Raw genomic sequence first — 72,089 nt, forward strand, 5'->3', positions numbered from 1 at the left:
CGCGTGAATGAGATAACGCTAGGTAACCGTAAGTATGTTGCTCCTAATGATTATTGTGATAACGAATCTGAATACGATGATCTTCCTATGCCCTTTACATATATTAGCGATCATGATGTGAATGAGCACACTACTTTTGATATTGCAAATCTCTGGGAAACTAATTCTGAAAATGATGATAATAATTGCCATAGTGTCAGTGCTATCCATGCTTCCTCCCATAATGATATAGAAAGCTCTAAGCTTGGGGAAGAGGTGTTTGAAAATCCTTTAGCTACTGGTCATTATGTTCTTGATACATCTCCTTCTAATAACAATAAGGGTGTGGACACAGATAAACCGACTGTGAAAGATAACTATTATATTTCCTATGATGACACTGTTCCTCCGATCTCTGATGATTATTATAAAGAATGCTAAGATATAGGTTCTAACTATCCTTAAGAGGCTTGTCATAGTCATGATTGCATTACCAAAAACAATTCCCTTAATATGCAACTTGTTTACCATGTTCAAATTCTTGATAATAATCTTGCTCCAATTACTATTAATGAGAATAATTCTTCTTATGCCAAATTTAATGATACTCCTATGCATATGAACCATGATAAGAATGTTTTAAGTGATGGGTATATTGTGGATTTCATCAATGATGCTACTGAAAGTTATTATGAGAGAGGGAAATATGGTTATATGCATCTTAATAATATTAAGTTTCCCCTCTTTATGTTGAGAATCTTGAAGTTACTCGTGTTTTATCCTCTTATACTTGTCACTTTGTTCTTCATGAATTCATTTGTGTACAAGATTCCTCTTCATAGGAAGCATGTTAGACTTAAACTTGTTTTGAATTTGTCTCTTGAAGCTCTCCTTTTGCTTCAAATACTATTTCCTACGAGTGGATCATTAAAACTGCTGAGCCCATCTTAATGGCTATAAAGAAAGAACTTCTTGGGAGATAACCCATGTGTTATTTTGCTACAGTACTTTGTTTTATATTTTTGTCTTGGAAGTTGTTTACTACTGTAGCAACCTATCCTTATCTTAGTTTTGTGTTTTGTTGTGCCAAGTAAAGTCTTTGATAGTAAAGTCAATACTAGATTTGGATTACTGCGCAGAAATAGATTTCTTGCTGTCACGAATCTGGGCCTAATTCTCTGTAGGTAACTCAGAAAATTATGCCAATTTACGTGAGTGATCCTCAGATATGTACGCAACTTTCATTAAATTTGGGCATTTTCATCTGAGCAAGTCTGGTGCCATTTTAAAATTCGTCTTTACGGACTGTTCTGTTTTGACAGATTCTGCCTTTTATTTCGCATTGCCTCTTTTGCTATGTTGGATGGATTTCTTTGTTCCATTACCTTCCAGTAGCTTTGAGCAATGTCCAGAAGTGTTAAGAATGATTGTGTCACCTCTGAACATGTGAGTTTTTGATTATGCACTAACCCTCTAATGAGTTTGTTTCGAGTTTGGTGTGGAGGAAGTTTTCAAGGGTCAAGAGAGGAGGATGATATACTATGATCAAGGAGGGTGAAAAGTCTAAGCTTGGGGATGCCCCGGTGGTTCACCCCTGCATATATCAAGAAGACTCAAGCGTCTAAGCTTGGGGATGCCCAAGGCATCCCCTTCTTCATCGACAACATTATCAGGTTCCTCCCCTGAAACTATATTTTTATTCGGTCACATCTTATGTACTTTACTTGGAGCGTCTGTGTGCTTTTGTTTTTGTTTTTGTTTGAATAAATGCTTGTATGGGAGAGAGACATGCTCCGCTGGTTCGTATGAACACATACGTTCTTAGCTTTTAATGTTCATGGCGAAGGTTGAAACTGCTTCGTTAATTGTTATATGGTTGGAAACGGAAAATGCTACATGTAGTAATTGGTATGATGTCTTGAATAACTTGATACTTGGCAATTGTTGTGCTCTTGTTTAAGCTCTTGCATCATATACTTTGCACCTATTAGTGAAGAAATAGATAGAGCTTGTTAAAATTTGGTTTGCATGAGTGGTTTCTCTAGAGTCTAGATATTTTCTAGTGAGGTGTTTGAACAACAAGAAAGACGATGTATAGTCTTATAATGCTTGTAATATGTCTTTTATGTAAGTTTTGATGTACTAGTTCGTGCTTGTGTTTGCTTCAAACAACCTTGCTAGCCTAAAACCTTGTATCGAGAGGGAATACTTCTCATGCATCCAAATCCTTGAGCCAAACAACACTATGCCATTTGTGTCCACCATACCTACCTACTACATGGTATTTCCCGCCATTCCAAAGTAAATTGCTTGAGTGCTACCTTTAAACAATTCAAAATTTATCACCTCTGATTTGTGTCAATGTTTTATAGCTCATGAGGAAGTATGTGGTGTTTATCTTTCAATCTTGTTGGGCAACTTTCACCAATGGACTAGTGGCTTCATCCGCTTATCCAATAATTTTGCAAAAAGAGCTGGCAATGGGATTCCCAGTCCCAAATTAATTAACAAAAATAGACACTCCTCCATGGTATGTGATTGTTGGATGGCACCCGAAGGATTCGGTTAGCCATGGCTTGTGTAAGCAAAGGTTGGGAGGAGTGTCATCATAATAAAACTAAAATAAAAAGGCACTCCTTCATGGTATGAGATTGTTGGCAGGCACCCGAGGATTCGGTCAGCCATGGTTTGTGAAAGAAAGGTTGGAAGGAGTGCCATCCAAAAATAAAATAAAATGGGAGCCGCTCTTTGAAGGTTTGTCTGGCAAGGGTGTTAGAGTACCCGCTACCATTCGTTGACAACAACATACACCTCTCAAAACTTTATTTTTATGCTCTCTTTATGTTTTCAAAACCAAAGCTCTAGCACAAATATAGCAATCGATGCTTTCCTCTTTGAAGGGCCATTCTTTTACTTTTATGTTGAGTCAGTTTACCCATTTCTCTCTATCCTAGAAGCAAACACTTGTGTGAACTGTGCATTGATCCCTACATACTTGCTTATTGCACTTGTTATATTGCTTTGCATTGACAACTATCCATGAGATATGCATGTTATAAGTTGAAAGCAACCGCTGAAACTTAATCTTCCATTGTGTTGCTTCAATACCTTTACTAAGAATTTATTGCTTTATGAGTAACTCTTATGCAAGACTTATTGATGATTGTCTTGAAGGTACTATTCATGAAAAGTCTTTGTTATATGATTCAATTGTTTACTCATTGCATTTACATTGTTTTGAATCGCTGCATTCATCTCATATGCTTTATAATAGTATGATTAAGATTATGTTGGTAGCATGTCACTTCAGAAATTATCTTTTATCGTTTACCTACTCGAGGACGAGTAGGAACTAAGCTTGGGGATGCTGATACGTCTCCAACGTATCTATAATTTCTGGTGTTCCATGCTTGTTTTATGACAATACCAACATGTTTTGTTCACACTTTATATCATTTTTATGCGTTTTCCGGAACTAACCTATTGACGAGATGCCGAAAGGCCAGTTGCTGTTTTCTGCTGTTTTTGGTTCCAGAGAGGCTGTTCGGGCAATATTCTCGGAATTGGACGAAATCAACGCCAAACCTCCTATTTTTCCCGAAAGGCTCCAGAACACCGAAGAAGAGTCGGAGAGGAGCCAGGGGGGCCCCACACCATAGGGCCGCGCGGGCCAGACCCTGGCCGCGCCGGCCTAGGGTGAGGCCACCCTGTCAGCCCTCCTGCGCCGCCTCTTCGCCTATATAACCCCTTTCGACCTAAAAACGCAGTACCAATTGACGAAACTCCAGAAAGACTCCAGGGGCGCCGCCACCATCGCGAAACTCCAATTCGGGGGACAGAACTCTCTGTTCCGGCACCCTGCCGGGACGGGGAATTGCCCCCGGAGTCATCTCCACTGCCGTCTCCACCGCCATCTTCACCGCCATCGCTGTCTCCATGATGAGGAGGGAGTAATTCACCCCCGAGGCTGAGGGCTCCGCTGTAGCTATGTGGTTAATCTCTCTCCCATGTACCTCAGTACAATAATCTCATGAGCTGCTTTACATGATTGAGATTCATATGAGTTTTGTATCACAATTCATCTATGTGCTACTCTAGTGATGTTATTAAAGTAGTCTATTCCTCCTCCATGATGTAATGTTGGCAGTGTGTGCATCATGAAGTACTTGGTTTATGCTATGATTGTGATCTCTTGTAGATTATGAAGTTGTTGCCCGTCGCTGCCCGCCGGTGGGTTTTGACCGTGTTATCACCAGAATTTGACCGGATCAGAGGTGGGCCGCGATTGGAGATGGGCTTGAAGAATATACATGGAAGGAATACGTGAATCGGCCTTTATATGCAAAGTTTGGGCTAGTTGGCCCGTGTATCTGTAACATAGTAGGATACGTGTCGGTTAGTTAGAGTTTGCCTCGTGCACGGTTGGGATTATTCCCACGTTAGAAAGTCTATGGACTATAAATATGTATCTAGGGTTTATGGAATAAACAACAACCAACGTTCAACCAATCAATCAATCTCGGCGCATCGCCAACTCCTTCGTCTCGAGGGTTTCTACCGGTAAGCATCATGCTGCCTAGATCGCATCTTGCGATCTAGGCAGCACAAGCTTATGCTCGTTGTTCATGCGTTGCTCGTACTGAAGCCTTTTTGATGGCGAGCAACGTAGTTATCATAGATGTGTTAGGGTTAGCATAGTTCTTCATATAACATGCTATCGTAGTGCAACCCTTGCATATCTAGCCGCCTCTACACCTATCCTAGGTGTAGGGGCGGCACCCCGCTTGATCATTGTTTAGTAGATCTGATCCGTTATGATTGCTCCTTGTTCTACAAGGATTAGTTTAATATCTGCAACAGTTAGGCCTTACAAAGGGGGGGGGGAGGATCCAGCGGCACGTAGGGTGTCGTTCGCTAGTCCTAAACAGGATGTTCCGGGGATCAACTTCGTGTTGGTTTTTAGGCCTTGTTTAGGATCGGCTTACGATCACCGTGCGTGGCCGCGAGGCCCAACCTGGAGTAGGATGATCCGATTATGCGGTGAAAACCCTAAATCGTCTTAGATCTCATTAGCTTTATCTTGATCAAGCAGGACCACCATATATTCGTGCACCTCGTACGAATCATGGGTGGATCGGCTCCTTGAGCCGATTCACAGGATAACCTGAGAGCCGATCGAGGCTCGTATTTAATGTTTATGTGTATGCCATGCAGGAAACTAAGCGAGGCATCTCCATCACCTTCCTGACCAGGTATAGGTCAGGTGGCACGCCCTTGCACCAGCATCGGACGTGTGACCAGAAGGCTTTGCGGGCCGTCGCTCGGAGGGACCAGGGCCAGCCGCAGCCCTAAGTTGTTCCCGGCTCTACTGTGTTGCCCGTCGCTGCCCGCCGGTGGGTTTTGACCGTCAACACATTCTGGCACGCCCGGTGGGACTACATCGGCTTGAGAGCTCGAGGAAATCGGCATTGGTCATGTCTGCAGAGCCGATGTTCAGGTATAGTTCTGTGGATAACTGCAGAGCCGATATCTGCAGTAACCTGACAGAATCGGCTCGGGGGGCACATAATCAGATAGACAGATGCTATGAACATGTGCGATACATGTGCAGTGAAATATTGGGGGCCGATAGAAAAATCGGGCAGTAAAAAAAAAATTCTCATAGATCTACCAGCTGCGTGTTCAATATACGGATTTCGACCAAGTCGGTGTTCAGTTCAGCCTCAAGGCCAACTTCCAACCTTTTACTCATTAGGCCGTTGGTGTTTCGTCTGCAATATCGGCTTTCAAAGGAAGAAAAGGTGATCGGCTCCGGTGTATCTACCGTCGGCCTGGCTAAGTTGGCCACCTTCTCAGCTACGCTCGTAGGAATGGCTAGGACCTCTGCATGGTGGCTGTCTCAATTGCCTGAGTTCAAGGCCCTTGGACTGAACTGTGTATCCTCGCCACTTTTCTCACCTTAACTGAGGCTCGGGGGGCAGCTGATTTGGTAGACACTGCTTTTTGGAAGCCGATTGGAGTGTCATCGGCTGACCCTGCATCATAACCTTCTTCGAAAGCGGCGAGTTGTTACAGAAGAAGAAGACTACTAGAGCTGCGGAAAGGAGCCTGAAAGGGAAGCCGTCGTCATCTATAGGGTCTGGACCGTCCTGTTGCTGCAAGAAGATGAAGGAGACTGGATTCTCAAAACAGCCGATGAACAGCCATCGGCTATAGGATTGCAAAGTATTATGGTCAGATGTCAAAATGGCAGGGTCTGTTTACCGCCATGGCAAAGACAAAGAAGAGAGCAGTCACTCTGGTGGCAAGGACAAAGAGGAGGCCGGTTCAAGCGATCGGCTTCGATATGATGATAAAAGGTACAATAATGAAGACGGTATAGAGTCTTATAATGCTTTCAATATGTCTTTTATGTGAGTTTTGCTGTACCGGTTCATACTTGTGTTTGCTTTAAACAATCTTGCTAGCCTAAACCTTGTATCGAGAGGGAATACTTCTCATGCATCCGAAATCCTTGAGCCAAACACTATGCCACTTGTGTCCACCATACCTACCTACTACATGGTATTTCTCCGCCATTCCAAAGTAAATTGCTTGAGTGCTACCTTTAAAATTTCTATTCTTTATCTTTGCAATATATAGCTCATGGGACAAATAGCCTAAAAACTATTGTGGTATTGAATATGTACTTATGCATCTTATCTCTTATAAGTTGCTTGTTGTGCGATAACCATGTTTCTGGGGACGCCAGCAACTATTCTTTGTTGAATATCATGTGAGTTGCTATGCATGTCCGTCTTGTTTGAAGTAAGAGCGATCTACCACCTTATGGTTAAGCATGCATATTGTTAGAGAAGAACATTGGGCCGCTAACTAAAGCCATGATCCATGGTGGAAGTTTCAGTTTTGGACAAATATCCTCAATTTCATATGAGAAAATTACTAATTGTTGTTACATGCTTATGCATAAAAGAGGAGTCCATTATCTGTTGTCTATGTTGTTCCGGTATGGATGTCTAAGTTGAGAATAATCAAAAGCGAGAAATCCAAAATGCGAGCTTTCTCCTTAGACCTTTGTACAGGCGGCATAGAGGTACCCCTTTGTGACACTTGGTTAAAACATGTGCATTGCGATGATCCGGTAGTCCAAGCTAATTAGGACAAGGTGCGGGCACTATTAGTATACTATGCATGAGGCTTGCAACTTGTAAGATATAATTTACATGATACATATGCTTTATTACTACCGTTGACAAAATTGTTTCATGTTTTCAAAATCAAAACTCTAGCACGAATATAGCAATCCATGCTTCCCTCTGCGAAGGGCCTTTCTTCTACTTTTATTGTTGAGTCAGTTTACCCATTTCCTTCTATCTAAAAAAGCAAACATTTGTGTTAACTGTGCATTGATTCCTACATACTTGCATATTGCACTTGTTATATTACTTTATGTTGATAATATCCAGAAGATGCCACCTTTTGCCCTTTCAGTCCAAATGTCATTTGGTTTTGCAATGTTCTTCCATAGATGATTTTTCATGACATACAGCCGATGCACAACCATCGACTCTAGTACAATTACGCAAGATCTACCGGTTGGGGTGCAAGACACGGATTTCTTGAGGCCCTCTGCTTCCTCGAGGGGGCAAACGATGAGAGCTTCCTCACCGCAATGAGCCGATTACAACAAAGGTCTTTAAGTCGGTTTTGGCGTACAACATCGGCTTTCAACGGGGGAAGAGGCAATCGATGGGGTAAAGAGCGGCTGAATCGGCAGGGTGGCTGTCTCGTAATTATCTCGAGTTCCAAGCCTTTGGTCCGATCTCGTGCATCTTCACCGATATTCTCGCCTTGGCCGAGGCTCGGGGGCAGCTGGCCCGGTAGATGCTCGTTTTTAAAAGCCGATTGGGGTGTCATCGGCTGGTCCTTCGTCGAAACCTTCTTCAAAAATGGGAGTTCACGCAGAAGTGGAAGAGGCAAGGCATCATGATGGAGGATATCGCGATTCTGCTCTGCCACGACATGACCCGACGAAGGAAAAGCAAAATGATTTTGGAATTGTCATTTCCAAAACCAGGGGGGCATGTGTTATCACCAGAATTTGACCGGATCAGAGGTGGGCCGCGATTGGAGATGGGCTTGAAGAATATACATGGAAGGAATACGTGAATCGGCCTTTATATGCAAAGTTTGGGCTAGTTGGCCCGTGTATCTGTAACATAGTAGGATACGTGTCGGTTAGTTAGAGTTTGCCTCGTGCACGGTTGGGATTATTCCCACGTTAGAAAGTCTACGGACTATAAATATGTATCTAGGGTTTATGGAATAAACAACAACCAACGTTCAACCAATCCATCAATCTCGGCGCATCGCCAACTCCTTCATCTTGAGGGTTTCTACCGGTAAGCATCATGCTGCCTAGATCGCATCTTGCGATCTAGGCAGCACAAGCTTATGCTCGTTGTTCATGCGTTGCTCGTACTGAAGCCTTTTTGATGGCGAGCAACGTAGTTATCATAGATGTGTTAGGGTTAGCATAGTTCTTCGTATAACATGCTATCGTAGTGCAACCCTTGCATATCTAGCCGCCTCTACACCTATCCTAGGTGTAGGGGCACCCGCTTGATCATTGTTTAGTAGATCTGATCCGTTACGATTGCTCCTTGTTCTACAAGGATTAGTTTAATATCCGCATAGCTTAGGCCTTACAAAGGGGGAGGATCCGGCGGCACGTAGGGTGTCGTTCGCTAGTCCTAAACAGATGTTCCGGGGATCAACTCGTGTTGGTTTTAGGCCTTGTTTAGGATCGGCTTACGATCACCGTGCGTGGCCGCGAGGCCCAACTGGAGTAGGATGATCCGACATGCGGTGAAAACCCTAAATCGTCGTAGATCTCATTAGCTTTATCTTGATCAGCAGGACCACCATATATTCGTGCACCTCGTACGAATCATGGGTGGATCGGCTCTGAGCCGATTCACAGATACTTTGAGAGCCGATCGAGGCTCGTATTTAATGTTTACGTGTATGCCATGCGAAACTAAGCGAGGCATCTCCATCACCTTCTCGACCAGGTATAGGTCAGGTGGCACGCCTGCACCAGCATCGGACGTGTGACCAGAAGGCTTTGCGGGCCGTCGCTCGGAGGGACCAGGGCCAGCCGCAGCCCTAAGTTGTTCCCGGCTCTACTGTGTTGCCCGTCGCTGACCGCCGGTGGGTTTTGACCGTCCCACCGAGCGTGCCAGAATGTGTTGACGGTCAAAACCCACCGGCGGGCAGCGACGGGCAACACAGTAGAGCCGGGAACAACTTAGGGCTGCGGCTGGCCCTGGTCCCTCCGAGCGACGGCCCGCAAAGCCTCTGGTACACACGTCCGATGCTGATGCAAGGGCGTGCCACCCGACCTATACCCGGTCGTGAAGGTGATGGAGATGCCTCGCTTAGTTTCCTGCATGGCATACATGTAAACATTAAATACGAGCCTCGATCGGCTCTCAGGTTATCCTGTGAATCGGCTCAAGGAGCCGATCCACCCATGATTCGTACGAGGTGCACGAATATATGGTGGTCCTGCTTGATCAAGATAAAGTTAAAACGACCTACGACGATTTAGGGTTTTCACCGCATAATCGGATCATCCTACTCACGATTGGGCCTCGCGGCCACGCACGGTGATCGTAAGCCGATCCTAGATAGGGCCTAAAAACCAACACGAGGTTGATCCCCGGAACATCCTGTCTAGGACTAGCGAACGACACCCTACGTGCCGCTGGATCCTCCAACCCTTTGTAAGGCCTAACTATTGCAGATATTAAACTAATCCTTGAGGAACAAGGAGCAACCGTAACGGATCGGATCTACTAAATAAAGATCAAGCGGGGTGCCGCCCCCACACCTAAGATAGATGTGAGGGCGGCTAGATATGCAAGGGTTGCACTACGATAGCATATGATACGAAGAACAATGCTAACCCTAACATATCTAAGATAACTACGTTGCTCGCCATCAAAAAGGCTTCAGTACGAGCAACGCATGAACAACATAAGCTTGTGCTCCCTAGATCGCTAGATGCGATCTAGGCAGCATGATGCTTACCGGTAGAAACCCTCAAGACGAAGGAGTTGGCGATGCGCCAGGATTGATTTGTGGTCGAGCGTGCCAGAATGTGTTGACGGTCAAAACCCACCGGCGGGTAGCGACGGGCAACACAGTAGAGCCGGGAACAACTTAGGGCTGCGGCTGGCCCTGGTCCCTCCGAGCGACGGCCCGCAAAGCCTCTGGTACACACGTCCGATGCTGATACAAGGGCGTGCCACCTGACCTATACCTGGTCAGGAAGGTGATGGAGATGCCTCGCTTAGTTTCCTGCATGGCATACACGTAAACATTAAATACGAGCCTCGATCGGCTCTCAGGTTATCCTGTGAATCGGCTCAAGGAGCCGATCCACCCATGATTCGTACGAGGTGCACGAATATATGGTGGTCCTGCTTGATCAAGATAAAGTTAAAACGACCTACGACGATTTAGGGTTTTCACCGCATAATCGGATCATCCTACTCCAGGTTGGGCCTCGCGGCCACGCACGGTGATCGTAAGCCGATCCTAGATAGGGCCTAAAAACCAACACGAGGTTGATCCCCGGAACATCCTGTCTAGGACTAGCGAACGACACCCTACGTGCCGCTGGATCCTCCAACCCTTTGTAAGGCCTAACTATTGCAGATATTAAACTAATCCTTGAGGAACAAGGAGCAACCGTAACGGATCGGATCTACTAAATAAAGATCAAGCGGGGTGCCGCCCCCACACCTAAGATAGGTGTGAGGGCGTCTAGATATGCAAGGGTTGCACTACGATAGCATATGATACGAAGAACAATGCTAACCCTAACATATCTAAGATAACTACATTGCTCGCCATCAAAAAGGCTTCAGTACGAGCAACGCATGAACAACATAAGCTTGTGCTGCCTAGATCGCAAGATGCGATCTAGGCAACATGATGCTTACCGGTAGAAACCCTCAAGACGAAGGAGTTGGCGATGCGCCAGGATTGATTTGTGGTTGAACGTTGGTTGTTGTTTATTCCATAAACCCTAGATACATATTTATAGTCCGTAGACTTTCTAACGTGGGAATAATCCCAACCGTGCACGAGGCAAACTCTAACTAACCGACACGTATCCTACTATGTTACAGATACACGGGCCAACTAGCCCAAACTTTGCATATAAAGGCCGATTCACGTATTCCTTCCATGTATATTCTTCAAGCCCATCTCCAATCGCGGCCCACCTCTGATCCGGTCAAATTCTGGTGATAACACATGCCCCCCTGGTTTTGGAAATGACAATTCCAAAATCATTTTGCTTTTCCTTCGTCGGGTCATGTCGTGGCAGAGCAGAACCGTCGCAGTATCCTCCATCATGATGCCTTGCCTCTTCCACTTCTGCGTGAACTCCCATTTTTGAAGAAGGTTTTGACGAAGGACCAGCCGATGACACCCCAATCGGCTTTTAAAACAGAGCATCTACCAGGCCAGCTGCCCCCCGAGCCTCAGCCAAGGCGAGAATACTGGTGAAGATGCACAGATCAGACCAAAGGCTTGGAACTCAGATAATTCTGAGACAGCCACCCTGCCGATTCAGCCGCTCTTTACCCCATCGATTGCCTCTTCCCCCGTTGAAAGCCGATGTTGTATGCCAAAACTGACTTCTGACAGCACTGTTGTAATCGGCTCATTGCAGCTGAGGAAGCTCTCATCGTTTGCCCCCTCGAGGAAGCAGAGGGCCTCAAGAAATCCGTGTCTTGCACCCCAACCGGTAGATCTTGCGTAATTGTACTAGAGTCGATGGTTGTGCATCTACCGTATGTCATGAAAAATCATCTATGGAAGAACATTGCAAAACCAAATGACATTTGGACTGAAAGGGCAAAAGGTGGCATCTTCTGGATATTATCAACATAAAGTAATATAATAAGTGCAATATGCAAGTATGTAGGAATCAATGCACAGTTAACACAAATGTTTGCTTTTTTAGATAGAAGGAAATGGGTAAACTGACTCAACAATAAAAGTAGAAGAAAGGCCCTTCGCAGAGGGAAGCATGGATTGCTATATTCGTGCTAGAGTTTTGATTTTGAAAACATGAAACAATTTTGTCAACGGTAGTAATAAAGCATATGTATCATGTAAATTATATCTTACAAGTTGCAAGCCTCATGCATAGTATACTAATAGTGCCCGCACCTTGTCCTAATTAGCTTGGACTACCGGATCATCGCAATGCACATGTTTTAACCAAGTGTCACAAAGGGGTACCTCTATGCCACCTGTACAAAGGTCTAAGGAGAAAGCTCGCATTTTGGATTTCTCGCTTTTGATTATTCTCAACTTAGACATCCATACCGGGACAACATAGACAACAGATAATGGACTCCTCTTTTATGCATAAGCATGTAACAACAATTAGTAATTTTCTCATATGAGATTGAGGATATTTGTCCAAAACTGAAACTTCCACCATGGATCATGGCTTTAGTTAGCGGCCCAATGTTCTTCTCTAACAATATGCATGCTTAACCATAAGGTGGTAGATCGCTCTTACTTCAAACAAGACGGACATGCATAGCAACTCACATGATATTCAACAAAGAATAGTTGTCAAGGCGTCCCTGTAAACATGGTTATCGCACAACAAGCAACTTATAAGAGATAAGATGCATAAGTACATATTCAATACCACAATAGTTTTTAGGCTATTTGTCCCATGAGCTATATATTGCAAAGATAAAGAATAGAAATTTTAAAGGTAGCACTCAAGCAATTTACTTTGGAATGGCGGAGAAATACCATGTAGTAGGTAGGTATGGTGGACACAAGTGGCATAGTGTTTGGCTCAAGGATTTCGGATGCATGAGAAGTATTCCCTCTCGATACAAGGTTTAGGCTAGCAAGGTTGTTTAAAGCAAACACAAGTATGAACCGGTACAGCAAAACTCACATAAAAGACATATTGAAAGCATTATAAGACTCTATACCGTCTTCATTATTGTACCTTTTATCATCATATCGAAGCCGATCGCTTGAACCGGCCTCCTCTTTGTCCTTGCCACTCGTAGTGATCGCTCTCTTCTTTGTCTTTGCCATGGCGGTAAACAGACCTCGCCATTTTGACATCTCGACCATAATACTTTGCAATCCTATAGCCGATGGCTGTTCATTGGCTGTTTTGAGAATCAGTCTCCTTCATCTTCTTGCAAAGAACAGGACGGTCCAGACCCTATAGATGACGACGGCTTCCCTTTCAGGCTCCTTTCCGCAGCTCTAGTAGTCTTCTTCTTCTGTAACAACTCGCCGCTTTCGAAGAAGGTTATGATGCAGGGTCAGCCGATGACACTCCAATCGGCTTCCAAAAACAGAGTGTCTACCAAATCAGCTGCCCCCCGAGCCTCAGTTAAGGTGAGAAAAGTGGCGAGGATACACAGTTCAGTCCAAGGGCCTTGAACTCAGGCAATTGAGACAGCCACCATGCAGAGGTCCTAGCCATTCCTACGAGCGTAGCTGAGAAGGTGGCCAACTTAGCCAGGCCGACGGTAGATACACCGGAGCTGATCACCTTTTCTTCCTTTGAAAGCCGATATTGCAGACGAAACACCAACGGCCTAATGAGTAAAAGGTTGGAAGTTGGCCTTGAGGCTGAACTGAACACCGACTTGGTCGAAATCCGTATATTGAACACGCAGCTGGTAGATCTATGAGAATTTTTTTTTACTGGCCGATTTTTCTATCGGCCCCCAATATTTCACTGCACATGTATCGCACATGTTCATAGCATCTGTGTATCTGATTATGTGCCCCCCGAGCCGATTCTGTCAGGTTACTGCAGATATCGGCTCTGCAGTTATCCACAGAACTATACCTGAACATCGGCTCTGCAGACATGACCAATGCCGATTTCCTCGAGCTCTCAAGCCGATGTAGTCCCACCGGGCGTGCCAGAATGTGTTGACGGTCAAAACCCACCGGCGGGCAGCGACGGGCAACACAGTAGAGCCGGGAACAACTTAGGGCTGCGGCTGGCCCTGGTCCCTCCGAGCGATGGCCCGCAAAGCCTCTGGTACACACGTCCGATGCTGATGCAAGGGCGTGCCACCTGACCTATACCTGGTCAGGAAGGTGATGGAGATGCCTCGCTTAGTTTCCTGCATGGCATACATGTAAACATTAAATACGAGCCTCGATCGGCTCTCAGGTTATCCTGTGAATCGGCTCAAGGAGCCGATCCACCCATGATTCGTACGAGGTGCACAAATATATGGTGGTCCTGCTTGATCAAGATAAAGTTAAAACGACCTACGACGATTTAGGGTTTTCACCGCATAATCGGATCATCCTACTCACGATTGGGCCTCGCGGCCACGCACGGTGATCGTAAGCCGATCCTAGATAGGGCCTAAAAACCAACACGAGGTTGATCCCCGGAACATCCTGTCTAGGACTAGCGAACGACACCCTACGTGCCGCTGGATCCTCCAACCCTTTGTAAGGCCTAACTATTGCAGATATTAAACTAATCCTTGAGGAACTGTTGACGGTCAAAACCCACCGGCGGGCAGCGGCGGGCAACACAGTAGAGCCGGGAACAACTTAGGGCTGCGGCTGGCCCTGGTCCCTCCGAGCGACGACCCGCAAAGCCTCTGGTACACACGTCCGATGCTGATGCAAGGGCGTGCCACCTGACCTATACCTGGTCAGGAAGGTGATGGAGATGCCTCGCTTAGTTTCCTGCATGGCATACATGTAAACATTAAATACGAGCCTCGATCGGCTCTCAGGTTATCCTGTGAATCGGCTCAAGGAGCCGATCCACCCATGATTCGTACGAGGTGCACGAATATATGGTGGTCCTGCTTGATCAAGATAAAGTTAAAACGACCTACGACGATTTAGGGTTTTCACCGCATAATCGGATCATCCTACTCACGATTGGGCCTCGCGGCCACGCACGGTGATCGTAAGCTGATCCTAGATAGGGCCTAAAAACCAACACGAGGTTGATCCCCGGAACATCCTGTCTAGGACTAGCGAACGACACCCTACGTGCCGCTGGATCCTCCAACCCTTTGTAAGGCCTAACTGTTGCAGATATTAAACTAATCCTTGAGGAACAAGGAGCAACCGTAACAGATCAGATCTACTAAATAAAGATCAAGCGGGGTGCCGCCCCCACACCTAAGATAGGTGTGAGGGCGGCTAGATATGCAAGGGTTGCACTACGATAGCATATGATACGAAGAACTATGCTAACCCTAACATATCTAAGATAACTACGTTGCTCGCCATCAAAAAGGCTTCAGTACGAGCAACGCATGAACAACATAAGCTTGTGCTGCCTAGATCGCTAGATGCGATCTAGGCAGCATGATGCTTACCGGTAGAAACCCTCAAGACGAAGGAGTTGGCGATGCGCCAGGATTGATTTGTGGTTGAACGTTGGTTGTTGTTTATTCCATAAACCCTAGATACATATTTATAGTCCGTAGACTTTCTAACGTGGGAATAATCCCAACCGTGCACGAGGCAAACTCTAACTAACCGACACGTATCCTACTATGTTACAGATACACGGGCCAACTAGCCCAAACTTTGCATATAAAGGCCGATTCACGTATTCCTTCCATGTATATTCTTCAAGCCCATCTCCAATCGCGGCCCACCTCTGATCCGGTCAAATTCTGGTGATAACAGAAGTTAACTATTACTATGATGGTATTGATGCGATCTATTCCTCCTTTCATAGTGTGAAGGTTACGGTGTGCATGCTATGTTAGTACTTGGTTTGGTTGTGTTGATCTGTCATGCACTCTTAAGGTTATTTAAATATGAACATTGAATTGTGGAGCTTGTTAACTCCGGCATTGAGGGTTCGTGTAATCCTACGCAATGTGTTCATCATCCAACAAGAGAGTGTAGAGTATGCATTTATCTATTCTGTTATGTGATCGATATTGAGAGTGTCCACTAGTGAAAGTATGATCCCTAGGCCTTGTTCCTAAATACTGCTATCGCTGCTTGTTTACTGTTTTACTGCATTACTACTGCTGCGTTACTACTGCTTGTTTACTGTCCTGGGCAAAGCACTTTTCTGGTGCCGTTGCCACTGCTCATATATATTCATACCACATGTATTTCACTATCTCTTCGCCGAACTAGTGCACCTATTAGGTGTGTTGGGGACACAAGAGACTTCTTGCTTTGTGGTTGCAGGGTTGCATGAGAGGGATATCTTTGACCTCTTCCTCCCTGAGATCGATAAACCTTGGGTGATCCACTTAAGGGAAACTTGCTGCTGTTCTACAAACCTCTGCTCTTGGAGGCCCAACACTGTCTACAAGAATAGAAGCACCCGTAGACATCACACGGCAAGTGGGCTGGAGCTAGCGCTGAAACGAACTTACGCTACGGCTGGCAGGGCCGGAGCCTGGGCCGAACGAACCGGAATGCCAGCAAAAACCCACCGCCTGGGCCGAACCAGCTGGCACCTGCCGGCCTGCAGACGAAAAGGCTTGCAGTAAGCTGTTCCGACGATCACCGGCGTGGACCCTAGCGCCCGACCGGTCAGACAGGCGTGGGGGCCGGCCAATAACAATGAATAGAACCCCAAAAAACAGTAAAGAATCTTCACCAATTTTTTTAGATGATTCTAGAGAGGGAGCCTCTCAACATCAAGAAGCGATAAAGACGTCCAAACTCGAAAACGCAATAGAAGATGCATACAAATTTCGTTTTCGATGAACTTGGGCTTGTTGAAAAGCTGGAAACAAGCTCAATAATCTCACACTGAAAACACCAAGAAGCAACAAGAATATAGGGATGCAAAGTATGCAAATGATTGAACACCCTAAGACGATGTGACCAAGTTATCCAACCGAAAGCCCCTCTTGATAGTGCGGTTATCTATCCTATAATCAGGTCTCCCAACAACCATCTTGAGACCGGTAAAAGGAAAACCTAGTAAGGCCATACCTTTGCCTTGCGCATCCCGCTTGATCTTGAAGACAACGCTTCAAGCTCCATTCAAGCCGGAAAGCCTCATTTGATCATTGTTGCTTCGTGAAGACTCATGATTGCTCCCCCATACACCACTGTGGGAAAGCTACCTTGAAGCATATCTTCACAAGTCCATTGTCACCAAATGGATGACAAGCTTCAAGCATAAGTTATCGAGATACCTAACCCATATAAGCAACACAATCACACATATATGATGGGTTAATTCACAAAGCATAATTAAGAAAGCTTACTCTACCACAAGATCACATGATCAAAAGTGGTTCAATCTTTATGCTTCATGCCTTGATCAACTTGAATTCAATCTTCACTCTTAGTCTTGGTCAACCTTGTATCTGCTCATGCTCTACCATAATATTTTGAGGCACATAAAGAACTCTTCATTTGATTGCATGCTTTAAACCTTAGTCAACTATAGCTCAACTCATTAGATCATCATGACACCGGCTTAGAACCACATCTTGAATTTCTTCTCTTGAAATCAAGCACTCATCTTGATCATATAATATATTCTTCTCTTGAAATCGATGATCTTGACGCCAATACCTAAGGTATATCTTTTATCTTCATGACATCCACACTTGAATCCAACACATGGACTACAAGAATGACTTATGGAATATTCCTTCATATAAACTCAATGAAAACATGAGTCCATAAGAATTATCATTGATTACCCAAAACACACATAGGGGCAATGTACCCTTACAAAGGGCAGCAGCTCCACTTCTTTGGAAGCTTTTCTTCGACGGCTTGATGCCGTCTAGGTTTTGGACTCAAAGGCTGTAGGGCAGCCGCTCCCGTCATGGTCGTCGCTCGCCGACGCGAGGTGTTCTTCCTCCACGCATGTGTGCCAAATTGGAGGTCTTCTGGCTTCGAGATGGCGCACCCTTGCTGCTGTACATAACGGTAGGCCGTGCTCGCAAGCTTAGGCATGGATGCGGTGGAGAAGGCGCTAGAGGAAGACCATGACGTGATCACTTTTTGTCGCAAGGTCTTCACTGCAAAAAATAGGGGCCTAGTTGTAATTTTATTTTCTTATGTGGTCCCTCTTGTAAAATTACCTCCACCGACGATAATATAAGCAACATCGGAGTAAATAAAATCGATTATCCATAATTTGTCTAAAATATTCGATGGAAAAGTCTGGGAGATTCACCTTTTTGTTTGACACAAACGGAGAATCCACTTATCTTCATGTCACGCACCAGCACCAGAGAAGATTCCGCTCATCTCCATGTTCCTGCTGTAGCTCATTCTTCAACCCGAATGCTGGTGACACCAATCTCTTGCTTATCTCCATCCCTGTCACCTACAGGCGATGCTGTCCTACCACCAGACGGACACCTCCCATCAGTTCACGAAGCCCTCCCTATCATCCGACGGTGCTCACTCCTCCACCGCCGCCTCTCGACGAGCCACAGCCGTCGGATCGCCACCGCCGTCTCCGTCCCCAAGCGCTCCAACCGTAGCGCAGCGACGCAGGGGGAAGAGAAAAGTCCGGAGAAGCAGGCATGTGTCTCAGGCGGCCTCTACGTGGCTCAACCTCCGCCTCGCATTCCGGCGATCCTCCGCCGCATGCAGCGCACAAACAAAAGCATCTCCCTCCCCTTCCCCACCGGGACCGGCGATGCTGCCCTCCTAGACCTCCCCCAAATTCTCCTCCTGACCAGCTTGCTAGCCGCCGGCGCAGCTCACCAGGTGCCCTGGCCTCGCTTCCTGCCACCAAGTCCCCCTCCCTCCTACTCCTTCCCCGGTGGTGCGAGCAGGTGCGCCGGCCGGCGCGCGCTGTTTTCCGGGGACCGACCGTGGCCGCGGGGAGGGCAGCAATGCTGTGAGATGAGATGGTAGTGGCTCGCCGCCCCCAGAGGTCGGCTGTTGCATCAGCGATCACTACTCTCTACTTGTTTTCATTTATCTCTGCTCGCTTTTCTCGCCGCGATACTGTCCTTTATATACTTGTTTATTGTTATTCCGCTTCGAGCTAAGCTTTTGATTTTCTATTGACGACAAATTCGCTGTAGATGTCTACTTTTTTTCTAATTCGGGTAAGTACTGTGTCGCCTTGTTGTGTCATGATCCATACATATATGTATACGTATGGCTTATGAGTGACTTCGTTTGGGTTACACCCCAGTTTGTTTGGGAGGGACAACCAAAAAATAGGGAAATATTTGCAAAATTTATTTATTTATGTAGAAAAATTACAATCTACTTGTGCATCTCATTAAGCTTTGTTCTGTTTTAGTTTTAGGCTTTTAGTTCATTAGCTATATATAGTAGTTCGTTTCTGCATCTAGACTAGTTGTATTTCCTGCAAACATCCTCTTATCTTTATAGTCTGCTGAAAGGCACATGGTGGACATTCAGGTGCAGGTGTAAATGCAATCCAAACATCCGGCATGAGCCCCCGAGAACATATCTAGTGATACCACCCTTTAAATGATACCATGATACCGTACAAAAAAAGTATTTTTATACGTGCTAAAAAATTATACGAAAAATTGTGAGTGCTCATGAAGCATGTTCCTACATCATCACAAAATTTCATATCCAAACTCGACATGGACACTGAGAAACAAAAAAGAGAAAATCAGCATGAATAGTGGATTTTCTGATTTTATCTTTTTGTGACACTAGGTAGCACTATTCATGCTGATTTTCTCTTTTTTGTTTCTCAGTGTCCATGTCGAGTTTGGATATGAAATTTTGTGATGATGTAGGAACATGCTTCATGAGCACTCACAATTTTTCGTATAATTTTTTAGCACGTATAAAAATACTTTTTTTATACGGTATCATGGTATCATTTAAAGGGTGGTATCACTAGATATGTTCTCATGAGCCCCCTCTCCGAGCTGGTCTGGTCTCCGGATGATGGCCTGAGCATTAAAATCGCAGCCTCCAGCCTAAGCACAAGAAAAGCCTCTCTTCGCTGGAATGCGGACACTTTGAACATAGTGATATCTTCGCCTCAACCAAGTGGTGGTGGCGGCGGTGGCGGTGCCAGGAAGAGTGGTGATAACGTAGATGCCTCAGTAAGGGATGCTGGAGAAATGCCGTCGCAGCTACGAACTTGCAGTGACAGTACAGTGAGAGTATCCATGGCTAGTCCAAATAGAACACGAAACCTTGATGCGCAACAATCTACTTCTATAAGATCACAGGAACAAGATTCAAGTAAGTTTAAAAGACACAAATCCGATTCACTGACTTCGAGTAGTCCAGAGTCCAGACACACGATTGATGCTTGAATTTTAGCTTAGAGATCTGCATGTAGCACCAATTGTTGCCCTAGATAACTGCTTAGCTTGCCAGTAGAGTCCAAACTGTGTATGAACATAACCGGCACAAGTTTACCATCTCTCAAACATACAAAATGTCTCTTCCCTAATGTGTGTTAGCGAGATTTTTTTTACCAATAGTATGTTACATAACTTTTCAGTGTATTTCATGTATCTTTCGCCTCAGTAGTCCAAACAAAATAGATAGCCTAATGCCATTTACATTTTTGTCATCTGGTTGTCAGTATTCCGACGATTAACTAATCTTGTTTGATGATTGATGCTTGTAGAATGCTGTGGAGGGATCAATTTGATGAACGAAGAGAAAGAATTGTCTGACAACTGCTGTGCAGATAAGCCGAATAAAGAGGAAGTGCGTAGTTCTCCCACAAGATACTGCAAGGACGCTTCTCACAGTAATATACTATATTTAGGACAATTGTTAAAACTACCCTTATCTTCTTTTCTTCGCAACAATAAAAAATAGCATGGCATTTTACAGGCGTGGCTTCCAAAAATAGTGCCCTGCGTAGTATTTCAGAAAAACAGATCTACTGTGCAACCACTGTCCCTAATGGAAGATCCTGGGCAGATAATATCTGGCGTGCTCGATTAGTAAAAGCAATTAGTCAGAGGGACTATGTTTTGCCGAACAATGCATTGAATGCAGAGTCACCTTTTGGTAATACAAGAAAGGTTCCAGTAAAGTTGTCAGGTTTTCTAGATAACAAAAGTGATAATCACCAAGATCAGGTTATGCAGGAAAACCATAATGGTAATCGCCAAGATCAGGTTATGCAGGATAACCATGATGGTAATCCCCAAGATCAGGTTACACAGGGAAATCATAAGGATGAGCCTATTCTTGCTAGATGTGAGTCAACATCTGGTGTTAACCCTGTTTCAAAATGTGACTCAGCATCTGGTGTTAATCCTGTCACAAGATATGAGTCTACAACGGATGTTAATCCTACAAAGCTTGAGAAGGGCAAAGAAAAGGTCATGCACGACCAGAGCAATTGTGTTAGCAAAACAAAGCAGGATGATGATAGCAATGAGAGTATGGAGAGCTGCCCAAGTATGAAAGCTCCAAAGAGAGAACATGCACAATACTCCACATGCGAGATGTCTTCTCGAAGTAAAAGATTTAGAAGGGAATACAATGAGAGTTCTTTCTCAGGATTGTTGCCCAGAAATGGTAGCTCGTTCTTTAACTGGATGTCATCTCTGACTAATGGATCAACCATGCTTGATAGAGGCACTACTGTTGTTTCACTTGATCAGAAGCTTTCAGAGGCTACAGGACATGAACTAGCAGAACATTCAATGGAGCTTCAAAAAAACATCAGAATTCCTCTGCAGCCTGTTGGCTTCAATTCTCTTTTTCAATCTCTTTATTGCCATAATGTTATGACAGCTTCAAGAGATACAAGTGATCAGTCAGAAATGGATTGCACTGAGCGCGAAGCTGACAGACTAGCACTGAATCTAAATGGTAGCAATTCTATGCTCGGCAAAAAGATTAGTATGGGCAGAGGAACTGTTGATGTGGCTATTGAGGATTTAGCTGCTGACAGCCTTCAAGAGGATTCAGGTGGTGGTAATGGCAATTTTAGAGATCAAACTGGAGTTCTCCCTTTGAGAGCCGGAAGAAACTTCAAGATACCCAACGCCAGCAAGTCGTGTTCTAGAACTGTCATAGAAAAACAAAATGAGTGCCATGCCAGCTCTTTGAATGCTGCAACGGGTATTAATGGTGGATTCACTGAAAGCTTGTGGGTAAGTCGTCTTTTGCCAAAAACCTCAATGAAACTGATGGATGCAACACCCTGCAATGTAAACAGTGATTTGTGTGCTGTCAGTCCAAAGGGTGCAGGTGATAAGTTGTATCCTTCATCTCAGCAGAAGTTTAATGTGGAGAAAGAATTCTACAATTCACAATACTTTACTAGCACAGGAAGTGACAATGGCACAACAAGCAGCAAATGTCCAGTGATTCCTCAAGAAGAGCATAAGCAGTCAGAAACTATGGCTTCCATTCTCGCAAAGAGATTGGATGCACTCAGACATGCAAAGACCTCAGCAGTAAGGTTAGCTATCTCATGTGATTACGAAATATCTGAAGAGCGTAATCAGAGAAAGAGTCCTTTTGTTAATTACAGCAGCCATGATGGACTAGAGGCAGGACAAGAAACTCAAAAATCTTCTAGTGGACATGGACGGCTAGTTTTATGGGTAGGTGACAAAGGTAAGGAGCAATTATGTCCTGGCAGTGACGAGGAATCAAGAGGAAACATGTTATCTCGAGGTGAAGGTCAGCATTGTGGAGGGAGCATCACTGGAAAGACTGTAGCTCCTCATGATAATTTAGAAGCAAACACATCTGCTGAATATATTGATGGAAAAGGATTCAAAAATAAGGAAGTGGGTTCAGATTCCATGGAGAGTCTGCGACAAAACAAGCAAATTGTACCCTATGGTATTATCTCCAGTGATGTATGTGATCAATCAAGTATTATTTTTGGAGCCTTGCAGAGGCTTCGTTTGTCTCGATCAGATATCATAAGGTACTTACTTTAGTTAGAAATCACCTTTGAATTCCTTTCAACATTTCTCTTTCTACCTGCTATGTATGGCATGCATGATTTCGTTTACGGATTTCATAATATTTGCTCATGGTCACATGTCTAAGAAGATTTAATTGGACAAATTATATGGCTTATAGCTTTCTATGGGCTGTGTGCTCTTTTTTGCTTCCTGGAAGGTGGGAAGTTTTCATATATGATTCGTCTTAGCTAAAGAACTAAAAAAAAAAATGTTTCCTTGTATACAAGCTGAACCTGTGCTAGCTATGTTAAGGGAGGGGACACAAAACCTAGCCACCTGGGTTTGAATCCTCACAGGTGCTTACTTACTAACGATTTCACAAATACTAATATATATTCTCTTCATAGTGTACTGTAACGTTGACAATAATTTTGGTTTGTACACAATATGTGGGCCCTAGAGTTCTGTCCGTTGATCATATTAATGTACAGAAGGATCTCTCTCCGTATTTTTGAATTGGAAAGTTGTGTTTAGATTAGGGAGGACACTGAGGACTGAAGAGTCCGTTGATCATATTAATGTACAGAAGGATATCTCTTAGTGTTGTTGAATTGGAAAGTTGTGTTTAGACTAGGGAGGAAACTGAGAACTAAAGAGCTGATGTTTGTTTCTTTATTTACATTGGTGATACTTGACAGATGGTTCACGTCACCAATAATGCACACTACCTTAGATGGCTTTTTCTTGCGTCTACGATTTGGTAAATGGGAAGAAGCATTGGGTGGCACAGGATACCATGTCGCACGCATAAATGGTAAGTGGCTATACAACTGTCTAATTTCGTGACTGGCTACATTAAATGCTCAGGTTGCAGAGTGATTCTTTAAAAAAATAAAAAAGAGACGGTAAGTAATATATATACTTCTCTTACAGGAGCATTGGATAGGAACCGCCTCTCTGTAACAATCAGGAACTCAACTTGCCAAGTAGATTCTCGCTTTGTATCCAACCATGAATTCCATGAGGTAATGTATGAAAAGGCAGTTCTCTTTTTTTTACTTCTACTGCTATTTTGCCAGTGCACTTTTGTAGACAACCCATTAAAAAATTAAGCCAACTTTAAAATCAGCTTATTTTCAATTGAGCAAGTTCATGGCAGTGAACAGACTAAGAGAAACGCTTGATAGTTTGCTTTCTTGACGTTTCCAATAGTTCTTGTGTATATACTGTTTCTTGCGTTCATCGTTTGGACAAAGCATCACAATCAGATGACTTGTAGAGTTGTTTTGTTTTCTTAAGTATCACTAAATTATCAAATTGTAACCCAAAATAGTATTGATTTTCGTATTCATATTTTCAATATAGGATTCAGATGTGTTCTGCTACTATTGAAAATGCAGATTCCAATATGTTCTTCTCTTTGCAGATGGCCTTATGCTGCTTGTTCATGCTAAATTATTTACCATAACAAATCTTTCTTACCTTGTGTAAACAAAGAAAAGTTTCCCGTTGAATTTAATTTGTATGATCTAGCTCTTAAATCATAGAGCGCAGTGGTAAGAATTTTTTGTCATAAGAGCATGCCTCTGAAGTTTCGACTAATACAACAAAGATCAGAGAAAAAAAGCAGGTCTCTCCAGAAATTCATCACAAGGAAGTTCTATCTTATTTTATCTGCTTTCATTTGCCCGTACAGAAGAGTTCTACCTGGATTATCCTACGGTTCTTACTTGCTAGTGTCCACTGATATCAAATGGTTTTGGTCTCGTCAGTCAGCAGTAGCATTTTTTCTTGAACTTGAGCAGTACCAATTTATGTTAGGTGACTGATTTTGTTATGTTCACTAGGATGAGCTGAAGGCATGGTGGTCTGCTGCCATGAAGGGTGGCTGGAAACTACCATCAAAAGAGGAACTTAGCAAGAAGTTAAGAGAAAGAGAACTACTTCGTTTTCAAAATTGATCGAATCAGCATGACAACCCTTGATGGCAGTACCATAATCTGGAGATTTCTGTCTCGGCAGTCATTTTATCCGGAATTGCCAGTGATGCAAAGAATTACAGTTAGTCAGGCTACAATGCTATTCTTGCCATTCTCAGAAGTAGCAATAGCCCAGTGGTAGGATCGCAGTGGCATTTGGTATCTCACCCGGGTGGGCTGCACTTTAAGATCATGGGTTCTCGCCTGGTGAACTAGATGTTAATTTTTGAGCATCCTTGGTGCAGTGATAGATTCACAGTGGTATATTGAGAGAATGATCAGCTTGTACTAGTATATGATGATATTTTACGATGGGATAGGTTATTGTGTGGAGATCCTATTTGTAAATAGGAAGCTACTACCAGGACAGTGCAACATTGTACGATGTTAACTATAACTTAGAATACGATGAATGTTCAGTGCTTGTGGGTGTCCTTTTCTCTAAGGAAGGGTGTCCTTTCCTCTTAAGGAAATTCTGGAAATGTGAGAAAGGAGAGACCTGGGAGAACAAAAGGAAAATAGCTAGGTTTAAAAATGGGGTACTTACTGGAGTTTGTGGAAGGAATTTTAAGAGTCTTTCCTTGCTTTTCATACAAAGAGGCTGATTTCAACCGATGACCTGCATGGAACAAGTGGAGATACAATACCACTACATCAAGCTCACCCTTTATGAATACTGCCCAAGAGGAGTCACAATTTTCACCTAGGACATTGCGAGAAACCATTAGAAGGAAAAGGAAAGGTTTAGAAATGTAAGGATTTTTTACGAATTAGAGAATAATATGAGGACTAAGAGACATCTCCACCTTGTTCCCCTTTATCTTGGAAGATGGACCGAAAATTCTTAGAGTCCATAAAAGGAAAGAAATGGTTTTGAAATGGACGGAAAACTTGCGCATCATAGAAAAATGAGAACTCAAGAGGACTCATTCTACCCCCTAGGATATTACCACCTTGTTTCTCTTTCTTCTTGAAGATTTTGGAGAATTTGAAAAAGTGTAGAAAAGTCTAAAAAAATGGAGAAGGAAGTGAAAAAACGAAAGGAAAATACTTGGGATCCAATGAAAAATGTGGGGGCCTTAGGAACTCACGCTTCTCCCCTACAATGTTTCCTCCTTATTTCCCCTCTCCTGAACATTTGTCGGGAGATTCTCGGGAAGGTGACAAAAAATAAAAAAATATGAAAGAAAAATATCCAGGTGTTAGTGAAAAATATGAGAAACCCAAAGGAATCATGCTCTCTCATATGTCATTTCCTCCTCATATTTCATCTCCTCGAGAATTTCGGTAGAATTTTAAGGACAAAATGAAAAAGATGCCTATTAGTTGAAAAGTGCATGTGGATTCCTCGGATCCATCTTTTGTTTCCTCTAGGGATGTCCCCTCCTTTGCCACCTTTTTCCGACATTACCTAGAAATTATGAGTGAATCGAGAAGATCTGCGAAAATCATAAGAAATGGCAAACAAAGATAGATAGTGAAAGTGCATAGAGCTCCCATGTGTGGTTTTGGTAATTAATGACAATCTCTATGGACTAATGTTTGCATTGAGTTATATTTGTAGGAGTTATCCATAGGCAATGCTTGAATCTTATGTTGGCTTCAAGGTTGCAATAAGAATGAATGAGGTGCAAGTTCAAGATGATCCAACTCGAATAGATCATAGGCTTGAAGCTTGCAATTCATATGGTGTTCATGGATATGTGAAGATGAGAAGGAGCTTTCCCATAGTGGAGTATGGGGGAGTAATCCGCAAGACTTCATCAAGCAAGCACAATTAAGAAAGGTGTTCCATCTTGTTGCGGTCAAGATCGTCATCAACAAGTTCAAGTGGAGTGTGCAAGGTTAAGGTTTGAACTTGATAGGGTTTCTTTCTTACCGGTCTCGTGGTTTAGTTGGGAGACCGAGTTATAGGTTAGTTGCCGCACTATCAAGGGGCTCTCGACTGGTAACTCGATCGTATCATTCGGAGAGAGCTCAAACCTTTGCATCATTGCATCATCTTGCTTTGTTTTTATTTGGATCTTATCCATATGGTGTTTTAGATCTTGTTCTTATTCTCATGACAAGCTCTAGTTCATCGAAAACAGATTCCTCATGAAATACTTGTTGCGTTTTCGATATTGGAGTTTTTCTCAGTTCATTGTATTGAGAGGTTTCACCTCTAAAATGATGAAAAATCTATCCCACATGTTATTAATATTCTATATCCTTCTGGGCTAGGTATTTTCATCCTCTTTCCAACAAAATTGGTTTCACCTAAATCCGAGTTTCCTAACTCAAGTTATTGCATTTTCCCTATTGGAGGTGTTACCGGTTTATCTCTTTTAGATAGGTTAAACTTTTCCCCATTTTATTTTATGCTTCATGGTTGGACTATGATGTTTCCTTGAATGATCTTGTAGAGATTTTTGTTGTGAATCTAACGAGCCCAAGGTCATCAGATTCGGAGTCCGGATGTGAAAATAACGATGTTTTCAGTGTGGGGTGTGCTGCCGACCGGAGTGGTCCGGCCAGGGTCCAGGGTGCACGAAAATTGTGCCCGGAATGGTCCAGAGTGGTCCGGCCAAGCCCGGAAGGTCCGGCTGGGGGCTGTTTTTAGGTGCGTTTTCAACGGTAAGATTTCATTTTGGAGGCCATATATAACCCCCTTCTTTCCCATTGAGCTGGTTGCTTCTACTACACTCTCTCTACTTCATTGTTGAGTTTGAGAAGCTTCCTCTACCTCTAATCCCTCCATGATTCCTGCCCATATTTGAGAAAAAGATAGAGGAGATCTAGATCTACATCTTGACCAAACAAATCCCTCTCTTTGCGAGAGGAATCCATTAAATCTAGATCTTGGAAAAATTTGGTGTTCCTCCTCCTATTTGTTCTTCCCCTCTTCCACCCCCAATAGTTTTTGTAGCTTTGTTGGAATTTGAGAGAGAAGGACTTGAACATCTTTGTGGTGTTCTCTCCATTGCATTTGGTGCATCGAGTTAACTTCTCCGTGGTGATACGTGGAGGTGAAAGTTCGTGAGATATACACTTCGGAAGCTTGTTCCCGGAGCTTGTTCCTCTAGGGTCTTTGGACCCTGGATGGCTTAGTGGTCTTTGTGGTGTTTCTTGGTGATGGGATTCGTAGCATAGAAAACAAAAATTTTCCTACCGCAAAGACGAATAAATCCAAGATCTAATCTATGGAACACCCAAGATCTAATCTACAAGATCGAAGCAACGAGATGGAGATGAGACTAACCCTCGAAGATTCCAAAGCCTACGAGATTAATCTCGTTGTTGGTGTAGACGATCGTCCCCGGTGCTGCAATCCGGCAGCACTTCCGTACTCGGTCGCGCGTACGGTGTCGATGAAGCTCCTTCCTCTCCCGTTCCAGCGGGCAGCGGAGGTGTGGTAGATCTCCTCCAAATTCCAGCAGCACGATGGCGTGGTGGTGGTAGTGGAGGAAGAAAAGCAGCAGGGCTTCGCCTAAGCCGGAGCAGCGTATGGTGGAGGGAGAGGCGGCCAGAGGAGGAGGCAATGGATGGGGGGTGTGGCCGGCCACCCCCTCCCCTCTTTATATAGGGGGCCAGCCGGCCAAGGTGGCCCCCTTCCCATCTAGGGTTGGGGGGGCGGCGGCCAAGAGGGGGGAGAGGGCTTTCCCCTCCCCCAAGTTGATCCCCCCCTAGGAAACCCTAGGGGGTTGGCCGGCCTGGGCCTTGGGGGCCATGTGCCCCTGGCCCATTAGGCCAGGGAGCATCCCCTCGGCCCATGCTAGGCCTCCTAGGTCGTGGGCCCCATGGTGGACCCCTCCGGAACCTTCTAGAACCTTCCAGTCAACCACCGGAAAAATCCCGAACATTTTCGAAACCCAGAAATCAACTTCCCTTATATGAATCTTATTCTCCGGACTATTCCGGACCTCCTCGTGACATCCTGGATCACATCCGAGACTCCGAACAAACTTCGTCTCCATACCATATTCAAATCTACTTATGCGACATCGAACCTTAAGCGCGTCACCCTACGGTTCGCGAACTATGCAGACATGGTCGAGACTCCTCTCCGAGCAATAACCAATAGTGGGATCTGGAGATCCATAATGGCTCCCACATATTCAACGATGACTTAGTGATCGATTGAACCATTTACATACGATGTCAATTCCCTTTGTCACACGATATTTTACTTATCCGAGGTTTGATCATCGGCATCTCCATACCTCGTTCAACCTCATTACTGACAAGTACTCTTTACTCGTACCGTGGTATGTCATCTCTTATGATCAAATCATATGCTTGCAAGCTAATCAAACGACATTCCACCGAGAGGGCCCAGAGTATATCTATCCGTCATCAGGATGGACAAATCCCACTATTGATCCATATGCCTCAACTCACACTTTCCAAATACTTAATCCCATCTTTATAACCACCCATTTACGCAATGGCGTTTGATGTAATCAAAGTACCCTTCCGGTGTAAGTGATTTACATGATCTCATGGTCGAAGGACTAAGACAACTATGTATCGAAAGCTTATAGCAAATTGAACTTAATGACTTGATCTTATGCTACACTCATTTGGGTGTGTGTCCATTATATCATTCAACTAATGACATAACCTTGTTATTAATAACATCCAATGTTCATGATCACGAAACCATGATCATCCATTAATCAACAAGCTAGTTATACAAGAGGCTTACTAGGGACTCCTTGTTGTTTACATAACACACATGTATCAATGTTTCGGTTAATACAATTATAGCATGGTATGCAAACATTTATCATAAACACAAAGATATTATAATAACCACTTTATTATTGCCTCTTGGGCATATCTCCAACAGTCTCCCACTTGCACTAGAGTCAATAATCTAGATTACATTGTAAGGTACCTAACACCCATAGCATTCTGGTGTTGGTCATGCTTTGCCCTGGGGAGAGCTTTAGTCAATGGATCTGCAACATTCAGATCTGTGTGTACTTTGCAAATCTCTACTTCACCATCTTCGATGTACTCGCGAATCGAATGGAAACGCAGCTTGATATGCTTCAGCTTCTTGTGTGACCTTGGTTCCTTTGCATTGGCGATGGCACCCGTGTTGTCACAATAAATGACTAACGGGTCCAATGCACTAGGAACCACACCAAGCTCAACAATGAACCTCTTCATCCATACCGCTTCCGATGAAGCCTCTGAAGCCGCTATATATTCAGATTCTGTTGAAGATTTCGCCACCGTGCACTGCTTGGAACTGCTCCAGCTCACTGCCGCACCATTCAATATAAACACGTACCCAGACTGAGACTTAGAGTCATCAGGATCAGTGTTCCAACTTGCATCGGTGTAACTGGTTACAACGAGTTCTTGGTCACCGCCATAACAAAGAAACATATCCTTAGTCCTTTTCAAGTACTTCAGGATATTTTTGACCGCTGTCCAGTGTTCCATTCCTGGATCACTTTGATATCTGCTGGTCAAACTAACAGCATGTGCGATATCCGGTCTAGTACACATCATGGCATACATGAGAGACCCTACTGCCGAAGCATAGGGGATCTTGCTCATCCTCTCTCTTTCTTCTGCTGTAGCTGGACCTTGAGTCTTACTCAAGACCTTACCTGGCAACATAGGCAAGAACCCTTTCTTGCTTTCATCCATTCTAAACTTCTTTAGAATCTTGTCCAGGTATGTACTCTGTGAAAGGCCTATTAGGCGTCTTGATCTATCTCTATAAATCTTGATGCCTAAAATGTATGCTGCTTCACCAAGGTCTTTCATTGAAAAACATTTATTCAAATAACCTTTAACACTGCTTAATAGTTCTATATCATTCCCAATCAATAATATGTCATCTACATATAATATCAGGAACGCTACAGAGCTCCCACTCACTTTCTTGTAAATACAGGCCTCACCATGAGTCCGTATAAAACCGAAGTCTTTGATCACTCTATCAAAGCGTAGGTTCCAACTCCGGGACGCTTGCTTCAGTCCATAAATGGAACGCTGAAGTTTGCATACCTTGTCAGCATTTTCAGGATCGACAAAACCTTTGGGTTGTACCATATACAACTCTTCCTCAATATCACCATTAAGGAACGCCATTTTGACATCCATCTGCCAGATTTCATAATCGAAAAATGCAGCTATTGCTAACAAAATCCTCGCAGACTTTAGCTTCGCTACATGTGAGAAAGTCTCATCGTAGTCAACTCCTTGAATTTTTCGGAAACCCTTTGCGACAAGTCGAGCTTTATAGACAGTAATATTACCATCAGCATCTGTTTTTCTCTTAAAGATCCATTTATTCTCGACAGCCTTGCGGCTATCAGGTAAGTCTACCAAAGTCCATACTTTATTATCATACATGGATTCCATTTCGGATTTCATGGCTTCTTGCCATTTGTTGGAATCTGGGCTCATCATTGCTTCTTCATACGTCGCAGGGTCCTCATCATTGTTGTCCACAATCATGACATTCAGACAGGGATCATACCAATCAGGAGTGGTACGTTCCCTCGTCGATCTGCGAGGTTCAGTAGCTTCCTCGTTCGAAGTTTCATGATCATCATCATTCGCTTCCTCTCCTATCGGTGCAGGCTGTGCAGGAATTTCTTCCGGCACTGCGCTACTCTGATCTATGAGAGAAGGTTCATTAACCTCGTCGAGTTCTACTTTCCTTCCAGTCACTTCTTTAGTGAGAAACTCCTTCTCAAGAAAGGATCCGTTCTTGGCAACAAAGATTTTGCCTTCGGATCTGTGATAGAAAGTGTACCCAATTGTTTCTTTAGGGTATCCTATGAAGACGCTTTTCTCCGCTTTGGGTTCTAGCTTGTCAGGCTGTAACTTCTTTACATAAGCTTCGCAACCCCAAACCTTAAGGAACGACAGCTTAGGTTTCTTTCCAAACCATAGTTCATACGGTGTCGTTTCAACGGATTTAGATGGTGCCCTATTTAAAGTGAATGCGGCTGTCTCTAATGCATAACCCCAAAACGATAACGGCAAATCGGTAAGAGACATCATAGACCGAACCATATCTAAGAGAGTTCGATTACGACGTTCGGACACACCATTACGCTGTGGTGTTCCCGGCGGTGTCAACTGTGAAAGTATTCCGCATTTCTTTAAATGCATGCCAAACTCATAACTCAGATATTCACCTCCGCGATCAGAACGCAGAAACTTAATCTTCTTGTTATGTTGATTTTCTACTTCACTTTGGAATTCCTTGAACTTCTCAAAAGTCTCGGACTTATGTTTCATAAAGTAAATATATCCATATCTACTCAGATCATCCGTGAAGGTTAGAACATAACGATAACCACCGCGCGATGCTACACTCATTGGCCCACACACATCGGTATGTATGATTTCCAATAAGTCTGTAGCTCGCTCCATTGTACCAGAAAATGGAGTCTTAGTCATTTTTCCCATTAGACATGCTTCGCATCTGTCAAGTGACTCAAAGTCAAGTGACTCAAGAAGTCCATCGGAATGGAGTTTCTTCATGCGCTTCACTCCAATATGACCAAGACGACAGTGCCACATATAAGTAGAATTATCATTCAATTTCATTCGCTTAGCATTAATGTTATGAACATGTGTATCACTACTATCGAGATTTAACAAGAATAAACCATTCATCTCAGGTGCATGGCCATAAAAGACATTACTCATATAAATCGAACAACCATTATTCTCAGACTTAAACGAATAACCGTCTTGCATTAAACAAGATCCAGATATAATGTTCATGCTCAACGCAGGTACCAAATAACAATTATTAAGGTTTAAAACTAATCCCGAAGGTAGATGTAGAGGGAGCGTGCCGACAGCGATCACATCGACTTTGGATCCATTTCCAACGCGCATCGTCACCTCGTCTCTTGCCAGGCTTCGTCTATTCCGCAGTTCCTGTTTCGAGTTACAAATGTGAGCAACCGAACCAGTATCAAATACCCAAGCACTACTACGAGAACCAGTAATATAGACATCAATAACATGTATATCAAATATACCTTTCTTTTTGACGTGGCCGTTCTTCAGATCGGCCAAGTATTTGGGGCAATTGCGCTTCCAGTGCCCCTTCCCCTGGCAGTAATAGCACACAGTCTCAGGTTTAGGACCAGCCTTAGGCTTCTCAGGATGCGGTGCAACTTTCTTGCCGCCCTTCTTGAAGTTACCCTTGTTAGGCTTGCCCTGCTTTTTGAAACTGGTGGTCTTGTTGACCATCAACACTTGGTTCTCCTTCTTAATCTCTACTTCAGCAGATTTCAGCATGGAAAAGATTTCAGGTAAATCTTTATTCATGTTCTGCATGTTGTAGTTCATCACGAAGTTCTTGCAACTTGGTGGCAGTGATTGAAGGACACGATGAATACCCAGCTGGTTAGGGATCATCATCCCCAAGTCACTGAGCTTCTTCGCATGCCCGGACATGACGAGCATGTGCTCACTAACGGAGCTGCCTTCTTCCATCATGCAGGTAAAGAACTGCTTCGAGGCCTCATAGCTCTCCACGGCCGCATGAGTCTCAAAGATAAGTTTGAGCTCACGCATCATCTCACAGGGGTCGTGGTGCTCAAAACGCTTTTGGAGCTCTGCCTCTAAGCTGCACAAGATGGCACACTGAACTTCGGAGTACCGAGTTGCCCGAGTCTCATAAACATTCTTTATGTCCTCGGACACTGCAGGAGGTGGTGGGGGACCTAGCGGTGCATCGAGCACAAATTGCAGGCTTCCACCAGTGAGGAAAATCCTCACATGACGGAACCAGTCAGTGAAGTTGCTACCATTGCCCTTAAGCTTTTCTTTCTCTAGGAACTGGTTAAAATTGATGGAGGGGGGCGCCATGATCTACAACATATTTGCAAAGAGTTTAGACTAAGTTTATGATAAATTGAGTTCAATTTTAATTCTGAAATTAACTAGGTGAACTCCCACTTAAAACAACATCCCTCGCATTGTTTTAGTGATTACACGAACCAAATCCACTACACCAAGTCCGATCTTCACGAGAAAAGATGTAGCTTCAAAGGCGAACACTCAAAGTGTTCATCATATCATTCATATGACTCATGCTCTACCTTTCGGTATCCCGTGTTCCGAGACCATGTCTGTACATGCTAGGCTCGTCAAGGCAACCTTGGTATCCGCGTGTGCAAATTTGGCTTGCACCCGTTGTATGCACATGTAGAGTCTATCATACCCGATCATCACGAGATGCTTCAAAACGACAAGTCTTAGCAACGGTGCATACTAAGGATGAACACTTTATTATCTTGATATTATTGAGAGGGATCATCTTATAATGCTACCGTCGCGATCTAAGCAGAATAAGATGCATAAAAGGATTAACATCACATGCAATTCATAATGTGTGATATGATATGGCCTTTCGTCTTTGTGCTTTTGATCTCCATCTCCAAAGCACGGACATGATCTCCATCATCACCAGCATGGCGTCAAGGTCAGTGGCGCCGCTTCATGGTTGTCCATCACTTATAGCTACTATAACAACTACTTGAAATAAAGCTATTACATGATGAATAGACACGCAGGTCTTTAACAAAATTAAAGACAACCATTAGGCTCCTGCCGGTTGCCATAATACAATAATGAACATCTCATACATCAAATATAATCATCATCACATCATGTCCATATCACATCACCAAACCCTGCAAAAACAAGTTAGACGCCTCTAATTTGGTTTGCATATTTTACGTGGTTTAGGGTTTTCGAGTAAGATCCAATCTACCTACGAACATGAACCACAACGGTGATACTAGTGTTGACAATAGAAGTGTAAATTACAATCTTCACTATGGTGGGAGAGACAGACACCCGCAAAGCCACTTATGCAATACAAGTTGCATGTCAAGCGTGGAGCAAGTCTCATGAGACGCAGTCATGTAAAGTTAGCCCGGGCCGCTTCATCCCACCATCCCGCAAAGAAGCAAAGTACACAAACTAAAGCAACAAGAGCATCACCACCCACAAAACCATTGTGTTCTACTCGTGCAACAGATCTATGCATAGACATGGCTCTGATACCACTGATGGGATTCGTAGCATAGAAAACAAAAATTTTCCTACCGCAAAGATGAATAAATCCAAGATCTAATCTATGGAACACCCAAGATCTAATCTACAAGATCGAAGCAACGAGATGGAGATGAGACTAACCCTCGAAGATTCCAAAGCCTACGAGATTAATCTCGTTGTTGGTGTAGACGATCGTCCCCGGTGCTGCAATCCGGCAGCACTTCCGTACTCGGTCGCGCGTACGGTGTCGATGAAGCTCCTTCCTCTCCCGTTCCAGCGGGCAGCGGAGGTGTGGTAGATCTCCTCCAAATTCCAGCAGCACGATGGCGTGGTGGTGGTAGTGGAGGAAGAAAAGCAGCAGGGCTTCGCCTAAGCCGGAGCAGCGTATGGTGGAGGGAGAGGCGGCCAGAGGAGGAGGCAATGGATGGGGGGTGTGGCCGGCCACCCCCTCCCCTCTTTATATAGGGGGCCAGCCGGCCAAGGTGGCCCCCCTTCCCATCTAGGGTTGGGGGGCGGCGGCCAAGAGGGGGGAGAGGGCTTTCCCCTCCCCCAAGTTGATCCCCCCCTAGGAAACCCTAGGGGGTTGGCCGGCCTGGGCCTTGGGGGCCATGTGCCCCTGGCCCATTAGGCCAGGGAGCATCCCCTCGGCCCATGCTAGGCCTCCTAGGTCGTGGGCCCCATGGTGGACCCCTCCGGAACCTTCTAGAACCTTCCAGTCAACCACCGGAAAAATCCCGAACATTTCCGAAACCCAGAAATCAACTTCCCTTATATGAATCTTATTCTCCGGACTATTCCGGACCTCCTCGTGACATCCTGGATCACATCCGAGACTCCGAACAAACTTCGTCTCCATACCATATTCAAATCTACTTATGCGACATCGAACCTTAAGCGCGTCACCCTACGGTTCGCGAACTATGCAGACATGGTCGAGACTCCTCTCCGAGCAATAACCAATAGTGGGATCTGGAGATCCATAATGGCTCCCACATATTCAACGATGACTTAGTGATCGATTGAACCATTTACATACGATGTCAATTCCCTTTGTCACACGATATTTTACTTATCCGAGGTTTGATCATCAGTATCTCCATACCTCGTTCAACCTCGTTACTGACAAGTACTCTTTACTCGTACCGTGGTATGTCATCTCTTATGATCAAATCATATGCTTGCAAGCTAATCAAACGACATTCCACCGAGAGGGCCCAGAGTATATCTATCCGTCATCAGGATGGACAAATCCCACTATTGATCCATATGCCTCAACTCACACTTTCCAAATACTTAATCCCATCTTTATAACCACCCATTTACGCAATGGCGTTTGATGTAATCAAAGTACCCTTCCGGTGTAAGTGATTTACATGATCTCATGGTCGAAGGACTAAGACAACTATGTATCGAAAGCTTATAGCAAATTGAACTTAATGACTTGATCTTATGCTACGCTCATTTGGGTGTGTGTCCATTATATCATTCAACTAATGACATAACCTTGTTATTAATAACATCCAATGTTCATGATCACGAAACCATGATCATCCATTAATCAACAAGCTAGTTATACAAGAGGCTTACTAGGGACTCCTTGTTGTTTACATAACACACATGTATCAATGTTTCGGTTAATACAATTATAGCATGGTATGCAAACATTTATCATAAACACAAAGATATTATAATAACCACTTTATTATTGCCTCCTGGGCATATCTCCAACACTTGGGGCCTCCAATTAAGTTGTGGAGATTGTCTCAAGTTTGTATCTTTGTGTCTTAGGTTCTTGGGGCCTCCAATTAAGTTGTGGAGAATCCTCAAGTGCAAGATCTTTGTGGCGGAATATTGGGAGCCTCCAATTAAGGGCTCCTTTGATTCAAAGGATTTGCATAGGAATTGTGTAGGATTTGGTTCCTATGGGAAAATTTCCTATACATGTTGTTTGATTCATAGGAACATATCCTATAGGAAAAAATCCTATAGGAATCTTGTAGTGTAATTCCTATAGGAAAAAAGCATTAGCTCATACCTCATGAAAAAATTCCTTTGCTACAATCAAACACAGTTCATCTTCCTATAGGATTCAAGTAGACATGCCATTCCAATCATATACCTTTCCTATTCCTATACTTTTCCTATCCTTTAAATCAAAGGAGCCCTAAGTTGGGGAGATAGCCCCAAGCTTTTTGCAGGTTCAGTGACCACCCTAAGTTTCCATAGTGGATCGAGGACATCCCTTTAGGTGGGAATTCTCCGCGTTTGGAGTGACTTGTCCTCCACACCGCTCCAATGGAGAGTATCACTCACAAGAGTGTGAACTTCGGGATACATCGCTGTCTCCGCGCCACCTCGGTTATTCCTATACCCGAGCTCTTTACTTATGTACTTTATATTGTGATAGCCTTCGTACTTGAAGTTATATATCTTGTTATCACATAGTTGCTTGTATTGTTTAGCATAAGTTATTGGTGCACATAGGTGAACCATAATTATATAGGTTTTATGCTTGACAACCTAAACGCTAGTTTTATTCCGCATTTGTTAAGCCATATTCGTAAAAGTTTTTAAACCTCCTATTCACCCCCCCTCTAGGAGGCATATGTGTCCTTTCATATAGGCCAGGTGTATCCACCATCTATTTTGTTTACTTCTGTGATTCGGTGGTTGTGTTCAGAGTTCCCCTTCTAGGATTAGGGAATTGTCTTGTCAAAAGTCTGAGAAGGCGGAAGTTATTCTCCAGACGCATATATTACAAAATGATCAATGTGCACTAGTACATGATGCTATTTTACGATGGATATGTTACTGTGTGGAAATCCTATTTGCAAATAGGAAACTACTAAGAGGATAGTTCAAAATTGTACTACTCTTATGTTAACTTCAACTTAGCATACGATGAATGTTCAACGATTGTGGGATTCCTTTCTTCGGTCTTTTCGTAGAATATGACAAACACAAAAAAAAATTCTAGAAATGTCAGAAGGGAGAGGCCGACCTTTTTTGGAAGGGAGAGACCGACCTAGGAAAAAAACACTTAGGTGTAAAAACGGGCACCTAGCGCCGAAAACTCTCAAATATTGTGGGGTTTGAGGACGAGAATTATTAGACAAATTTTCATTTCTTTTCATGCAAAGATGCGATTGAAACCCAAGATTTGCATGATAAAATTGGTGATACTCTGTCATTAAATCACACCCACCCTTTAATACTTAGGAGTAAAAGAAAAAAATATTGAGTCCCAAGAGGATTCATATTTTTTTTTTTGGATTGAGGAGTCACAATGTTCACCTAGGATATTTTCTCGTTTTTCTCCCTCCCTGAAAGTTGCCGGAAAATTTAGAGAAACAATAAGAATGGGAAGAAAGGGTTTAGAAATGGAAGAAAAATTTCTAAGAATCGTAGAATATGAGAACCTAGAGACTTGTTCCCCTTTATCTTTGAAGATTGACCAAAAATTCTTGGAAAGTCCAAAAAAATGCAAGAAATTCTTTTGAAATGGAAGGGAAAACCTGGGCATTAGAGAAAACAATATGAGAAATCTATAGGTTCTACCCCCCTAGGATTTAGCCACCGTGTTTCCCTTTCTGCTTTAAGATTGTGGCGCATTCGTAAAAGTCTAGAAAAGCTTCAAAAAATGGAAAAGGGAGTGAAAATAATATGAACATACCTAGGAGCCAGAGTAAAATGTGGGGGCCTTAGGGACTCATTCTTTCCCCCTTGGAAGTTTCCTACTTATCTCCCTTCTCCTTGGTTCGGAAAATTCCCCGGAATCCGAGAAAATGAGAAAATATGGAAGGAAAATATCTAGTCGTCAAAGTAAAATATGAGAAACTTAAAGGGACCGTGCTCTCTCATATGGCATTTCCTCCTTATATTCCATATCTTCGAGAATTTTGGTAGAAGTTTAGAGAAACATGGAATGACTGTAAGAACAAAATGAAAAAAAATGTTGATGAGTTGAGAAGAAGATGTGGATCCTAGGATCCACCTTTATCTCCTGCAGGGATGTACTCTCATTTCCCACTTTTTTTAAAGATTGCCTAGAAATTCTGAGGGAATAGAGAAGATCAGGGAAAAGCATCAAGAAAAGGCAAACAAAGATAGGTAGGCCAAGTGGATTACACTTACTTATCTCCCGATTTCCCCCGTTCTTTCATCCCTTCAAAGGAGGAGCCATCCTTGCGTGATCCTATGGTTGTATTCTGAGTGTCCCTTCGAGGATTAGATAATTGTCACCTCGAAAGGCCGAGAAGGAGGAAGTTTGTCGCCCAACGTAAAGCAATCCAAAGTCTAAATATTATCACAAGAGATGTATCAGAGAATCATTTTTTGAACCCAAATCCGCATCAATGAATTTTGTGACTACGACTCAAGGGGACTTCTGTTGTGGGAATAACTAACCCTCGCCAATAGGTCAAATAAGAAGAGACACTAAAAGGAAAAGGCAAAGAAGACCGCTTGATTGAGGGATAGTTGGGCTAGTCATCCATGAACCATGCACCACACCATTTCTAGTCTACCATGACAAGAAGGTTGGAAAAGGCGTACGAGTAAGCGAGGCGGTTGACATTTTCCTAGTGCCTAGGCGATGCTTAAGTGCCCCTAGGCGGCATAGTTTATACCATGAAGTATGTATATGGGTCATTACATGTGAATAAACATTAATTTAGAGCATTTAAATGTGTAAATTTCTTATAACTACCTTTGGAATAATTTCCATCTAAATCTTTAGTGACGTATGCCATGATTTCTTATTGTGGAAGACAATTTATTGGTTTCCGCTACCTAGAGTTCCGCTTATGCCTAGGCGAGGCATTTTTTCCATCACCTAGTGCCCAGGTATTCTTAAGCGTTGTCTAGGCGTCGCCTTGTACAACAGCTGTCCATACATTTATGAACCAAAATATTACCTTGATTACCCCTTCTAACTCTCTTTTAAAGGATATCCATGGCTATTTGTCAAACACCTCAAGGATATAAATAGCCCCTCATAGGCATGTATTACATTCACTCTTATCCAAATGAAATCGATGGGATGACACTATAGCTCCAAAGACGCATACCATGAGCTTGGTTCAAGTCCTAGAACACTACAACAATGTAGGCGGGCCTTGGAGGTTTTAAACGTCGAGGCATGCGTATAATTACCATGCTCACATTGACGCGACAAATGAAACATGCTAGCAATAACTGCATCGGGATTGTGCAGATGCGGTGCCTTTGTTCCGGGCGGCACACGGGATTTTCGCGCACTCTCGCATTGCCGTACCATGATTGAAACTCCTCGATACATTAATAGACGGTGCAAAACCTACTGCCATTGTAAAGATAAGTGCGGCACATAAAATATGTCATCATGGGTACATCCTTTATGTCACCTAAATTAATTAAAATCAATAATCCTTGTACGATTTGTTCATTTAGATAGTAATTTCATTGTTATGAAGATCCCATTAGGTTATAATGATATTACAATGCGGATAATTTACTAAATTTATCGACTTATGCTATGAATCTCCAAACTAAAAAAAACAATAATACAAATTTCCAAGGATAAATGGAGAAATCTAGATTTTTCCACTTATCCTCTAAGTTTCTTAATTTATCATAAGAATAAATGGATAAATCTCTCTATATCATGTTCTTGAGTGCCTCTCTGTTCCACGACATCCTCCGCGCATAGTACTACGTTAACAGCGGTGATGTGGCAACGATCCTCCACGCACGGTACTATGTGGGTGGCAGCGATACGGCAACCATCATCTACGCATCAAACTCTGACGAAGGAGTCAAGATGCCCGCCAACCCGCGCGCAACACCAACGACGGCGTTGAAAAGACACAAATGCCGCCTAGAGGATAGGCCAACCACTGCTTTAAACATCGTGCTACACAAGAACACGGAAAAGGGTTCGCAACCAAACTGCTGATTTTTGTTTTGTTTCTTTGGAAGCAAGAAACGACTTCGCGAGTATCCAAACATGCCCGAGGTGTCCAATAAAAAATTAGGCACGTCCGGACCGATGTTGGGAAGGGAGGGGCGGGGGGCACGGGCGCCACTAGAGATGCCCTAAAGAGATGATAGCCCTACCTTAAAATCGTGTGTCTACTCTTTGCATGTGCTTTACCAAAGTGTCAACCGATGGTGTGAGTTTTTTTGTTTTGTTTTGAAAACTAACCGATGGTGTGAATATGCATGACTGTTGAGATTTGAGAAGAAGACTTTGATGGTAATTAATGAAAAAATAGGTCATGAGTCATGACTAAGGGTGGACACGAGCCAGCTCGGGCTGGGCTCGGTGCGAGCCAGTCTTTGGCTCGCTCCAAAACGGCTCGGCTCGGGCTGGCTCGTTTCTCTCCCGAGCTGGAAAAATGAGCTCGGCTCGAGCTATACCAAAACTCGAGCTGGCTCGGGCTGGCTCGCGAGCCAAACGTCTGGATGAAGATGGTGAATTCTGGATGCAGGGCTGGATCCGATTCGATGCAGTGGTGACTAAGGACGGTGACCAAGGACGCCGTGGCATGGGGGAGCTTCCGAGTTCTGCCATTTTGGCTTGGGGGAGCTTCCTCCGAGCTAGACTGGGCACGGGAGCTGGTCTTCTTCTTCACCGCCGGCACCTGGTTCCATGGCGTGGTGGACAGTGCAGCGCGGGCATGGAGAGGCCGGGTGAGACGGTGGGACGGTGGGACGGTGGGGCGCGAGGCAGATGGCAAGCCAGCAGGCGGCGGCGACATCAGAGTGGCGGCGGCGGCATCAGAGCGGCGGCGCGCTTGGAGTCTCTGTGAGATGCGATGGTACGAGGCTACGAGCAGCCTCGCGTGACCTACCCCTCCCTCTCCTCACAGGCCACAAATCAGCCCAATAACCCCTTTGGCCTTCTCTGATTTTGCCAAAAAAAACAATGCGAGCTAACGGGCTGGCCCGAGCCGAGCTTGGCGAGCCAAAAGCTCGCAGCAGGCCAGAAAAAAGGGCTCGGCTCGGTCTGGCTTTTCCACGGGCCGAGCTCAAATTGGGCCGAGCCACGAAAAGCTCGGGCCGAGCCAAAAACTCGGCCCATATGTCCAGCCTTAGTCATGACTCAGTAGATCGATCCTGGAATGCAATACCATGGTGTGAATAAGTATGACTACGGAGTGTATGTAATCCAACGTACGTTGAACGGGGACCATTCTGCATACGTTTTTCTGGCTTCCCCGCCTGCCCATCGCATGCATGCGTTTCTTTCCACCTCCGCACACCTTGGATCTCCCCCAGCTCCCGCCATCGAGGCCGATGCCCAGCAGTTCTTGGAGACAGGCATGGGCAGGTGATCTTGAATCTTGATACTGCTTTGCATTGCTATATTGTTCTTTTCGATCTCCGCCGTCTGGAGGAGACGGGGTACATTGCGTAGAAGATGAAGGGTAGCGTCGCGACGGTGGTGCCGCGGCTGGTGGCACCGCGCGGCGGCCGCGCCCACGAGATCGAGATGTTCTCGCACTATGTTGGTACGTACGTACGGTCCGCAGAAACTTTTTTACATCCGATTGAGTAATTTAGGCCTTTGAGCGGGCAATTCTGCAGAACCAATTGAATTAGTTCCATGCGCATTCTGATCTCATGGGGATCAAGGTCGATCAAGTACTCAGGCCTGCATTTACGAGACATGCTCAGTTTAGTTATTCGGTCAAGAGGAAGAAAGGATTACAGAGCTGAAAGATAGGAGAGGGAAAAATGAAACATCGTAGCATGGATGTAGAAGAAAAAAATGAGTCTAGCTCGACATAGCATATCCGGGGCAGCATATCCGAACTGATATCTCGGAATTGATGCAAGAATAATCTTGTGATGCAGCATTTTCTGTGTAGCCTACACCCTACAGTGATCTTTTCTTGAAAGAATCTTTGTAGGCTAGAGAAAGAAATAAGATTATGCATTTTCTTTGTAGTACATCGATAATTCGATATTACTGTTCTAGTTAGTAACATATTTCTTCTACATCAATCTTCGATGTATTTCGCTAACCTTTGTTGTTCACACTTTTTTATTTCGAGTAAGATAAGCAATTCAATCAGAGGAACAGAATGTCAGTTCAGCATCTGTCTGAAATACTATTCATATTGTTTCAGCTAAGCAAATAGGGTTCGACGATCCGAACGAGTGCCCCCACCTTTGTACAATGGCCTGCGATTATCTAAAGAAGAGCAAGGGCTATGAACAGAATCTACTTGCGTTCTTCCATAACAACATGAATCCGGACGCCATGCTCGTCAAGTTGATCGAGGAGCTAGACAGATGCATACTCAGCTACTTCTCCTTCCACTGGCATTGTGCAGCTCACGTAATCACGCAGGTATGTATAAGCATCAAGAGAGGGAGAATTTTCACACTGAGGAACTTCTCGAAGAACTGAGATACTCCCTCCGTCTATAATTCTTGTTGTGGTTTTAGTTCAAACTAGCACAGTGACCCTCGCAAATGTGAGGGCTGTTAAGCTTCATGCACTAGCCACTTGAACCAAAAGTCCGAACTGATGGAAAGGGCTAGACAATCCACATATACACTTCACAACACCCCCACTCGCGTGTGACGGGAGAAGAGAGTCAACACGTGAAAGAAGAAGAAGAGCACACCGAAACACAGCGGTGGCTAAAGAGGGGGGCAACAACAATTTTTAGACTTAATTGCGAAAACCAGGATTTGAACTCGCGACCTAGGGCTCTGATACCATGTTAAGCTTCATGCACTAGCCACTTGAACCAAAAGTCCAAACTGATGGAAAGGGCTAGACAATCCACATATACACTTCACAACAAGGGCGTCGTCTTTAAAGTACACATTTGGTGTTACCCTTCTTTCTACAAAATATTTACATCCACACTATGATTTAGAAAATAATATGGCTCTGTAGTCAAGACCTCAAGGGCACATTAAATAAGTGAGATGTTAAAATGTTTTTTTATTGATACGGCATGATTATCTATGGCATCTTTTAAGCACCTTTGAATACAACCATCGCCTGCCGGCTTGTAGGTTTCGGCACTTAAATGTATTTATTTCTTTTCTTTTTGAAAATGTCTCGTCTCATATTTTTTAGAATAAATTGTCATCAGGTGTCCAAGCTAAACAGGTCCATTGACACTAAGAACTTGACTGAAGAGTAAGTAGTACTTTAGGGTGCTTACAAAATATGTTAGATTAATGAATTGTACGATAAAACAAAATAAAACTATGATGACTTAGCGGAATTGTTTTAACAAACTATGAGCTACAGAATGTCGAATGGAGTGACTTGAACTTATCTACATTATTAAGTATCTAGATATATATTAGTGTGTAAATAATATGTATTTTTTCAAAAAGAATATTATTTACATCAGTGCAACACCTGCCGCTTTTCGTTTGAGCAAAGTTTTCCAAAGTAAAATGCATGTTGTAATGTGTTGTGTGTTGAAGATGTTTACATGAGCTGTTTACGTGATTAACCTTGGATATGTATTTTACATCTCATCTATTATTTACAGATTGAACTGTTTAAATAATTTAGGTAAAATGGATTAACCTTGGTTCTTTCTGTGTCCATATAGAACACGTCTATATTTGGCACTGGCTCTTCTTTAACATGTATTTGGCACTTATTTCATAGATGCAAATGCATGAAACAAAATTACTTTACCCTACAACATGTGACTAATGATGTATGCTCGGTGAATTAGAACTTGTACACTACTACAATTCAATCGTGTAGCGACGACTTTTAGATACAACTGTTCAAATAATAATAATGGTATGGACTAACGTGGTGCATAACTAAGCTGAAATCAGACCCTAATGTCCAATCACTCAAAATTAGGAATGCTAATTTTGTTGTTGAAGGTTCCACTATGTCCAAAGATGTCTGAAACTTCGAACATGGTAGAAAGATTTATGCTGAACAACCTTGATGATCGGTCAAATTTGGCTTTTTCTATACATACATATTATTAATTTTGAATTCTCTGCCACGGTCGCCCGTCTTACCTAACTATATAACTTCTATTTAATTTTAAGTTGAATAGACTAAACGGTAAATCATACAACATATTTTAGGGTGTAATATTTAGCGGATCCACCGGAAAACTATTATACCGGGCAAACGTTATAGGAATTCACATAATTAACTTAAATTTTAGATAATTTTGCACAAAAAATTCCAATTTATTTGGCAAATCTCAGGGTGTATCTTAGTTGGTATTTCCATTAACCGTATTTACGGATGCCTGTTAACACAATTTAAAATCCAAGATCGGTGTGGTAGTCTTATATGCATACATAGGATGTCTGAGACGCATGGACCACCGGCATTGCGAGATGGATCCCTATTTTCACCCATATTTCATGGCGTATCGCTGATCCATCAGGATAAGAGATGTTTCACTCGGACGATATTTCCGGAAACCGAAAACTGCAATGCTGGACAAAAGTTGCCGGTATTCAAATAATTAGCTCAAATTTAATAATTTTGATAAATTTATAAATTCATTTGACAAATCTCGGACGGTATTATAACCAGTATTTCCGTAAACTATATTTACCGATGCTCACCGGTATTCTTTTGCTACTAAGAAGGAAAAAAACCCGGTCTGAAATATGTGTTGATATGCTATATGATTTGAACATCAATATATACACTCTAGCCTCACGGTCGGTCAACTTTGGGCTAACATAACATAAATGCATAATTTCTTTTATTTTAAACGGACTCACCTAGAGTCCTATTAACACACGTATGTCTTTTGGAGATCAGATTTGATCTTCCTATTGGTAACCATTTTGGCCACTACCCCCAAAACAAACCCTATTTTGAGGATAGAACTATGGTATGGATTCTCAAAACCCAGTATCAGCAGGCCTAGTTACTCTCTTCCCCGAACTTATGCAGAGTACGAATTTATCGAGTTCGATCAGTACTATAAAACCTAAGTATTTTATTAAACTTAAGTATTTTATTGACTCGAAAAAACACCCTTATTTTGCTTTTAGTATATAATAGATAGATAGATTTAAACTAAAACCATGACAAAACTTATGGAAGGGAGTATTTTTCATAACAAAACAGACTTCTTAATTACAGCTTTGTCCTTGACTTGTTCGTATACATTTCTCCCTCTGTAACACTTGGTTAATTAGGTTCTAACAGCAGAGCAACCTAGAAGAAAGCTCAGGAGCATGGTATTGGAGGCCACAAGGTAATTAGCTAGTATGTTTATTGCTCATGTATATATAAGGTGTATAAATAGTCCGATTCTAATCGAAGAAATGACTGGCAACGTGCCCAGGAAGATGAGGTTCGAGAGGGTGACGAGAGAGCTGAAGGTGACTCGGCTCTTCTCGACCCTGATGGAGGAGCTGAAGGTGATCGGGATAAGCTCCCCCGACAACAAGCCGCGCTGCCCGACCACCGAGGTGATGGTCCCGGCGGCACACAGCGTCCGCAGCCCTGTGCTGCTCCTGATGGGCGGCGGCATGGGCGCCGGCAAGAGCACCGTGCTCAAACAGATCATGAAGGAGTGAGTCTCGTCGACGTCGAGTCGCCGGATAGAACACCGTGCCAAATCAAGCTTGAGCTGATGCCGATTAATATGTACGTGTGCAGGGTGTTCTGGTCCGGCGCGGCGGCGAACGCGGTGGTGGTGGAGGCCGATGCGTTCAAGGAGTCGGACGTGATCTACCAGGCAATCACCTCCCGCGGCCACCACGACGACATGCTGCAGACCGCCGAGCTGGTAACGATGATCCACTTTCGTTGCAGTACACGCACGACACGACACCGCAAATTGTCCGCGCTGGTCCAGAGCAAATTAACCGCTCGCGTTCGTTCATAATGCAGGTGCACCAGTCGTCGACGGACGCGGCGGCGTCGCTGCTGGTGACGGCCCTGAACGAGGGACGGGACGTGATCATGGACGGCACGCTCTCGTGGGAGCCGTTCGTGCTGCAGACGATCGCCATGGCGCGGTCCGTGCACCGGCAGCGGTACCGCATGGGGGTCGGCTACAAGGTCGCCGCCGACGGGACGACCACCGAGCAGTACTGGGAGCCCGTCGAGGAGCAGAGCGCAACCGGGCCCTTCTGCAGGGCCGCCATGAAACCCTACCGCATCGAGCTCGTCGGCATCATCTGCGACGCCTACCTCGCCGTCATCAGAGGGATCAGGTAAGTAACTAAGCATACACACAATGTCACGATCAGTTTCGACTGCGACCAAAATCGGCGGTGCTATGCATTGCAGGCGAGCTATCATATCCGGGAGGGCCGTGCGGGTGAACTCGCAGCTCAAGTCCCACAAACGGTTCGCCGGCGCCTTCCGGAAGTACTGTGACCTCGTCGACAACGCCAGGCTCTACAGCACCAATACCATCGACGGCACAAAGGTACGTAACACATTTCTTCTTCTTCTGCAATGAACATCAGGTTCGGCAAATACAGTACTGCAATGAACATCAGGTTCTGCAATGAACATCACTTATCTCCATGTATGTATGTCTGTTTAATTTTGCAGTTGATAGGTTGGAAGGACGGGGACAGCAGGTTGCTGGTAGACATGCAGGAGATCGGGCTGCTGGATCGGGTTAGCAAGATCAACGAGGAAGCCGACTGCGTGCACGAGCTGTACCCGGACGGGCACCCCACCGGCGGCGCGGGGTCGGTCTGGGAGGAGCTGGTGGCGTCGCCGGTGCGGGCGTCCATACAGCGGGAGCTCAAGGCGGCCATCCTCGACAGCGAGGCATGCTTCCCGTCCCCGTAGCCTGAAGCACATGCACGGCTAACACGCGCGTTCCATGCTCGGCTCGTACGTATTGTTTGTTCATAACTTGATGAACCAGTTGTAAGCTTGTAATGTGCTGTATGACAAGTTGCGGAATAAGAGATCGATCGATCAAATCTTATTCACATACCATTGGACACTAGTGTAGGTTGATTTTAGGATTAATGGGAAAACAAATATCGGATTTGCTAATTCTACTGAGAACTAGCTAAATCTCAGTCACCTCATAAGGTATTGGATTTTCGTTACAAGATGTCATGGGCTTTCGGCTACTGGTTTTGTGCTACACCGTGAGCAATTTGGTCTTTGTGGGACCTAGCCTTTTTGTTTTTTTTTTTTCGATAAAGGAGCATCGCCACAGCCTCTGCATCAATAGATGCACACGACTTGCTTTATTAAAGGAAGTATCAAGTCACAAAAAAATCATCATCACTTATTGCAATCATGGAAAAACTAAGGTCGATACATGAATCAACCATTTAAAAATATGGCACTCAGAAAAGCTATGCATTTGCTATTCTATTAAGATGCCGCCATCCCTGGAAAAAGAAATCCTGAGCAACCACTAGCATCCGGTTGCATCCAATAACCATACCCTCCCGCTGCTCCACTAGGAAAAGGAAAACCCATTGCTAAATTGAATGAGCAGATCGCCGGATAACCTGCAAAAAATTAGTTCCAATTTGCTTGTTAAAGATAATACTCCCTCCGTTCCTTTCTATAGTGCCTATTGTTTTTTGGCACGGAAATTAGCGCAAGCAAATTTATTGACACAAAACCCCCCACCGCTATTTGAGAGGAAAAAAAAGGAAACTGGAAACAGATCGGAGACGTGATCTGCTCCCTACACGGCCTACTCCTTCCTAATCTCACGTGATATGTATTTGCTATTTCCTTAACAGACGCGTGCGTGATCTACTCCTTCCTAATCTCACGTCCATATTTTCTCTACGTGATTGCATACCAGATTTTCTCAACGTGAACAGATTCGTTCCAGATTTTCTGGATGAAAACAAATCGGTGGAAGGGGTTATTTGCAAAAAAACACAGCTTTCCTCTTATATTCTGAAACAATTGCGAAAAAACAATAGGCATTATAGAAAGAAACGGAGGGAGTATCATTTCTAGTCCTCCAAATAGTCCAACAAATGGCCGACACTCCAATTCTTATTTTTTCTTTGTCATCTTTCTTCACACCATTCAGCCATCTACCAAACATATTAGTAATATTAGCTGGTGGCGAAATATAATAAATAAGGTACATCATTCGCCATCTTATCTTCGCAAAAGGGCAATGAATAAACATATGATTAACGGTTTCCGTGGAATCACAAAAACAACACTTTTGACATCCTTTCCACTTTCGTTTAGCTAGATTGTCCTTAGTTAAGAGCACTGTATTACTCATGAACCACATAATTTTTTTGATTTTCAAAGGGATCTTTAACTTCCATAAATATTTACGAAGATAAATAGCATGCCCATTCATCCAATCAAGGTACATACACTTAACTGAAAAAATACCTGAACCTGAACCAGTAAGCTTCCAAATAAACTTATCAGGTTCAGATGTTAGATTAATAGTAATAAGTCGTTGGCATAGATGTAAACATTGTACCCATTTATTATCATTGAAGCCTCTTCTAAAAGAAATATTGATAGGTTCAGTTGCAAGCACAGTCGAAACTAACACATTCTTATGTTGAACAATGTTATATAAAGCAGGATATTGATGAGACAAAGGAGTATCCCCCATCCACACATCCTCCCAAAACCTAACAGATGTTCCATTCCCTACTCTGAAAAAACCTCTCTTGAAGAAGTCCTCTTTAACATGCATGAGACCCTTCCAGAAAGGTGAATCAGTCGGTTTAATCTCTACTTGTGCCAACGTTTTATTTTTAAGGTATTTATTACATAAGAGCTGCTGCCACATACCCTCCTCTGAGAGAAGTTTAAACAGTCATTTGCTCAACAAACATTTATTTTTCAATTCCAACACCTCAATTCCCAACCCACCTTGATCCTTCGGTCGACACAAAATATTCCATTTAGATAATCTATATTTCCTCTTGTGCTCATCTGATTGCAAGAAAAAAATTGACCTATAATAATCTAACCTCTTTCTCACCCCAATTGGTATTTCCAAGAAGGAGAGCATAAACATAGGAAGACTAGTAAGGACCGAATTAATAAGGACCAACCTATCACCATAAGACACCATTTTACTCCGCCAACACCCCAATTTGGAAGCAAACCGGTTTTCAATAGGGTTCCACTCCGTATTCCTCAGTTTTCTATAATGTACCAGAATCCCCAAGTATTTTAAAGGTAAGGTTCCAGATTCACACCCAAAAATATGTCTATACAGGTCTTCCATATCCTTTGCCTTACCAAAGCTAAAAATTTCACTCTTATGAAAATTAATCTTTAAACCTGATAGTTGTTCAAAAATGCATAAGATTAATTTCATATTAACAGCCTTAGCAATATCATGTTCCAAGAACAAAATTGTATCGTCCGCATATTTAAAATAGAGATTCCCCCATCAATCAAATGAGGCAACAGACTCCCTACTTTACCGCCATCCTTAGCCCTTGCAATAAGAATCGCTAACATATCAGCGATAATGTTAAAAAGAATTGGAGATAAAGGGTCCCGCTGACGTAATCCTTTCCTGGTTTGAAAATTATGCCCAATAACATCATTAACTCTTATACCAACACTCCCTCCTTGCACAAATTGCTTTATTCTATCGCACCAAATAGGGTCAAAACCCTTCATACGTAGAACTTGCTGCAAAAAGGGTTTAACCTTATCATATGCCTTTTCAAAATCAATCTTAAAAAGCACCCCATCAAATTTTTTCTGATGCATCTCATGTATATTGTCTCATGAAGAACAACTACTCCTTCAAGAATGTGTCTCCGAGGAATAAAAGCCATCTGAGTTAGTCTATTTACTTTATGTGCTACTTCAGAAATTCGGTTTGTTGCCACTCTACTAAAGATTTTAAAACTCACATTAAGCAGGCATATTGGCCTATATTGATGTATCTGTGTTGCATTTTCCTTTTTAGGCAGCAAAGTAATCACCCCAAAATTCAATTTATACAAGGGCAACTCCCCTCTCTGGAAACTCTCAAATAGAACCATCAGATCATATTTAACCCCCCAAAAGTGTTGGTAGAATTCCGCAGGGAACCCATCTGGTCTTGGTGATTTATTATGTTCCATTTGAAATATAGCATCGTGAACCTCCTCCATTGAGAAGTTCACAATTAACTTTCTATTCTCCTCCGCCGACAATTGCGGAATATCTGCAATTCTACCTTCATCAAAAACAACAAAATTAGGTTCTGGGTTACCAAATAATTTTTTTATAATACTCTGAAATATAAACCCTTAGATTATCATCCCCGACAATAGTACCCTCATCTTGCTCAAGTTGGTAGATCTTCTTTTTCTGATGTTTACCATTCGCTATTAGGTGAAAGTATTTAGTATTATCACCCCCTTCGCGAATGTATTTTACCTTAGCCCTTTGCGCCCACTTAATCTCTTCCTTTCGTCGTAGCTTATTTAATTTTTCATTAGCTTGTTTTAACTTAGTGCGCTCCACCAAAGATAGCGGCACTGTTTCCGCTTTAATATCCAACGTGTCTATAATGTTCAATAACCGTTCCTTCTCCCTCTTATATTTTCCACTTAATTTTTTCCCAACCACGTAAGAATCTGCGCAAATGCCTAATCTTATTCTGTCAAGTTTGATTCGGAGTCTTTCCAAGAGGACCCGCCGCCCATTCATATGCAATGAGATCATAGAACCCCTCCTGTTCTAACCAAGCCAACTCAAATGAGAAGCGCGGCTTTTTACCTATATATGACTGAATCCCCGCATCAATCAACAACGGGGTATGGTCAGATCCAGAGCGAGACAAAGCCCGGACTGTGACCAAAGGGAATTTTTGTTCCCATTCAATACTCGCTACCCTATTCAGTTTTTCGTACCAGACATAGCAATTTCTCTTAAGTTTAGATTCTCAATGATCGCGTTAAAAATAAAATGCCAACGAGGATTAAAGTTATCATTACTTTTATCCTCCGGTTTTCTCAAAATATTTAAATCCCCAGCTAATAACATCGGTACTGTTTCAGACTCACAAGTCCTGGATAATTCTGCAAGAAACTCATACTTATTTTATCCTGTGCCGCCCCATAAACACCGGCGCAAGCAACCATTCAAAACCATCTATTTTAGAAGAAATAGACAACTTTACACAATAATCTCCACTATCTACCCTATTGACCACTAAAGTAGCCGTGTTAATCCCAACAAGAATTCCCCCAGATCTCCCATGTGGTGGTAAACAAAACCCCGCGAACTCCTTACCCGCTGCTAGATCAGTAAGGAAAGGTACCGCAAAATAAGATCTTCCAGTCTCAAGCAGAGCTATAAAATCTAGGTCATACTCCCTAATTGATTTCTTTACAAACAAATGTTTCCCCGGATCCTTAAACCCCTCACTATTCCAAGTAATACCTTTAAGATTAGTCATTGATATTTGTTGTTTTTAAATCTCACTCGGTTACTCCTCCTCACCATTTTGTTATCAAAAATTCTTTTTTACGACCCTTTCTTTCAATGGGAACCAAAGGTTCGTCTTCCAAACTATCCTCCCCTTCCAAATCTAGACATAATTATGATGTATGTGTGACCGCCAAACAAGAAGCAGTATCATTCACCAAACTATCTGATTTTTTAAGCAGTGTTAACGTTCTTTGTAATTCAACATCCTTAATTAATCTAGTAGCAGCAACACAGTCAGAATGAGAGTTACCCAAAGAAACCCCCAACGACAAAGTATGCTCGACTATATGATCATCAGTAAAGGAGGTAATAGAAGAAGGTTTCAGAGGATATTTACCTAGCACATGTATCTCCGCACGCTGCTTGGCGATCTTCATCGCTTTCTCCATTTGTGTGGTGTTCGAGTTGGGCTGAGCACTTAGTCTTCCACTCGACTGTACTCCACGCACATCCTATTCACGAATCCCTCCAAAAGCTATCACTTGTTGAGGAGTATGCATAACCTCCTTAAGAACCCCCTTACTTGCGGTAACTGGAACATACCCAGCCATGTCCGCACCCTGTTCATCCAAAAAATCATGCTGAAAAGTTGTATCAAAATTCAACTTCGAAACAGACTTACACTGAGAAAGAAAAACCTTCGTCGATTTGATCGACGTGGTAGAGTCGGCTGTAACAGCCATGCAAGATGGGCCGCCATGCATATTGGGCTGACCCGCTGCAGCTCCGGTGGCCGCACCAGAGCGAGGCCAGCTCGCTGGGCCTGACCCTGGCCGAGCCTCGCCATGCAGCCCACCACGCTGCAGCTCCCTTCCCGCCGCTGCATGCCTCGGGCTGCGGCCTGCATGCAAGATCGACGTCTGCACGATCGACGTCACCGCAACTCCACTCTCCTTATCTTACCTTCCGTCGCTCGAATGTCAGCAGCAGGTATCGAAGCAGCAACAGGGACTGAGTTAGGCATATACTCGCCAGCCTTGTCCGTGACATCACTAAAAAAATTAAAAAGTTTCTTAGAATTTAGACAACGTTCATTTGAATAATTAAATAAAGTATCATACCTTACTGTATGTTTAACCATTCCCAAAGTAGTCACACTATTATTAGATGGCGATGTTGAACCACCTTTCTCTCCCTTAGGCCCCTCCTTTTCTCCAATATTCTTAGTTCTCTTTGCATTACGATCAGAGTCAACTCCTTTATATTGAATTTGTTACTGAGGATCATCATCTCCTCCACCACCAGGTGCCTCAGACATAGTAACATATGTAGCTGTGGGGTGTGGCAGCCCCTCAACATCAAATCTGAGCCTAAAAATTCATGTTTAGTTTTAAGATCCCAAGTATCTGGAATAATAGCACTATCTAGGCAAGTGATGAGCATACAGAGCGCATTATTCTGTCGTGTAAACACAATATCAATCTCTTTTGTATTGCCAAACACATCTCCTAAAGCCCAGAGAGCAAGATAATCATCAAGCGCCACCGGTGGGAGACCATAGACCCGTACCCAAACATCTTTAGGAGCCCAAACTGGCTGAACCTCCTTCTTCCAAAAATCAAAAGACAAGATGATAGTGGAATTAGGAACATGGAAACGCCCAAAATGTTGCACTCTCACCAGCTCATTCTTACTTGGGAAGTTTACCTTGAAAACATTCTCCTCCACCTGTTGCACATCCCACTGATAGCTAGGATCTGGCACTATCCATTGCAAATGCGTGATCTCCTGGTCCGAAGAAAGAGTGCCACCAGACACCTCTACCCTTCCCAACCGAGTATTCTCCACACGTGGTCTAACTGAGGTAGACAGAGGCAATTCCCAAACGCTAGATCAGGGTGACCAAGCCCATACATTGCAAGTCGAGAACGAGGAGCCTTATGCAGAGGACAATCTTTTGTAGCATGGTCGGTTTCTGACAACAATCACACAAAATCGCCTCACAGTCATTGAGAAAGTGGCCATTTTTGCGACATCGAAAACAGCTCGGATTCTTCCTCTAATTTGCCGCTACAAACTCCGCCTCGGACATCCCATCATGATCAAACACTTGGTCCTTGGACCCAACCCCGGCCACAGCCATAAGTACATCTTCTGCCCGCTGTGGTTGTGCCGCCGGCTGCTGTTGTGTTGGTGGCGCCCTTGCGAACCCCGACTGTCTAACAAGAGGGACAGCCGGCTGCTCGACACCACCTCTAGCAGCTGAGTGAGAATCTACACTGAGCAACTCAGGCCGGCTAGCAGGTTGCCTCGTAAATGCCTCTTCCACCTCCGAAACAAGTTTTTGTTGCTCCTCTGAAAGATGATACGTCTCCAACGTATCGATAATTTCTTATGTTCCATGCCACTTTATTGAGGATACCTACATGTTTTATACATACTTTATGTTATATTTATGCATTTTCCGGCACTAACCTATTAACGAGATGCCGAAGAGCCAGTTGCTGTTTTCTGCTGTTTTTGGTTTCAGAAATCCTAGTAAGGAAATATTCTCGGAATTGGACGAAATCAACGCCCAGGATCTTATTTTTCCACGAAGCTTCCAGAACACCGGGGAGGAAACGAAGTGGGGCGACGAGGCGCCCACACGCTAGGGCGGCGCGGCCCAAGCCCTGGCCGCGCCGGCCTATTGTGTGGGGCCCTCGTGGCGCCCCCTGACCTATCTCCTCCGCCTACTTAAGCCTTCGTCGATAATAACTCCAGTACCGAGAGCCACGATACGGAAAACCTTCCAGAGAGGCCGCCGCCGCCAATCCCATCTTGGGGGATTTAGGAGATCGCCTCCGGCACCCTGCCGGAGAGGGGAATCATCTCCCGGAGGACTCTTCACCGCCATGGTTGCCTCCGGAGTGATGAGTGAGTAGTTCACCCCTGGACTATGGGTCCATAGCAGTAGCTAGATGGTCGTCTTCTCCTAATTGTGCTTCATTGTTGGATCTTGTGTGCTGCCTAACATGATCAAGATCATCTATTTGTAATGCTACATGTTCTGTTTGTTGGGATCCGATGAATATGGAATACTATGCTATGTTGATTATCAATCTATTATCTATGTGTTGTTTATGATCTTGCATGCTCTCCGTTACTAGTAGAGGCTCTGGCCAAGTTTTTGCTTGTAACTCCAAGAGGGAGTATTTATGCTCGATAGTGGGTTCATGCCTCCATTAAATCTGGGACAGTGACAGAAAGTTCTAAGGTTGTGGATGTGCTGTTGCCACTAGGGATAAAACATCGATGCTATGTCTAAGGATGTAGTTGTTGATTACATTACGCACCATACTTAATGCAATTGTCTGTTGTTTGCAACTTAATACTGGAAGGGTTCGGATGATAACCTGAAGGTGGACTTTTTAGGCATAGATGCATGCTGGATAGCGGTCTATGTACTTTGTCGTAATGCCCAATTAAATCTCACACTACTCATCATATCATGTATGTGCATGGTCATGCCCTCTTTATTTGTCAATTGCCCAACTGTAATTTGTTCACCCAACATGCTATTTATCTTATGGGAGAGACACCACTAGTGAACTGTGGACCCCGGTCCATTCTTTACATCGAATACAATCTACTGCAATACTTGTTCTACTGTTTTCTGCAAACAATCACCATCCACACTATACATCTAATCCTTTGTTACAGCAAGCCGGTGAGATTGACAACCTCACTGTTACGTTGGTACAAAGTACTTTGGTTGTGTTGTGCAGGTTCCACGTTGGCGCCAGAATCCCTGGTGTTGCGCCGCACTACACTCCGCCGCCATCAACCTTCAACGTGCTTCTTGACTCCTACTGGTTCGATAATACTTGGTTTCTTAATGAGGGAAACTTACTGCTGTACGCATCACACCTTCCACTTGGGGTTCCCAATGGTCGCGTGCTGTACGCGTGTCAAGCTAAATTTCTGGCGCCGTTGCCGGGGAGATCAAGACACGCTGCAAGGGGAGTCTCCACCTCCAATCTCTTTACTTTGTTTTTGTCTTGCTTTATTTTATTTACTACTTTGTTTGCTGCACTAAATCAAAACACAAAAAAATTAGTTGCTAGCTTTACTTTATTTGCTATCTTGTTCGCTATATTAAAAACACAAAAAAATTAGTTACTTGCATTTACTTTATCTAGTTTGCTTTATTTACTGTTGCTAAAATGGGTACTCCTGAAAATACTAAGTTGTGTGACTTCACAACCACAAATAATAATGATTTCTTATGCACACCTATTGCTCCACCTGCTACTACAGCAGAATTCTTTGAAATTAAACCTGCTTTACTAAATCTTGTTAGGCGAGAGCAATTTTCTGGTGTTAGTTCTGATGATGCTGCTGCCCATCTTAATAATTTTGTTGAACTATGTGAAATGCAATAGTATAAGGATGTAGATGGTGACATTATAAAATTAAAATTGTTTCCTTTCTCATTAAGAGGAAGAGCTAAAGATTGGTTGTTATCTCTGCCTAAGAATAGTATTGATTCATGGACTAAATGCAAGGATGCTTTTATTGGTAGAGATTATCCTCCTGCTAAAATTATATCTTTGAGAAGTAGCATAATGAATTTTAAACAATTGGATAATGAGCATGTTGCACAAGCATGGGAAAGAATGAAATCTTTGGTTAAAAACTGCCCAACCCATGGACTGACTACTTGGATGATCATTGATACGTCTCCAACGTATCGATAATTTCTTATGTTCCATGCCACATTATTGATATTATCTACATGTTTTATGCACACTTTATGTCATATTCGTGCATTTTCTGGAACTAACCTATTAACAAGATGCCGAAGTGCCAGTTGCTGTTTTCTGCTGTTTTTGGTTTCAGAAATCCTAGTAAGGAAATATTCTCGGAATTGGACGAAATCAACGCCCAGGGTCCTATTTTGCGACGAAGCTTCCAGAAGTCCGAAGAGGAGACGAAGTGGGGCCACGAGGTGGCGACACCCTAGGGCGGCGTGCCCCCCCCCCTTGGCCGCGCGGCCCTGTGGTGTGGGCCCCTCGTGCCGCCTCCTGACCTATCCTTCTGCCTACTTAAAGCCTCCGTCGCGAAAACCCCAGTACCGAGAGCCACAATACGGAAAACCTTCCAGAGACGCCGCCGCCGCCAATCCCATCTCGGGGGATTCAGGAGATCGCCTCCGGCACCCTGCCGGAGAGGGGAATCATCTCCCGGAGGACTCTACGCCGCCATGGTCGCCTCCGGAGTGATGTGTGAGTAGTCTACCCCTGGACTATGGGTCCATAGCAGTAGCTAGATGGTTGTCTTCTCCCCATTGTGCTTCATTGTCGGGTCTTGTGAGCTTCCTAACATGATCAAGATCGTCTATCTGTAATTCTATATGTTGCGTTTGTTGGGATCCGATGAATAGAGAATACATGTTATGTTGATTATCAAAGTTATGTCTATGTGTTGTTTATGATCTTGCATGCTCTCCGTTATTAGTAGATGCTCTGGCCAAGTTGATGCTAGTAACTCCAAGAGGGAGTATTTATGCTCGATAGTGGGTTCATGTCTCCGTGAATCTGGAGGGGTGACAAGAACCTCTAAGGTTATGGATGTGCTGTTGCCACTAGGGATAAAACATTGGTGCTATGTTCAAGGATGTAGTCACTAGTTACATTACGCGCAATACTTAATGCAATTGTCTGTTGTTAGCAACTTAATACTGGAGGGGGTTCGGATGATAACCTGAAGGTGGACTTTTTAGGCATAGATGCATGCTGGATGGCGGTCTATGTACTTTGTCGTAATGCCCAATTAAATCTCACTATACTCATCATAATATGTATGTGCATGGTCATGCCCTCTTTATTTGTCAATTGCCCAACTGTAATTTGTTCACCCAACATGCTGTTTATCTTATGGGAGAGACACCTCTAGTGAACTGTGGACCCCGGTCCAATTCTCTATACTGAAATACAATCAACTGCAATACTGTTCTACTGTTTTCTGCAAACAATCATCTTCCACACAATACGGTTAATCCTTTGTTACAGCAAGCCGGTGAGATTGACAACCTCACTGTTTCGTTGGGGCAAAGTACTTTGGTTGTGTTGTGCAGGTTCCACGTTGGCGCCGGAATCCCTGGTGTTGCGGCGCACTACATCCCGCCGCCATCAACCTTCAACGTGCTTCTTGGCTCCTCCTGGTTCGATAAACCTTGGTTTCTTTCTGAGGGAAAACTTGCTGTTGTGCGCATCATACCTTCCTCTTGGGGTTCCCAACGAACGTGTGAGTTACACGCCATCAAGCTCTTTTTCTGGCGCCGTTGCCGGGGAGATCAAGACACGCTGCAAGGGGAGTCTCCACTTCCCAATCTCTTTACTTTGTTTTTGTCTTGCTTAGTTTTATTTACTACTTTGTTTACTGCACTAAATCAAAATACAAAAAAAAATTAGTTGCTAGTTTTACTTTATTTGCTATCTTGTTTGCTATATCAAAAACACAAAAAAATTAGTTACTCGTATTTGCTTTACTTATTTCACCATGTTTCCTCCTAAGTTTGTTCTTAAAGATGTACCCGTAGGCCGAGGGTCTATCCTTGGGAAAGATAATATAGAAGATTTTTTCACTCATATTAGTACGGTTGAAGATTTTGAAGATAGACACTTGGTAGAACTTGCTCCTACTTATGAAATTGCTGTTGCTTCTTTAGTACACGCGTTAGAAGCTAGATTTGTTAATCTTAATCCTATGATTCAACATATGTTTCTTACACTCAGTGATATGGAAGAAGGAGAAAAGAAAGATTTTGTATTAGAAACCCTTCTTAAAGAATTTGGGGGAATAGCGAGAGAAGCTAGAAAAGTCTTCACTAAATTTAATATGCTTGGTTCTTATACCAATTTTGTTAGTCTCCTTGAAAAGATGGACATGGATAGAATAAGATACACTAATAATATTGATGATGGTGGGGAGATCAAAGCACCAATACCATGTAAACTCCTAGCTATGAATGATGCCCTAGAAAATATCTATGCTTGGCTTGTTCCTGAAAATTTGTTTGATGAGAGTAGCACGCCTAAGACTAATGAAAAGGGAGATGCTAAAACTTATGTATCTAATATACTATGCCTGGTTGAGAAAACTCCACATCCCGCTGTAGAAGTACCACCCTTCGATAATACTTGATACACACTTTCTGCGCCTAGCTGAAAGGCGTTAAAGAAAAGCGCTTATGGGAGACAACCAATGGTTTTTACCTACAGTACTTTGTTTTTATTTTGTGTCTAGGAAGTTCTTTACTACTGTAGCAACCACTCCTTATCTTAGTTTAGTGTTTTGTTGTGCCAAGTAAAGTCGTTGATAGTGAAGTTCATACTAGATTTGGATTACTGCGCAGAAATAGATTTCTTTGCTGTCACGAATTTGGGCTGTTTTCTTTGTAGGTAACTCAGAAAATTATGCCAATTTACGTGAGTGATCCACAGATATGTACGCAACTTTCATTCAATTTGAGCATTTTCATTTGAGCAAGTCTGGTGCCTCGATAAAATTCGTCAATACGAACTGTTCTGTTTTGACAGATTCTGCCTTTTATTTCGCATTGCCTCTTTTGCTATGTTGGATGAATTTCTTTGATCCATTAATGTCCAGTAGCTTTATGCAATGTCCAGAAGTGTTAAGAATGATTGTGTCACCTCTGAACATGTTAATTTTTATTGTCGCTAACCCTCTAATGAGTTGTTCTAAGTTTGGTGTGGAGGAAGTTTTCAAGGATCAAGAGAGGAGTATGATGCAACATGATCAAGGAGAGTGAAAGCTCTAAGCTTGGGGATGCCCCGGTGGTTCACCCCTGCATATATCAAGAAGACTCAAGCGTCTAAGCTTGGGGATGCCCAAGGCATCCCCTTCTTCATCGACAACATTATCAGGTTCCTCCCCTGAAACTATATTTTTATTCCATCACATCTTATGTGCTTTGCTTGGAGCGTCGGTTTGTTTTTGTTTTTGTTTTGTTTGAATAAAATGGATCCTAGCATTCACTTTGTGGGAGAGAGACACGCTCCGCTGTAGCATATGGACAAGTATGTCCTTAGTTTCTACTCATAGTATTCATGGCGAAGTTTCTTCTTCGTTAAATTGTTATATGGTTGGAATTGGAAAATGATACATGTAGTAATTGCTATAAATGTCTTGGGTAATGTGATACTTGGCAATTGTTGTGCTCATGTTTAAGCTCTTGCATCATATACTTTGCACCCATTAATGAAGAAATACATAGAGCATGCTAAAATTTGGTTTGCATATTTGGTCTCTCTAAGGTCTAGATAATTTTTAGTATTGAGTTTGAACAACAAGGAAGACGGTGTAGATTCTTATAATGTTTACAATATGTCTTTTATGTCAGTTTTGCTGCACCGGTTCATCCTTGTGTTTGTTTCAAATAAGCCTTGCTAGCCTAAACCTTGTATCGAGAGGGATTACCTCTCATGCATCCAAAATACTTGAGCCAACCACTATGCCATTTGTGTCCACCATACCTACCTACTACATGGTATTTTCCGCCATTCCAAAGTAAATTGCTTGAGTGCTACCTTTAAAATTCCATCATTCACCTTTGCAATATATAGCTCATGGGACAAATAGCTTAAAAACTATTGTGGTATTGAATATGTACTTATGCACTTTATCTCTTATTAAGTTGCTTGTTGTGCGATAACCATGTTCACTGGGGACGCCATCAACTACTCTTTGTTGAATTTCATGTGAGTTGCTATGCATGTTCGTCTTGTCTGAAGTAAGAGCGATCTACCACCTTATGATTAAGCATGCATATTGTTAGAGAAGAACATTGGGCCGCTAACTAAAGCCATGATCCATGGTGGAAGTTTCAGTTTTGGACATATATCCTCAATCTCATGCGAGAAAATTATTAATTGTTGTTACATGCTTATGCATAAAAGAGGAGTCCACTATCTGTTGTCTATGTTGTCCCGGTATGGATGTCTAAGTTGAGAATAATCAATAGCGAGAAATCCAAAATGTGAGCTTTCTCCTTAGACCTTTGTACAGGCGGCATAGAGGTACCCCTTTGTGACACTTGGTTAAAACATGTGCATTGTGATGATCCGGTAGTCCAAGCTAATTAGGACAAGGTGCGGGCACTATTAGTATACTATGCATGAGGCTTGCAACTTGTAAGATATAATTTACATGATACATATGCTTTATTACTACCGTTGACAAAATTGTTTCATGTTTTCAAAATCAAAGCTCTACCACAAATATAGCAATCGATGCTTTTCCTCTATGGAGGACCATTCTTTTACTTTCATTGTTGAGTCAGTTCACCTATTTCCCTCCACCTCAAGAAGCAAACACTTGTGTGAACTGTGCATTGATTCCTACATACTTGCTTATTGCACTTATTATATTACTCTATGTTGACAATATCCATGAGATATACATGTTATGAGTTGAAAGCAACCGCTGAAACTTAATCTTCCTTTGTGTTGCTTCAATGCTTTTACTTTGAATTATTGCTTTATGAGTTAACTCTTATGCAAGACTTATTGATGCTTGTCTTGAAGTGCTATTCATGAAAAGTCTTTGCTTTATGATTCACTTGTTTACTCATGTCATATACATTGTTTTGATCGCTGCATTCACTACATATGCTTTACAAATAGTATGATCAAGGTTATGATGGCATGTCACTCCAGAAATTATACGTATGTTATCGTTTTACCTGCTCGGGACGAGCAGAACTAAGCTTGGGGATGCTGATACGTCTCCAACGTATCGATAATTTCTTATGTTCCATGCCACATTATTGATATTATCTACATGTTTTATGCACACTTTATGTCATATTCGTGCATTTTCTGGAACTAACCTATTAACAAGATGCCGAAGTGCCAGTTGCTGTTTTCTGCTGTTTTTGGTTTCAGAAATCCTAGTAAGGAAATATTCTCGGAATTGGACGAAATCAACGCCCAGGGTCCTATTTTGCCACGAAGCTTCTAGTAGTTCGAAGAGGAGACGAAGTGGGGCCACGAGGTGGCGACACCCTAGGGCGGCGTGGCCCCCCCCCTTGGCCGCGCGGCCCTGTGGTGTGGGCCCCTCGTGTCGCCTCCTGACCTACCCTTCCGCCTACTTAAAGCCTCCGTCGCGAAAACCCCAGTACCGAGAGCCACGATACGGAAAACCTTCCAGAGACGCCGCCGCCGCCAATCCCATCTCGGGGGATTCAGGAGATCGCCTCCGGCACCCTGCCGGAGAGGGGAATCATCTCCCGGAGGACTCTACGCCGCCATGGTCGCCTCCGGAGTGATGTGTGAGTAGTCTACCCCTGGACTATGGGTCCATAGCAGTAGCTAGATGGTTGTCTTCTCCCCATTGTGCTTCATTGTCGGGTCTTGTGAGCTGCCTAACATGATCAAGATCGTCTATCTGTAATTCTATATGTTGCGTTTGTTGGGATCCGATGAATAGAGAATACATGTTATGTTGATTATCAAAGTTATGTCTATGTGTTGTTTATGATCTTGCATGCTCTCCGTTATTAGTAGATGCTCTGGCCAAGTTGATGCTAGTAACTCCAAGAGGGAGTATTTATGCTCGATAGTGGGTTCATGTCTCCGTGAATCTAGAGGGGTGACAAGAACCTCTAAGGTTATGGATGTGCTGTTGCCACTAGGGATAAAACATTGGTGCTATGTTCAAGGATGTAGTCACTAGTTACATTACGCGCAATACTTAATGCAATTGTCTGTTGTTAGCAACTTAATACTGGAGGGGGTTCGGATGATAACCTGAAGGTGGACTTTTTAGGCATAGATGCATGCTGGATGGCGGTCTATGTACTTTGTCGTAATGCCCAATTAAATCTCACTATACTCATCATAATATGTATGTGCATGGTCATGCCCTCTTTATTTGTCAATTGCCCAACTGTAATTTGTTCACCCAACATGCTGTTTATCTTATGGGAGAGACACCTCTAGTGAACTGTGGACCCCGGTCCAATTCTCTATACTGAAATACAATCAACTGCAATACTGTTCTACTATTTTCTGCAAACAATCATCTTCCACACAATACGGTTAATCCTTTGTTACAGCAAGCCGGTGAGATTGACAACCTCACTGTTTCGTTGGGGCAAAGTACTTTGGTTGTGTTGTGCAGGTTCCACGTTGGCGCTGGAATCCCTGGTGTTGCGCCGCACTACATCCCGCCGCCATCAACCTTCAACGTGCTTCTTGGCTCCTCCTGGTTCGATAAACCTTGGTTTCTTTCTGAGGGAAAACTTGCTGCTGTGCGCATCATACCTTCCTCTTGGGGTTCCCAACGAACGTGTGAGTTACACGCCATCAATCATCGAAACCTTTTATGCAGGACTGAATTTTTCTTCGCAGAACCTATTGGATTCAGCTGCTGGAGGTACCTTTATGTCCATCACTCTAGGCGACGCAACAAAGCTTCTTGATAATATGATGATTAATTACTATGAATGGCACACGGAAAGAGCTCCACAAGGTAAGAAGGTAAATTCTGTCGAAGAAACCTCCTCCTTGAGTGATAAGATTGATGCTATTATGTCTATGCTTGTGAATGGTAGGACAAATGTTGATCCAAATAATGTTCCGTTAGCTTCATTGGTTGCCCAAGAAGAACATGTTGATGTGAACTTCATTAAAAATAATAATTTCAACAACAATGCTTATCGGAACAATTCTAACAACTATAGGCCATATCCTTATAATAATGGTAACGGTTATGGTAATTCTTATGGGAATTCTTACAACAATAATAGGAATACACCCCCTGGACTTGAAGCCATGCTTAAAGAATTTATTATTACACAAACTGCTTTTAACAAATCTGTTGAAGAAAAGCTTGGGAAAATTGATATACTTGCTTCTAAAGTCGATAGTCTTGCTGCTGATGTTGATCTTTTGAAATCGAAAGTTATGCCTAATGAAAATAATAATAATAATATTGTTACTACAGCAAATGCCATCCAAGTTAGAATTAATGAGAATATAAGATTGATGGCCGAATTGCGTGCTAGGTGGGAAAAAGAAGAAAATGCTAAAGAAGATAATATAGCTAAAGTTTGGACTATTACCACCACTAGTAATGCTAATGCTCCACATGTTGCTGCACCTCCTACTATTAATGGTAAAATAATTGGTGTTGGCAATGTTTCCGCTTCTAATGCAAAGCGTGAAAAACTGCCTGAAACTGCTAAAACTGCTGAAACTGCCTGTGATAAAACTGTTGAAATTTTTTCCAACATTGGGGATAATGATCCCATTGCTTTAGATTATAATGGTTTGGATTTTGATGATTGCCACATCTCTGAAGTTATAAAGTTCTTACAAAAACTTGCTAAGAGTCCTAATGGTAGTGCTATAAACTTGGCTTTTACAAAACATATTACAAATGCTCTCATAAAAGCTAGAGAAGAGAAACTAAAACTTGAAACTTCTATTCCGAGGAAGCTAGAGGATGGTTGGGAGCCCATCATTAAGATGAAGGTCAATGACTTTGATTGTAATGCTTTATGTGATCTTGGTGCAAGTATTTCCGTTATGCCTAGAAAAATCTATAATATGCTTGACTTGCCAACATTGAAAAATTGTTATTTGGATGTTAATCTTGCTGATAATTCTACAAAGAAACCTTTGGGGAGAGTTGATAATGTTCGCATTACCGTTAACAATAACCTTGTCCCCGTTGATTTTGTTGTCTTGGATATTGAATGCAATGCATCTTGTCCCATTATATTGGGAAGACCTTTTCTTCGAACTGTTGGTGCTATCATTGATATGAAGGAAGGTAATATTAAATATCAATTTCCTCTCAAGAAAGGTATGGAACACTTCCCTAGAAAGAGAATGAAGTTACCTTTTGATTATATCATTAGAACAAATTATGATGTTGATGCTTCATCTCTTGATAATACTTGATACACACTTTCTGCGCCTAGCTAAAAGGCGTTAAAGAAAAGCGCTTATGGGAGACAACCCATGATTTTACTACTGCACCTTTATTTTATATTTGAGTCTTGGAAGTTGTTACTACTGTAGCAACCTCTCCTTATCTTAGTTTTGTTGCATTGTTGTGCCAAGTAAAGTCTTTGATAGTAAGGTTCATACTAGATTTGGATTACTGCGCAGAAACAGATTTCTTGCTGTCACGAATCTGGGCCTAATTCTCTGTAGGTAACTCAGAAAATTATGCCAATTTACGTGAGTGATCCTCAGATATGTACGCAACTTTCATTAAATTTGAGCATTTTCATTTGAGCAAGTCTGGTGTCTCTTAGAAATTCGTCTTTACGAACTGTTCTGTTTTGACAGATTCTGCCTTTTATTTCGCATTGCCTGTTTTGCTATGCTTGATGGATTTTTCTATTCCATTAACTTTCAGTAGCTTTGTGCAATGTCCAGAAGTGTTAAGAATGATTATGTCACCTCTGAACATGTGAATTTTGATTGTGCACTAACCCTCTAATGAGTTATTTTGAGTTTGGTGTGGAGGAAGTTTTCAAGGATCAAGAGAGGGAGATGATACAATATGATCAAGGAGAGTGAAAGCTCTAAGCTTGGGGATGCCCCGGTGGTTCACCCCTGCATATTTCAAGAAGACTCAAGCGTCTAAGCTTGGGGATGCCCGACAACATTATCAGGTTCCTCTAGTGAAACTATATTTTTATTCCATCACATCTTATGTACTTTGCTTGGAGCGTCTGTTTGTTTTTGTTTTTGTTTTGTTTGAATAAAATGGATCCTAGCATTCATTGTGTGGGAGAGAGACACGTCCGCTGTTGCATATGGACAAATATGTCCTTAGGCTTTACTCATAATGTTCATGGCGAAGGTTGAATCTTCTTCGTTAATTTGTTATATGGATGGAAACGGGAAATGCTACATGTAGTAATTGGTAAAATGTCTTGGATAATGTGATACTTGGCAATTGTTGTGCTCATGTTATGCATCATATACTTTGCACCTATTAATGAAGAAATACATAGAGCTTGCTAAAATTTGGTTTGCATAATTGGTCTCTCTAAGGTCTAGATATTTTCTAGTAAGGGTCGAACAACAAGGAAGACGGTATAGAGTCTTATAATACTTACAATATGGCTTTTATGTGAGTTTTGCTGTACCGGTTCATACTTGTGTTTGTTTCAAATAACCTTGCTAGCCTAAGCCTTGTATTGAGAGGGAATACTTCTCATGCATCCCAAATCCTTGAGCCAAACACTATGCCACTTGTGTCCACCATACCTACCTACTACATGGTATTTCTCATCCATTCCAAAGTAAATTGCTTGAGTGCTACCTTTAAAATTTCCATTCTTTATCTTTGCAATATATAGCTCATGGGACAAATAGCCTAAAAACTATTGTGGTATTGAATATGTACTTATGCATTTTATCTCTTATTAAGTTGCTTGTTGTGCGATAACCATGTTCCTGGGGACGCCATCAACTACTCTTTGTTGAATATCATGTGAGTTGCTATGCATGTCCGTCTTGTCTGAAGTAAGGGTGATTTACCATGAGTTGAATGGTTTGAGCATGCATATTGTTAGAGAAGAACATTGGGCCGCTAACTAAAGCCATGATTCATGGTGGAAGTTTCAGTTTTGGACAAATATCCTCAATCTCATATGAGAATATTAATTGTTGCTAAATGCTTATGCATTAAAGAGGAGTTCATTATCTGTTGTCTATGTTGTCCCGGTATGGATGTCTAAGTTGAGAATAATCAAAAGCGAGAAATCCAATGCGAGCTTTCTCCTTAGACCTTTGTACAGGCGGCATAGAGGTACCCCTTTGTGATACTTGGTTAAAACATATGTATTGCGGTGATAATCCAGGTAATCCGAGCTAATTAGGACAAGGTGCGGGCACTATTAGTATATTATGCATGAGGCTTGCAACTTGTAGGATATAATTTACATGATACATATGCTTTATTACCACCGTTGACAAAATTGTTTCTTGTTTTCAAAATCAAAGCTCTAGCACAAATATAGCAATCGATGCTTCCCTCTGTGAAGGGCCTTTCTTTTACTTTTATGTTGAGTCAGTTCACCTATTTCTCTCCATCTCAAGAAGCAAACACTTGTGTGAACTGTGCATTGATTCCTACATACTTGCATATTGCACTTGTTATATTACTTTATGTTGACAATATCCATGAGATATACATGTTACAAGTTGAAAGCAACCGCTGTAACTTATATCTTCCTTTGTGTTGCTTCAATGCCTCTACTATGAATTTATTGCTTTATGAGTTAACTCTTATGCAAGACTTATTGATGCTTGTCTTGAAAGTACTATTCATGAAAAGTCTTTGCTATGTGATTCAATTGTTTACTCATTACATTTACCATTGCTTTGATCGCTGCATTCATTACATGTGCTTACAATAGTATTGATCAAGATTATGATGGCATGTCACTTCAGAAATTATCTTTGTTATCGTTTACCTACTCGGGACGAGCAGGAACTAAGCTTGGGGATGCTGATACGTCTCCAACGTATCGATAATTTCTTATGTTCCATGCCACTTTATTGAGGATACCTACATGTTTTATACATACTTTATGTCATATTTATGCATTTTCCGGCACTAACCTATTAACGAGATGCCGAAGAGCCGATTCTTTGTTTCATTGTTTTTGGTTTCAGAAATCCTAGTAAGGAAATATTCTCGGAATTGGATGAAATCAACGCCCAGGATCTTATTTTTCCACGAAGCTTCCAGAACACCGGGGAGGAAACGAAGTGGGGCGACGAGGCGCCCACACGCTAGGGCGGCGCGGCCCAAGCCCTGGCCGCGCCGGCCTGTTGTGTGGGGCCCTCGTGGCGCCCCTGACCTATCTCCTCCGCCTACTTAAGCCTTCGTCGATAATAACTCCAGTACCGAGAGCCACGATACGGAAAACCTTCCAGAGACGCCGCCGCCGCCAATCCCATCTCGGGGGATTCAGGAGATCGCCTCCGGCACCCTGCTGGAGAGGGGAATCATCTCCCGGAGGACTCTTCACCGCCATGGTCGCCTCCGGAGTGATGAGTGAGTAGTTCACCCCTGGACTATGGGTCCATAGCAGTAGCTAGATGGTCGTCTTCTCCTAATTGTGCTTCATTGTTGGATCTTGTGAGCTGCCTAACATGATCAAGATATCTATTTGTAATGCTACATGTTGTGTTTGTTGGGATCCGATGAATATGGAATAATATGCTATGTTGATTATCAATCTATTATCTATGTGTTGTTTATGATCTTGCATGCTCTCCGTTACTAGTAGAGGCTTTGGCCAAGTTTTTGCTTGTAACTTGATACGCGTACAACACGCGACCGTTGGGAACCCCAAGAGGAAGGTGTGATGCGTACAGCGGCAAGTTTTCCCTCAGTAAGCAACCAAGGTTTATCGAACCAGTAAGAGCCAAGAAGCACGTTGAAGGTTGATGGCGGCGAGATGTAGTGTGGCGCAACACCAGGGATTCCGGCGCCAACGTGGAACCTGCACAACACAACCAAAGTACTTTGCCCCAACGAAACAGTGAGGTTGTCAATCTCACCGGCTTGCTGTAACAAAGGATTAGATGTATAGTGTGGATGATGATTGTTTGCAGAGAACAGTAGAACAAGTATTGCAGTAGATTGTATTCGATTAAAAGAATGGACCGGGTTCCACAGTTCACTAGAGGTGTCTCTCCCATAAGATAAATAGCATGTTGGGTGAACAAATTACAGTTGGGCAATTGACAAATAAAGAGGGCATGACAATGCACATACATGATATGATGAGTATTGTGAGATTTAATTGGGCATTACGACAAAGTACATAGACCGCTATCCAGCATGCATCTATGCCTAAAAAGTCCACCTTCAGGTTATCATCCGAACCCCTTCCAGTATTAAGTTGAAAACAACAGACAATTGCATTAAGTATGGTGCGTAATGTAATCAATAACTACATCCTAGGACATAGCATCAATGTTTTATCCCTAGTGGCAACAACACATCCACAACCTTAGAACTTTCTCCTTTGTCCCAGCATTTAATGGAGGCATGAACCTTTGTCGAGCATAAATACTCCCTCTTGGAGTTAAGAGTAAAAACTTGGCCAGAGCCTCTACTAATAACGGAGAGCATGCAAGATCATAAACAACACATAGGTAATAGATTGATAATCAACATAACATAGTATTCTCTATCCATCGGATCCCAACAAACACAACATATAGCATTACAGATAGATGATCTTGATCATGTTAGGCAGCTCACAAGACCCGACAATGAAGGATAATGAGGAGAAGACGACCATCTAGCTACTGCTATGGACCCATAGTCCAGGGGTGAACTACTCACTCATCACTCCGGAGGCGACCATGGCGGTGAAGAGTCCTCCGGGAGATGATTCCCCTCTCCGGCAGGGTGCCGGAGGCGATCTCTGAATCCCGAGATGGGATTGGCGGCGGCGGCGTCTCTGGAAGGTTTTCCGTATCGTGGCTCTCGGTACTGGGGCTATTGTCGACGAAGACTTAAGTAGGCGGAAGGGCAGGTCAGGAGGCGTCACGGGGGCCCCACACGCTAGGGCCGCGCGGGCCCCCCCTGGGTCGCGCCGCCCTAGTGTGGCGGCGCCCCGTGGCCCCACTTCGTTTCTCCCTCGGACTTCTGGAAGCTTCGTGGCAAAATAGGCCCCTGGGCGTTGATTTCGTCCAATTCCGAGAATATTTCCTTACTAGGATTTCTGAAACCAAAAACAGCAGAAAACAGCAACTGGCTCTTCGGCATCTCGTTAATAGGTTAGTGCCGGAAAATGCATAAATATGACATAAAGTATGCATAAAACATGTAGATATCATCAATAATGTGGCATGGAACATAAGAAATTATCGATACGTCGAGACGTATCAGCATCCCCAAGCTTAGTTTGCTTTCGTCCCGAGCAGGTAAACGATAACAAAGATAATTTCTGGAGTGACATGCCATCATAACCTTGATCATACTATTGTAAGCATATGTAATGAATGCAGCGATCAAAACAATGTAAATGATATGAGTAAACAAATGAATCATATAGCAAAGACTTTTCATGAATAGTACTTCAAGACAAGCATCAATAAGTCTTGCATAAGAGTTAACTCATAAAGCAATAATTCAAAGTAAAGGTATTGAAGCAACTCAAAGGAAGATTAAGTTTCAGCGGTTGCTTTCAACTTGTAACATGTATATCTCATGGATAGTTGTCAATGTAAAGTAATATAACAAGTGCAATATGCAAGTATGTAGGAATCAATGCACAGTTCACACAAGTGTTTGCTTCTTGAGGTGGAGAGAAATAGGTGAACTGACTCAACATAAAAGTAAAAGAAAGGCCCTTCGCAGAGGGAAGCATTGATTGCTATATTTGTGCTAGAGCTTTGATTTTAAAAACAAGAAACAATTTTGTCAACGGTAGTAATAAAGCATATGTGTTATGTAAATTATATCTTACAAGTTGCAAGCCTCATGCATAGTATACTAATAGTGCCCGCACCTTGTCCTAATTAGCTCGGATTACCTGGATTATCATTGCAATGCATATGTTTTAACCAAGTGTCACAAAGGGGTACCTCTATGCCGCCTGTACAAAGGTCTAAGGAGAAAGCTCGCATCGGATTTCTCGCTATTGATTATTCTCAACTTAGACATCCATACCGGGACAACATAGACAATAGATAATGGACTCCTCTTTTATGGATAAGCATTCAACAACAATTAATTTTCTCATATGAGATTGAGGATATTTGTCCAAAACTGAAACTTCCACCATGGATCATGGCTTTAGTTAGCGGCCCAATGTTCTTCTCTAACATTATGCATGCTCTAACAACTCTAGCGATAAATCTCCCTTACTTCAGACAAGACGGACATGCATAGCAACTCACATGATATTCAACAAAGAGTAGTTGATGGCGTCCCCAGGAACATGGTTATCGCACAACAAGCAACTTAATAAGAGATAAAGTCCATAAGTACATATTCAATACCACAATAGTTTTTAGGCTATTTGTCCCATGAGCTATATATTGCAAAGGTAGAGTATAGAAATTTAAAGGTAGCACTCAAGCAATTTACTTTGGAATGGCGGAGAAATACCATGTAGTAGGTAGGTATGGTGGACACAAATGGCATAGTGGTTGGCTCAAGGATTTTGGATGCATGAGAAGTATTCCCTCTCGATACAAGGTTTAGGCTAGCAAGGTTATTTGAAACAAACACAAGGATGAACCGGTGCAGAAAAACTCACATAAAAGACATATTGTAAACATTATAAGACTCTACACCGTCTTCCTTGTTGTTCAAACTCAATACTAGAAATTATCTAGACCTTAGAGAGACCAATTATGCAAACCAAATTTTAGCAAGCTCTATGTATTTCTTCATTAATAGGTGCAAAGTATATGATGCAAGAACTTAAACATGAGCACAACAATTGCCAAGTATCACATTATCCAAGACATTTTAGCAATTTCTACATGTAGCATTTCCCGATTCCAACCATATAACAATTTAACAAAGAAAAAACTTTCGCCATGAATACTATGAGTAAAGCCTAAGGACATATTTGTCCATATGCAATAGCGGAGCGTGTCTCTCTCCCACACAATGAATGCTAGGATCCATTTTATTCAAACAAAACAAAAACAAAAACAAACTGACGCTCCAAGCAAAGTGCATAAGATGTGATGGAATAAAAATATAGTTTCACTAGAGGAACCTGATAATGTTGTCGATGAAGAAGGGGATGCCTTGGGCATCCCCAAGCTTAGACGCTTGAGTCTTCTTGAA

General features: G+C 43.0%; 3 protein-coding genes across 7 annotated transcripts; 2 read left to right on the plus strand and 1 right to left on the minus strand.

Moving 5' to 3' along the window:
• Positions 1–18,614: 18,614 nt before the first annotated feature.
• Positions 18,615–25,289, plus strand: LOC127344578 (uncharacterized). Of its 5 annotated transcripts, none has more exons than XM_071828481.1 (8): positions 18,615–18,902; positions 19,407–19,456; positions 19,895–20,235; positions 20,630–20,755; positions 20,842–22,906; positions 23,585–23,700; positions 23,820–23,911; positions 24,734–25,289. In XM_071828481.1, the coding sequence occupies exons 1-8, from the start codon at positions 18,900–18,902 to the stop codon at positions 24,845–24,847; spliced, it is 2,907 nt and encodes a 968-aa protein (XP_071684582.1). In that variant the 5' UTR covers positions 18,615–18,899; the 3' UTR covers positions 24,848–25,289. The 5 variants fall into 5 exon arrangements, with proteins under 5 accessions (XP_071684582.1, XP_071684583.1, XP_071684584.1 ...); XM_071828482.1 differs by having other exon boundaries at positions 18,616–18,925; positions 19,426–19,456; XM_071828483.1 differs by having other exon boundaries at positions 18,616–18,902; positions 19,426–19,456.
• Positions 25,290–32,510: 7,221 nt separating this feature from the next.
• Positions 32,511–41,643, minus strand: LOC139838170 (uncharacterized). Its single transcript, XM_071827541.1, has 3 exons — positions 41,303–41,643; positions 32,875–33,614; positions 32,511–32,770 (listed from the first exon to the last, which is right to left on the minus strand). The coding sequence occupies exons 1-3, from the start codon at positions 41,641–41,643 to the stop codon at positions 32,757–32,759; spliced, it is 1,095 nt and encodes a 364-aa protein (XP_071683642.1). The 3' UTR covers positions 32,511–32,756.
• Positions 41,644–42,112: 469 nt separating this feature from the next.
• LOC127338708 (calmodulin calcium-dependent NAD kinase) lies at positions 42,113–47,823 on the plus strand. The gene is made up of 8 exons (XM_051364721.2): positions 42,113–42,396; positions 43,018–43,241; positions 46,058–46,116; positions 46,207–46,437; positions 46,524–46,653; positions 46,758–47,083; positions 47,160–47,301; positions 47,430–47,823. Exons 1-8 carry the CDS (start codon positions 42,306–42,308, stop codon positions 47,673–47,675), a joined length of 1,449 nt encoding a protein of 482 aa, XP_051220681.1. The 5' UTR covers positions 42,113–42,305; the 3' UTR covers positions 47,676–47,823.
• The last annotated feature ends 24,266 nt before the right edge of the window (positions 47,824–72,089 follow it).

Source organism: Lolium perenne, chromosome 3, assembly GCF_019359855.2.
Source record: "Lolium perenne isolate Kyuss_39 chromosome 3, Kyuss_2.0, whole genome shotgun sequence".
Lineage (NCBI taxonomy): Eukaryota > Viridiplantae > Streptophyta > Magnoliopsida > Poales > Poaceae > Lolium > Lolium perenne.

What these genes read in the sequence shown, in the direction of transcription:
- LOC139838170 (XM_071827541.1), bottom strand. Translation starts at nt 41,643, where the DNA reads ATGTCGCCGCCGCCTGCTGGCTTGCCATCTGCCTCGCGCCCCACCGTC. An exon ending in CCGAGCCAGCTCGAGTTTTG is followed by an intron (nt 33,615 to 41,302) that starts GTATAGCTCGAG and finishes CCGTCATGTGAG; the next exon opens with GATTTTCCTCACTGGTGGAA.
- LOC127338708 (XM_051364721.2), top strand. Translation starts at nt 42,306, where the DNA reads ATGAAGGGTAGCGTCGCGACGGTGGTGCCGCGGCTGGTGGCACCGCGC. An exon ending in ATGGTATTGGAGGCCACAAG is followed by an intron (nt 46,117 to 46,206) that starts GTAATTAGCTAG and finishes CAACGTGCCCAG; the next exon opens with GAAGATGAGGTTCGAGAGGG. An exon ending in TGCTGCAGACCGCCGAGCTG is followed by an intron (nt 46,654 to 46,757) that starts GTAACGATGATC and finishes TTCATAATGCAG; the next exon opens with GTGCACCAGTCGTCGACGGA.
- LOC127344578 (XM_071828481.1), top strand. An exon ending in TCTCGATCAGATATCATAAG is followed by an intron (nt 22,907 to 23,584) that starts GTACTTACTTTA and finishes GATACTTGACAG; the next exon opens with ATGGTTCACGTCACCAATAA. An exon ending in CCAACCATGAATTCCATGAG is followed by an intron (nt 23,912 to 24,733) that starts GTAATGTATGAA and finishes TATGTTCACTAG; the next exon opens with GATGAGCTGAAGGCATGGTG.